A 72,089-nucleotide genomic window follows, 5' to 3' on the forward strand; every position below is an offset into this window, starting at 1 on the left:
ATAATACTCATCAACACTTAATGCGGATATGAGAATATTTTGTGCTTTCCAATCATGAGACCATAACTTATTATCATTATTATTCCATTTATTTTCGGGTTTTTATACAATGACGCCTTCACCATTGATCATTGTAATTTAATTAGGACCATTGACGATGACATCCCATACACCCTTATCAACATAGTTGATATGGATACACATACAAGATTTCTAATAGCCATAACTTTTGCCGGTGAAAATAGACACTCTATTATACGCCCCTTTAGGTTCGGTAGCCATTATATAATTAGCAAATCTTAAGACCAGAAACAACCGGAGCTCATGATACCACTTTTTAGACGATATGCCTAGATCTATAGAGGGTGAATAGATCCCAAATTAAAAATTTATTCAAAACTTTTATTTATAACATTTTATGGCACAGAAGCAAGTTTAAAATATCTCCCATATCCAAAATCGTCTAACCAAACATTCTATTGAAAAGCCCGGATATGTGTACGAGTATCAATGGTATGATGATAATTCACAAGTTGACTTATTAATAATTTAAACACTGAATTGAATACTCTACTATAGTAACGATCTATCTTCAATGACAACAACACACTAAAGACTAGTTGACACAATTCGTCAAACACTTTGCGTGCAATCAACAAAGTTTAGATATTAGTATAGTGTTTGTAGTTCTAAAAAAACCAATCACTACCAAATGGTAAGTGATTACTACAACAACACAATTTAACAAAGAATTCAAAAGTTATTATCTAAACAATGTTGATCAAGAGATCAAAGTAATTAGTAATTTGTGAACCAAAAAATAAATTATATATATATATATATATATATATATAATATATATATATATATATATATATATATATATATATATATATATATATATATAGAGAGAGAGAGAGAGAGAGAGAGAGAGAGAGAGAGAGAGAGAGAGAGATGTATACATCTCTCTCTCTCTCTCTCTCTCTCTCTCTCTCTCTCTCTATATATATATATATATATATATATATATATATATATATATATATATATATATATATATATATATATATATATATATATATATATATAGAGAGAGAGAGAGAGAGAGAGAGAGTACACAAGGAATTGTTTAGGAAGTTCCCCAATCGACCTCGCTATGGATACATTTTCCCTTAATTCGAATTCGAATTGAGATATCAATATAATAAATCTTACTTTGCAAAAGTATAAATACAAGAGATGATAAATTAAATCCCACAAACCCTAGGTTTGTTCTTGACTCTAGCACATCCAAAAACCTTGATCAAGGCTTGATCAAGTCACCAATAATGCCGCTTCAATTCACCTGTTGTTACTACTTCCTTGCACGATCACTTTGTCTTAAGGCTTTCACTCGGTTGAATTAATCCTAAGTGCACACTTGTTGAATCCAATATTTCTCAATACGATCCACCATTTCACACTACTCCTTTGCCGTCACACCATGTCTCAAGGCTTTTACTCAATCGAATATGGATTACACAATCTTGACAAAAACCTTCAAACCCTAAAGATCTTGAAGGAAAACCCCAAACCAATTTTCTTATTTGAATCCCTTAAAGATCTCAATCCAATATTCTCGGCACAACAAACCTAATTGGATGTTATCAATCCTAATCTAGATGGCACCCAATCAAAAAATGATTATGTGTAGTTTGATTGTATGTATGCATAGATTAAATTGGAGATGATGAGATGGTTTAAAATCTTGGATTCATGGATGTTTTACTCACTCTAGAAACCTTACTAGAGAATGATGCATGTATGGAGTATTTATATGCATGGGTGATTTAAAGAAAAAGGAAATGCAAAGGAGGATAGAAAAATGTGAATTTTTAAGAAAAAAATCGGATAGGCCGACCTATACAGGTTATGTGTCGACCTATTCGATGCATAGGTCGACATGTCCCAGGTCATGTCTCGACCTATGACAGTTATGTGCTCCTTATGTGTTGACTTGAAGCTTGTGGCCTTTGTTTTATAGGTCGACATGTCCCAGGCCATCTCTTCTCTCTTCTCCTCTCCCTCAGGCCACCCTTTCTCCCACATTGACTCACCTCCCGGACCACCACCTATAATCGGGATCTTCACGTTCATCATGAACATGAAGAACACCCAACGCAGAAATTGGCCGCCCACCGTAAACCACCGTGAAACCTCCGCGAACCCCAGATCTTCGACTGAAGCTCAATCGAGATCTTCAACCGGTGTTCATCCAAATGATGAACAACAACCCAGGAATCCCTTAAACCAAAAACCCTAACCCTAATTCCATGAACCCTAACATTTCTAATCCAGAACCCGAAGAACCCTAACCTAGGTTCACCATGAACCCTAACCAAAAACCCAGAAATACAGAACCATAGGGTTCATCTGATGAACTCTAACCCTAACTGTTATGAACCCTAATTCTATAAATTACCCATAAACCCTTAACATAACCCATATCAAACCCCAAATCACATTAATCCAATCATGCAACACGAATCACCCTTCCCTAACCCTTACAACAACCAAACACAAACAAAACCTAAATCTTTCATTCAATAGATCTAGAACCAATCAAACATAAATATGCAAGTTGAAATAAAAGAAAGCAAAGGCAAATTAGATCCAACCAACCTACGGAGATGAGAGGTTCTTCAGTAAACATGCAATCTCTTCGATTCTTTTCTTCCTTTTTTGATCTGGATCATTCTTTCCACTATTCTAACCTCTTCTTTTATTTTCTTTTTTGTGCGATGCTGTCTAGATTATATGGTGGCTTAGCTCAAGAGCCTTAGGGTTTAAATGTGAAACCCTAATCACTATTTTAAAAGGAGCTCTGAGTGAAGGTTATGGAAAACTGCAACTGCAATTAGCTTAGGGTTTCTCCTCTTTTCATCTCAGCTTTTTACCTTTTTATAGATTAGTTTAGGTTATAGGTTTTTAATTAGATTGATTAGTTTAGGAAATTTAGAATTTGATTGTAATCAGACTAAGTGTTTTGATTGTAATTCTTGATTAGATTTTGATTTTGTTTTAAAATAAATTTAGGGTTTTCGGTTTCTATGATGTATTTGGTCTGTTTTTTAATTGTAATATGTAATTCTAAATGTATATGAATAAAAATGGAAATGTTTGATTGAATTTAAGACTTGCAGTGATTTTGGTTTTAGCACGAATTAGGGTTTGATTTTGGGAAGAAGTTGATGGACTTGGGTCATGGGTGATGGACCCAAGTCTTGCTTACCCGGTTGAATTGTGGACTTGGGCCACACTTGACCCAATTGGAAGGTTCCTGGATTGGGTCAGACCAGTCTCCAAGCAAGCCCCAAAAAAATAAGAAAGCTAATTAATTTTAAAAAAAGTTAATTACCTTCTTAACTTATATCTAATAATCTAATTAAAACTTAATCTAATTAGAACTCAACTAAGAACTCATTACCTTAATAACCTAAACTAAACAACATCTTATCTAATTATAAATTAATAAAATTCAATTAACCTTATTAATTTTGAATAATAGAAACTTAAATTAATAATCTCAATAAAACTTAAATAATTTTATTAACGTTAATCGAAGCCCCCCATTAGCCTTGAACAAAAGTTTAACCAATTAATCCTAAAAACAAATAAACCTCAATATCTAATGATATTGTCAACCCATTAATTATCTGAAAATGGGATCAGGGCCTTTTTTTCTAAAAATTCAAAATGGCTCCCCTTTGACTTTTTAGGTCATTGGGGTTGACTAGATGACTTATATGATTTACTGGACCTATTAGTGTTAGCCAAAAACGGGGTTGACTACGACACCCATGACCCGCGTTCAACCCTTGCAGACCACACAACACTTTTTTTAATTACTTTTTGTTGTTTTTGGCATTTCATTTTGATAAAATGGTTTTTATTTTATTTGGGCTTGTAGCATTCAATTTAAAGTCCATTTAGATCTCTTTATTTACACCCTTTTGTTAGTTTCATTTTATGATTATTTTTCCCTTTTATTTCAATTACGCTAATTATAATTTTGCGACGTTGATGAGAAATAAAGTATAATATGCGTGTGGGGTTGTTCTGTTTCTTTGGTTTAGTTTTCATTGCTAATAATCAAATTTTTATCCACAAATTCGACATTTTCATGTCGTTATGCCTCCGGATTTTTTATCGATATATTAATCGCATTTCTCCGTATTATGACCCTTTGCATACGACGTCTCACTTGTTGTCGTTACGCACAAACCGACTTTGAGCACATTACCTAGAGTTTCGCTTGCATTTCTTGATTGTTTTCTTATTTTATTTTTCGATTATGAGGTTTACTTAATCACAACTTTATACCATTTGCTTTGTCATTATACGAATTAAACCTCACTTTATGCCTTCATTCTTGATCATCTTGAACTCATTCCCACTCCATGCCATCTTGCAATGATACGTCCTACGTTAACATTTCTCTTGATTCATGATAACAAATAACGATCCAACGTCATTGTTGTTTAAATCGAATTTGAACTCTAATTGTGTTTCCATTGCACGTCCTTGCATCATGTTACACTGATTCACATCTTCACATCATGATCTTGATCCACGCATGTTTCATTTTTGTTTTTAATTCTTTTGATTTGATTATTATGAACATGTGTTATACATATGATGTTGTATTGCCATCTCTAATTCACATGGCTTACTCTTGGGCCTTAGTACAATGAGACCATTTTCTGGTGCACGCACACTCATTTACTTGCGTTTGTTAATTGAGTTTTGATTTAATCGTTTCATTATCTTATATCCTTTTTCGAAAAAATATACCCCGACTCCCATGATGTGTAATATTTTTATCACTTTATTCTTTATTTTCTATTTGTTTAGTTAGTTTCCAACACAAGAATAAAATCAACCATTTCTCAAAAAGAACAAAAAATAAAAACTCGATTCAACGTCAAGTGCTTTTCTTAAAAACCAAAATTCATCCACTTCAAACTCTTCCATCTCAATCCATTTATACCATTCCCAATTTCTCAAACATTTCATCTTCAACCTTTTCAATCTTTTAAACCATTCCATCAAACTCTTTTGCAATCGATAATCAAAAGCTTGATCCAACGTCAAGCCATTTTTACAATGAAAATAAAAAACACTTATTCATTATTCAACACTTTTTCAATAAAAGAGATGAAGGGAACATGGTGTAGTCAACAAGCTCCTGAGAGTTAGGATTTGAGATGTAGTTCTCGTCAATCCAAACCCTCATCATCCTCAAACCAATTCCACAATGCTTAATAAACATCGACTAGATTCGAGTGTGCTTTCTCAATCCAAACTTAAAAAACATCTAAAAATATAAAAACCATTTTTGCAATTAATATGAAAAAGAGCGGGGTGTAGTCCTTGAATATCCGAGGGTTAGGAACCGAGATGTAGTTCTCGCATCTCCGAACTTTCTCATCATCCAAAAATACTTCAAACCAATCAAACTCTTTTCTCGCCTCCGTGCGATTGATCCTCAATCCCTTTTTGTAATCAAAGGTACTTTGTATTGAGATGACACAGAGTAAGCTTGCAATATTGCCCGCGAATGTTGACTTGTAAATCCATCCAATCGTGATGCAAACATTTTATTCTTCACTTGTTTTGGGTAGCCAACAATGTTTCTGTCGATTGACACAAAGAAGATTTTGCTAAAATCGCCCAACAAAAAAAAAAATCTACCTAGAACTACGTAAGCCTTGAGTTCTCTATTGCACCCGGAGATACGTAGGAGTAGGATTTGTAAATCTTGTCAGGCACATTAGTAAAAAATCCAAAAACATTTATCTTTTCTTTTGTCCTACTTTTATTTCCATCCTAATAACTCGAGAAACATAACATTTTAAAGCTAACACTAACGCACACAACTAACCTAACGGTTCTCATTGAGTTCAACGGACGTGAGAGGTGTTAGTACCTTCCCTTTGCGTAATCGGCTCCTGAACCTTGATTTGGTTGTGATGACCAATTTCATTGTCGTTATTTCTTGGGTTTTATCGATATTTCCCCTTTTCTTTTTAGGAATAAATAAAGTTTGATGGCAGCTCTATTTAGTCCGTCCTAGGAGTGTGCTTTTGCGCTTCGCTAAGTCGTGTTCTCATTTTTTGAGGTACGACACTATCGAGCATGGTAAGCGAAATATCTATCAGTGTAAGGAGAACACACTCATCAACTATCACCCTCACCTCTAGTGCATCACAACATCAAAGAACTTCTTCAACTTCATCCCATGGGTGGGCACCTTAAGCAGAATATGATCTTATTATAAACAAAAGAAAAAAGATCAATTAATTTCAAAGTATCATTAACAAATAAGGTAACATTATCAGCATATCATATACATACCTCTTCATGCCATAACTAGAAAGCCACATGGTCCGCATATCGTATGAACGCAAAAATGTCAATGGGCCCACAAGGAAACCCCTCATTTGTGTGTACATACGGGTTTGTCGAAGCAGGAGCAATGGTATGTGTCTCAACAGGTAAAGTAATATCCATATCATCAGAAAGTGGTGTTTCATTAGCCATATGCGGAGCAACCTTTATATTCATTGCTGCCTCATCCTCAGAAGGATGAGGCACCTCTATCGGATGGAGCACATCTGCCTCTACCACCATTTGAACATCATCTTGAACCAGTGCATATGGTGTCTGAACATCATTTGGCTCATCCTCATCATCTTTCATCCATCAAGTAGCAGATATAGATCCTTTATGTTGGATAATATAGGGTGCCCGAAAATGAGATTAATTAGCCAACTGCCTCATGTGTTAACCCGTCGGTGTCACTCTCCCTGCCATGAGATGCGAGTCCTCTATATCACCTCTCTTATGTCTAACCCCTGCATCATCTCTATCACGTTGTCGACCAACAATCGTGTCATTTGTGCCTCAGGTCTTCATTGGAAAAAAACAAAATTTTACAACCTTCCGGATTTTCTAAATGTGCGGAAAAATGGAGTTTTTGGACTTTTCTAAATATGCGGAAAAAATGCATGAATATTTTTGTATTTTTTCTAAAAATGCGGAAAAAATACATAACTATTTCCGGATATTTCGAAAGATGCGGAAAATGCATAAATATTTCCAGTTGTTTTTGAAATGTTCGTTTGAATGTATGCATTTTTCCGATTATTTTGAAAAATTCGGAAATATATATGCATTTTCCTCATTTTTTGAAATATACGAAAGAACTTATGCATTTTTACTGGATATTTTCAAAATATCAGGAAAAAATGCATTTTTTACGAACTTTTTGGAATATTCGGTCAAAATTCAAGAAAAATCTAGAAATAACGTTTATAAAAACGATAAAAATTCAAAATTGTCATCAAGTACGAATGTGCGGTAGTGTCTCTGGAAAATTCGAAAAATTAGAGAGCTTTTGTAAAAATTCAAAATTGTAGAATTGTTTTTATGAAAAGAAATATAAAATAGTTCAGGGGTAATATTGTAAAAGGATAGGCATTATGGGGGTGTCAAGTACAAATCGGGGGTGACATGAAGATCCCTCTTAGAAATGAGTCAAATAAAAATGAACTAGTGATCGGGAAAATAGCAAGTGTACTATTTTGCCTTTTATAGTAATAATGGGGAAATTCCCCGAATGTCGATCTCAAGGACTGCACGTTAGTATTGAGTTTAAATTATCATTCAATTAAACAAAAAGTATTAATTGGGTTTTTTGAGTGTAAAAAGAAAATAATAAAGAAATATGAAAATAAGGGTTTATAGAGAAAAAAGAACAATGCCAGGGAAGGTGTATGATTTATCCCTGTAACAACTCTGAGTTACTATTGCATCAACAAATATCAATTACTACCAGTTCTCAAGGGTATTTTCTCCCAAGTCCTTGGTGAGAAAACCTTTAATCAATCTACCCTAATTCCTATGTCCATAGCCAATTAGGGTGAAGTTAAGCTGTATAATATCAAGAATGCTCTGGTTCATACAGGGTATCCCTAGTCCTAGGTAATATCTACTGCAGAGTAACCTGATGAAAACCTTATCACTGGCGGTCCAGCCTAAGTGATAACCATAGATCAATCTCAATTGGTCCAAAAGAGAAAGCAATAAACACATCAAAAGATTACCGTAAACAAAATATTATAAATGCAAATGTAAACTCAAATTCATTACAATTCTAAATCAGGGACACCCCCTAGCATTGGGGGGGTTTAGCTACTCATATTGTTTAAAACAAATTCAAGATAAGAATTACACATTACAAGTAATTGGATGACTTTGATCTTCAATCGCTCCCGCTCATGAATCTCTTCAGCTCTCCAAATGCCTTGATCTCTGTAATACTTGATTGCTTCACAATATTGTGGTTTGTTGTATTCCAACATGATTTTTCCTTTGGCAGAAGACCTCTTTTTATAGTGAAAGTTCCCAACAGCAGTTGGACAGGTCCAAAGATGTCTCCACAAAGCCCGAAGAATGAAAAGCCCGAGAAAATTGGAAATATTGGGCTTGGGCTGGCACGACCCGTGTCAGCCTACTGTTCCTCTTGACACGCCCATGGTAAGCCTAACACGGGGGGAGGGGGAGGGGTTCTGCCTGACACGGGTGGCCGTGTCAGGCTACTGTTTTCCTTCTTCTGCTTCCCTTTCCCTAACACGGCCCATGTCAGGTGACACGGGTGGCCGTGTCAGGCCTCCTGTACCGGGGTTTTCTGATCTTTTGCGTGTCGGACTCTCGCACTGTCGTGTTCTGAGTTCTCCGGTTCTTCTACCTGGATCTGTCGGACAAAAACACAGCTATCCCACGCATAAAATCAAGATAAACAAAGTAAAACATAACAAAGATTAAAAATGCGTAAATAAAATAACGGAAGTAAAACTACTTGAATTGCACCTTAAATGCTTGCATAGTGTATCAAATGTCTCTGTTTTGCGTCGGATCAGTAATGAAAACTTACTATAAATGGTGACTGATCACAACCCCAAACTTAGCACATTGCTTGTCCCAAGTAATGTGTCATTATCACTCTCCAGAATTCTTTATGCTTTCCATCACCGCTGAGATCATTCGCGAACGCCTTCCCTTTTCCTTCCACAAGTCCTACCCATCCTCGTAAGTCATCATTCACACTGCCACTTTAAAGCACCGTTTCACCTGTCATCTTATTTCACATTCTCACCAATTCTCTCGGGGTTAGCTGTTTACACTCATAATTCAAAGTATGCAATATCACTCACAAGTTTGAATAGTCTCTCTTTTCTCATCACCTACACACAACACACATACTTTTTAAGGTCTTTCGGGTTGTAGCTTGGCTTGGGTTAGGGTGTGGATTCAAAAAAAGAAAACAAGGGGCTTTTGGTTCAGAGTCGATGTTACATCCTATGTTTGTTTCTTTTATTTCCTCGGTTTTCTTTTCTTGAATTTTTACCGACTGCCCTTTTTCGTGCTTTTTCTTTTGAATCTTCGAGTATTCGATTTTTATTTTTCTTTCTTTTTCTCGATTCATCAATTTTTCTTTTTCTTATGTTTTTGCACTTTCTAGGGCTTTGAGAGCTTTTGGGGTTTTTATCCCAAACTTAGCTTTTCAACACAGCTGGAATATATTCTCATGACTCTGAACAGGCTGAGGAATTGTTTTGGCCAATGGTTACATTCATGGTGTTTTAAACAAAAAAAATTGGATATAGGCTCAAAGGGGGTTAACGAGGGATATAATAATTCGGGATGGCTAGAAAGGCTTGGGGTTAATTACAAACGTGTCTCAGTGTGTGTATCATGCAATGACAGTCCCAGAGAGTGTACACAAATTTAGAGTGATAAAGACAAACCTGAATGACGCTCATGATGATTAATGTGTTTGGCCTTTTCTGACTCACTTGGTTTGCTTTAGCTTTGACAGGGTCCACAGTGCTCCTTAATTTGGTGCAATTGCTGTCTTACTTCGGAGTGTGCATGATACTCGTGTCGGTTAAGCTGTATACGTTACGTCCGATCTTTACTTTCAGCAGTGTCACTTTCTGGGGAGATCCTTCACAACAAGCCATGGTGAGTGGTGTGATCTTTCATCCACTCTCAATTGTGATCATTACTTTTCCAACCTGTCAACACAGACTTGACACACATACTTGCAGCATAATGTACATTCAACAGACAAATTCAATCTAAAATACAAAATTAAAAAGTAAAAATAACACAAAATAACTTACAAATAAAGGACATAAAATCTCCCCCACACCTGGACTCAACATTGTCCACAATGTTTGTGAACAAGCGCGAAGGAGGGGACTCACAGGGTCCTACTGAGGAGGTGGGTGCGGGAAATACAACATCAACTGTCGCATCATGCTGCTCATCTCATCCAACATCGCTCCCTGAAGGGCTTGCTCGATGCCTTGCCTTTGTTGTTCAGTCCTCAAGTCACCTATCTCGGTCTGTACCCAGCTCCATTGGTCAGTTGACCAAGATGATGAACCCGCCGCCTGCTGGGTGGGTTCCTGATGCTGTGGAACAAACTGCTCAGGAGGTGCTTGAGGATATTCTTCTTGTCTTTCTGTTCCTTCTTCCTGGTCATCTACAACGTGCTCACCTGCATTAAAATGGTCAGTTTCGTGGCCTTCATCCGCATCGGGATCAACACTCACATATAACCAATTCGCACAGTCAGTGATAGCAACTCTGTCCGGATCCGGCAGAGCGATGATAAACCTTTTATGAATGAGGACGGAATAATAGGTAGGGGCAACCACAATCATACATTGGGAAATTAGAGCAGACATGTCAATTTTTGTATTACCTGCAATTGGCGTGTCCTCGAGTAAAACAGCCCGATACCCGAAATGCAATGCAATTTGGGTGATCATACCTCCCACGGAAATGCCTCAGGAGTTCGCTCGGCCGACTCTCCTCAGGTAGTCTGCTGCAAAGGCAGCTACATTGATGAAGAATAGCTCTCTCTGAGTAGCTACTCCAGTGTTGTCGCCTCTACCGAACAATGTGTAGGCTAAACCTTTTTGGGCGTACCTGAAACAGGTGTAAGACCCCAATTTTGTCCCTAAGATCCCTCATGGCATCACATCATATCATTGCATAGCCTCAAGGATCATTGGACATCTTGCTTCTCTTCCCTGTGGGTGGGATCTTTCTTGAGAGTGATTCTTGATCACCAAACATTGCTTGCATTTGTATATCATTGCTTTTCTTTTAATCACTAACCAAAATGTACAAAAATATGTCATTTACCTTTGTTACTTGCAGCTTAAGCAGTCAACAGGTCAAGGCATCAGGTGAATTCATGGTACAAAGAGCAGAAGGTATTTTCTTGAGATATGGATCATGTGATCATCATATGGAGCTTATGTGAGCTAAAGGTTCATTTTGGACCAATTCCCCAAGTGGTTGAGGCCCAAATTCATCAGAACATTTTCAAGTCATCTAAGGGCCAATGCAGTCAACTGAAAAGTCAATTGTGGGTCTTGAGTTTGGAAATTGAGTTTCTTCATCCCATTCATGTTCCAACAATGCTTATTCATCATACCAAAGATCAAGGTTTAAGAATTTGAGGTCAACTCAAAAGTTTCCAAAAATGGAAAGTGACCTATAATTTCAAGTTTCCAAAAATGGAAAGTTTTTGGTTCAACTTCAACTCAACTTTCCAACATCAAATAAGCTTCAAATGAAATTTTGTCCAACATGAAAGTTGAAGATCTCTCTCTCCCATTTCTAAAATGTCCAAGATCATGAGAACTTGATAAATGGTTGAGGAGATATGATCCAATCATTGCCAAGTGTGCATGGAATTTCAAATGGCCATATCTTTTGATTCATAACTCCAAATTGAGTGGCTCTTCTTGCATTTTTCTTGTCATGACATGAAGTATCCAAATCAATCATCACATTGCATAAAACGTTATCACATGATCATTTGCTATTCCATGCCTTTTTTGGAGGGAAATTGCAAAATTCAAAAATGGTGCATCATGGGAACTTTCTACCATTGCCATTGTGTTTAAAAAATGATTTTAAGTGTAATTGATCAAGCCAATGGTACTGTTCACGTGGGATTAGTCCATGCACCATGCATTTTTGAAATTTTGCCAAACACCTTATTTCAATTAACCAAATTAAGTGTGGATTAGCAATGTGATTAGGATTTCATATAAATACTCTAATCTAACAGAATTTCAGGAGGTTAATCACTTTTTCACCATTTTTGAGATCTAGAAATTTTTCCCTCCATTTTTTTCTCTCAACCAAAACTTGAAAAATCTTCAAAGAACCTTGCAATATTCTTCTATATTCCTATTCTCTTGTGTGAATTGAGTGCAGATCAAGTGTTAGATTGTTGAATTCGAGCAAGGATTATGCATAGCAAGCTCAAGAACATTGCCATGGCAGCTGAGATTTGAGCTAGATCTACACGGTTTCAAGCTTCCTTTTCTTCATCAATCATCATAACAAGTGTCCTGGAGTTGATTTGGACCATTACAAGCCTTGAATCGTGCAAAATCCAGAACCTGCTCTTCAAGAGGTTCAGTTTTCGAATCTCTTAATTCTCAAATTCATTAGCATGTTCTTGTAGATCTAATCTTGCTGATGATTCTGGTGAAAATTTCATGAAAAATGATGCATTATTGAGTGAGTTATGTGTGATTCAAGTTTGATGCACCAAATTTCTTTTGTTCGATTCTCTTAATTGATGTTGAATTAGGCTTAGTTTTTAGTTGATCTGCATACTCCATTGAAAGAGCTTCATGATGATGTATGATTTTGGAATTTCTGGAAAATTTGTTCATGAACCTTCACTGTTCATCTTCGTCTTCATGAGGAAGACGAAGTAGCGTCGGCTTTATGACAGTTTAGCGTCCACTCTGTATTGGCTAGGGCTTGCGTGTGAAACGGCGTCGTTTTGCATTGGCGCGCGCTTCTTTCAAATTCGTACCGTGTTCGATCCCCAGCGTGCTCAATTATTCAAATGTTTTCATCAATTATGCTTTCCCTCCATATTTCATGCTATGCTTCATTTTCATTTTAAATTTTTTCTTCCAACTTCAAAAATGCATAACAAATTGAAAAATAACTCAAATAATTCCAAATTTTTTGTAGCATGATCCTCTGTTTGTCTAGTTTTTTATGATGATAATTGCTGAAGTTGTGCATGGCTAGATTTTGAATGGTGTTAGACTCTTTGATCATATGTGCTCGTGTGACCTTGCCTTACTCTTTCTATTGTGAAATGCTTGATTTTAATCCAATGGACATGAAATTTTGAATGATGATTCTTGACATGTTAATGGATGTTTGTGGCTTGGTTTGGTATTTTTCCCATTTGTCATTTCTGTTTTATACACATGTTTGCATGGTGTGACAATTTGTGTCACACATTTGGTTGATCAACTTGTGCAATTTAATTTCCGTATCAAATGACCTTTGATGCTTCTGATTTTTTGTATGATGATTGGTTTGGATGTATTGAATGCTCATGAAGTTTTCCAGAATTATTTGAATCATTTCTGTTTTGATTTGGAATTTTCATTCTCCATGTCCAAATATGAGCTTTGAAATTGTCTTTGACTTCCCTTGCACATGAAATGCCTTTGATTGATGATTTTGTTTTGATCCTTTTTAGGACATGTTAGTATGTGGTTGAAGTTGCTTTGTGTTGAAAATTAGCTCCTGTTTTGAATTTTTTCTTCACCTTTGACCCTAGGCTTGGACCTAGTGGTTTGTACTTACATGTGAGCTTTGAATTTCATGACCAAGCACCTAATCTCCATGGTTGATGTTGCTTCATCATTTGAATGTTGATATTTGCTATTGATTGCTAACATTTGGTTGTTTTGTAGGTTGATGATAATTCAATTGAGTTTGCCTTATGACTTATATGTTGTACATTGGGATTGTCTGTTTGTTGTTGACTGTTGTCTGTTTGTCTGAGTACGGTACTGATTTATTTAGTTGTTTACACAGGTACCTAAGTTGCTTTAAGTTCATTTGAACTTTGCTTTGCTTTGATTGTGGTTGGCATACCACTTAGGTATAATCCCTATTCTTCATGTAGTCTGGAAGACCTGTCATGTTATTTTGGCTGGCACCTGTCTGAAGCCCTCCTTAAGAGGCCATGTTTTTGTTTGTTTAATTTTGTGCCAAGCAGGTTAAGTCCTCTAAAGAGGCAATTGGCAGATAGAAGGGATTTGTAATCCATCCCCTGCTATTCAGTTGTGTCATTCATCTTGCTCACACAATATGTTGATGCACTTTGAATAAAAAACCCAAAATCTTGTCCATAGAGTCAGTCATTTGTGGAGAAGAGTTCCTTCATTCTGAACTCCCACACTTTCTATTGATCAAAGCTCTCCCAGGCCAGGGATAAGAGCTATGAGGCATAACCCTCATCTCCATTTCATCTGCTTCACCCTAACTCTCAATGTTAGGGTTAAGAGCTCAAAACACCCATTTCCAGGTGGCTTGTTTGTCAAGGTTGATATGACCCCTTGACTAAAGCCTAACCTTGCTTGAGCCTATTGATTGTGTATAGTGTGTGATGAGTGACTGTTTGTTTGCTTGATTGCCCATATGTGCATAATTGTTTGTGTGTGCCTTGGTGCACTTTGTTTTCATCACTTGTATATCATTTCATGATCATTGTTCATACTTTGTGACATTTTGTTTTGACCATTCAGGAGTCAATTGTAAGTCCATTTATTGGCAGTTGTCTCCTGTGATCTGGTAGGAGTTGGAACTAAGACCATTGATTGGCATTCCATTTCCTTGGAGTCGAGTGTAAGACCATTTATTGGTAACTTGTTTCCTCTTGCTTATTGCATTTGTTTTCTTTGTTTTGTGAGACGGGTGTAAGTCCATTGATTGGCATCTGGTATCCATCTTTATTTTGTGAGACTGGTGTAAGTCCATTGATTGGCATCTGGTATCCATCTTTGTTTTGTGAGGCTGGTGTAAGTCCATTGATTGGCATTTGGTATCCATCTTTGTTTTGTGAGGCTGGTGTAAGTCCATTGATTGGCATCTGATTTCCATTTATGTTGACTTGTTTATGATACATTGCTTATCTGCTTTGCTTTTTGCCTTTTCCAAAGGAATCACTTGGATCATCTACATATGATCTAAAGAGGTGAACACCTAAGAAATTTTGCATCCCTTAACCTCCCCCCTTCTTTTGTTCCTTAAACCTCCATCTGCATGTTAACCCAAACCAGAAAAACTTTGTGCAAACATTTTCACCTGTTTTTCAAATTAGAAACCTAGGCCTTAAGCCTTTGATTTTCAAACTTCATTTGCACAATACTTCTTTTGAATTGAATTCTAATCATACTTTGACTTCATTTTTGTGAATAATTCTAATTGACTAATTCCACTCATTCAATTGTTTTGTGGCTCAAGTCCACTTCTTGATAAGTTTTCATACATTAGCCATAGATCTTAGTTATCTTAGTGGTTGATGTGAATCTCACCTTTTGTCCTTAGTGATTGAATTGTAAGACTTCCTTGCTTATTATAGGGCATGGTCCCTCACTAGCAAGTTAAAGCTTTTCTCACATGGTGGACTTGTGGTTGTATAGGTTGAGTTTTCTCCCGTGGATAATGAAAGACCTTAGGGCTTTTGTTTAAAATCAATCCACTTATTTTTTTGGAAATCTTTTAGCCGAACTACGAGGTTTTGATCCTGTAAAGGTACGTAGGCAATGGATCTTTCCATCCAAACACAAAAATAATAAAAAATTATATATTCTTTTTCCCATCCTCCCAATCAATGTTTGCACAATAAATATTTTCATAAACAATATCTTTTGCAACAATTTGTGAAAAGGGTTCCCTAGGAGTACCTAGGATGCTTTGGGTGCCTAACACCTTCCCTTTGCATAATTACCCCCTTACCCAGATCTCTGACCTTTCATTAGTTTTCTATGCGTAAAACTTCTTAGGCTTTTGTTCGCTTTTTAGCCATTCCTTTGGATAAATAAAAGTGCGGTGGCGACTCTATCTTCGTATGTTTTGCTTTTGATTTAATCAATAAATCATAAAGTGATGAATACACCGCTACAACAGGGATTCTGGATGTCCGAGGCTTTCGCACCTTTGGAGGAGTAATCCGTCCTCCCAGTTATGGCGATCAAGAAATCCTTAGGAGAAAACCCGTTTGGGACCGCTCCGGGTCCGTTCAGCGGGAATCAGAGTATTACAGTTAACTCCTCAACAGACAACTCATGATAATTGTTAAACAACCGGAAACGTAAGGTGCCAAAATAATACCTGGTTGTGTTAACCCACCGCTTTTCCAACTGGAACTCCAAAGTGCCGAGGAACTCGAGAGTAATGTGCTTGTAGGTCGGTGCCTCCAAACTCATAAACTCGAGCATGCCCAAGACATGGAACATTCGGTCTACCTCAATTTTCAGCATTAGAGCGGTCAGAGTATTCTCACACATATACCTGGTCGGCGTGAGCTTGCGCTTCCAGTGAATTTGGTAACGTCGCTCTTGCTCCGGGTTGTCAAACACAATATTATGGGGATTAGGATTCCGGCTCGGGCGCTTCCGGGACTTCGCCATCTCTGCAAGTTGTTGCTTTCCGGTAAGGATTCTTCTCAGGGGCATTTTGGACCTGCAAAAAATAGCAATATTCCGAACTGTTGAGTTAGAAAAATCTAAAATCGTGGTTGCGACCGGGACGACGAGGTGAGAAATATTTATGAAGGGTGTTTGAGCTATAGGTGAGTGGAACTTGGTTGCATGTAGGGTTTTGTGTGGTGAGGTGAGTGAGTTTTAATGGAGTCTGTGAGAGAGTGAAAGAAGAAGATGAAAAAGTATGAGAGAGAATGATGATAAGTTTTGTAAAAATCTGATAATGATGAGTGATAAGGGAAAAAAGTGTGGTTAAGAGTGGTTTAAGTGGGTGGGCCCCATAAAAATTTAAAATTTTCAAAAAAGTTTCAAAAAATCCGCACGCCTGACACGGCCGTGTCAGCTGACACGAGTGGCCGTGTCAGGCTACTGTTTTACCATTTTCCACAACTTCTTTTACAGTGTTCCTGACACGGGCCGTGTCAGCTGACACGGACGGCCGTGTCAGGCCACTGTTTTATCATCCTCAAAACCCTCTTTCTTACCGTGCTCCTGACACGGCCCGTGTCAGCTGACACGGGTGGCCGTGTCAGGCTGTCCTTTTGGCCGTTTTTTGGTTTTCTTATCAGGTCAACCGCCGATTCCTCTGGCTCCTCCTTCTAGAACTCCTGTATACCTACAGACACATACAACTAATTAGAAATAAAAAGTGTGGGTTGCCTCCCACGAAGCGCTTCGTTTAACGTCGCATGGCTCGAGGGTTCTCTGTCTGCTTAGGTGAGACAGATTTTTTCTATAGGACCATCCTCCTGGTCTTGTATGTAAGGTTTCACTCTCTGCCCATTTACCTTGAACATGTCTCCGTTCGCTGGATTTCTTAGTTCAATGGCTCCATGTGAAAATACCTTTTGTATCTCAAAGGGTCCCGACCATCGGGACCTCAGTTTCCCTGGGAAGAGTTTCAACCTTGAGTTAAATAATAACACCAATTGTCCTTCCTGAAGGTCTTTCTTCTGAATGCGCCTGTTATGCCAGGTTTTGGTTTGTTCTTTGTATATCTTGGCATCCTCATACGCTCGATTCTTGAACTCTTCCAGCTCTTGTAATTGGAGGATCCGAGATTTTTCCGTTTTGGCCAGATCATAGTTGAGGAATTTAGTGGATGCCCTATGCTAAAGTTCGAGTGGCAGGTGACAAGCTTTACCATAGACTAACTGATAAGGGGACATACCTATTGGTGTTTTGAACGTTGTTCGGTATGCCCAGAGTGCGTCATCGAGTTTGATTGACCAATCCTTTCTAGAGGCACTGATAGTTTTTTCTAGGATTTGCTTGATCTGCCGATTGGATACCTCAACTTGTCCACTGGTCTGGGGGTGGTATGGAGTGGCGATTCTATGCTTGACATTGTATTTCCGCAGTAGGTTTTCCATCAATTTATTTAGGAAGTGGGTACCTTCGTCACTAATAAGTGCTCTTGGTACCCCAAACTGTGCGAAGATACAATTCTTGAGGAAGTTGATCACCACCTTTGCATCATTCGTGGGCAGTGCAACTGCTTCCACCCATTTTGACACATAGTCAACCGCAACTAGAACGTACTGCTTTCCGAAGGAAGGTGAGAAGGGTCCCATAAAATCTATCCCCCATACATCGAACAGTTCGACTTCTAACATGGCATTCTGAGGCATCTGGTTTCTTTTAGACATATTTCCTGTTCTTTGACATCGGTCGCACTCTTTTACCATTGCTTGGGCATCTTTGAACAGTGTGGGCCAGTACAATCCAGATTGGAGGACTTTGGCTGCGGTTCTGTCTCCGCTGAAATGTCCTCCATATTCGGAGTTATGACAGGCTTGTAAAATGTCCCTCTGCTCTTCCTCTGGAACACATCTCCTGACTAGACCATCTAATCCCTTTTTATAAAGGAATGGATCATCCCATACATAGAACCTGCAATCATGCAAAAGCGTTTTTCGTCTGTTAGAGTCAAAGTCATCAGGTATCAGTCCACCTACCACAAAGTTCGCGTAATCGGCGAACCATGGGATATGTGTAACGGCTATAATGCGTTCGTCCGTGAACTCATCTCTGATGGGGTGTATTTCTTCAGTTTCTTAAATCGGAGTCATCCGAGACAAGTGATCAGCAACAGTGTTTTAACTACCCTTTTTATCTCTGATTTCCAGATCAAATTCCTGTAGTATGAGGATCCATCGCAGCAGCCTCGACTTGGATTCCTGTTTTGCAAAAATATATTTCAAAGCAGCATGGTCAGTATATACAATTACCTTTGATCCCAACAGATAGGATCTGAATTTGTCAAAAGCGTATACCACCGCCAGGAGTTCTTTTTTTGTGGTTGCATAGTTCATTTGAGCAGGGTTGAGTACATGGCTTGCATAGTAGATCACATGCAAGAGCTTCTCCTTGTGTTGCCCTAGTACCGCCCCCACTGCGTTATCACTTGCATCACACATTATCTCAAAAGGAAGAGACCAATCTGGGGCAATAACAATGGGTGCTGACACCAGCTCTTTCTTCAAGGTCTCGAAGGCTTTCCTGTATTCTTTGTCAAATACGAACAAGGTATCTTTTACTAGCAGACTAGTAAATGGTTTGGCAATCTTGGAGAAATCTTTTATGAACCTGGGGTAGAAACCCGCATGTCCTAAGAAGCTTCGGATGCCTTTTTCATTCACTGGTGGTGGTAAGTTTGCTATTACCTCCACTTTTGCTATATCCACTTCGATACCCTTGTTGGAGATCTTGTGTCCCAATACTATTCCTTCCCGGACCATGAAGTGACATTTTTCCCAATTCAGGATCAAATTTGTTTGCTGGCATATTTCTAAAACAAGTGACAGGTTAGTCAAACAGTTATCAAATGAAGAACCGAACACCGAGAAGTCATCCATAAATACTTCCATATGCTTTTCGAGCATGTCAGCAAAAATAGAAGTTATACACCTTTGAAATGTGGCTGGTGCGTTGCACAAGCCAAATGGCATTCTTCTATAATCGTCTTCTCTTGGTCTTCAAGGGCAACCACAATCTGGTTGTACCCTGAATAACCGTCTAGGAAACAATAGTACTCGTGTCCTGCTAACCTTTCCAGCGTTTGATCAATGAATGGTAACGGGAAGTGATCCTTCCTTGTTGCCACGTTTAGCCTTCTGTAATCAATGCACACTCTCCAACCTGTAACAGTGCGGGTTGGAATCAACTCATTCTTTTCATTCTTTATTACCGTTGTGCCCCCTTTTTTGGGTACCACGTGGACTGGACTTACCCAAGAACTATCGGAGATAGGGTAGATTAGGCTCGCATCCAATAGTTTTACAACCTCTTTGCGCACCACTTCTTTCATGGCTGGGTTAAGTCTTCGTTGTGGTTGCACTACCGGTTTGTGGTCATCCTCCATTAAGATCTTGTGCATGCAAACAGTAGGGCTTATACCTTTTAAGTCCTCAATTGCCCATCCGATTGCACCCTTGTATTTTTTTAGCACTTGAATGAGTTCTGCCTCTTGGACACTCTGTAGACTAGCATTAATGATGGCTGGACATTTTTCTTCGGTGTCTAGAAATACATACTTCAGATTTGTTGGCAACTGCTTCAGATTCACCCCTTTTTTGGGTTCTTCAGTGAGATCGGATGGTGGTGGTCTTAGATCTTCCCACCGGTGTGGTCTAGATCTAATCCATTCAGGTTGTTTTTCCATCAGAGCAAGCACCTCAGATTCTTCTTCATCTTCATTACTTTCAAAAATGGACAAGCTTAAGACCTGGCTTAGAGGTGACCGGGGTCTATGCTGGTCATTTTCTTGAGCAACTACTTGGTCGATTATCTCTATAGTGTTGCTTGTGCCGACATCATCTTTGTATTGCATGGTATTCCTCACATCTATCTTTAACTCTTCATCATAGACCTTGAGGGTCATAGTTCCTTCCTCAATATTTATCATACACCGTCCTGTTTCCAAGAAAGGTCTTCCCAATATGAGAGGGATCTCCTCATCCTCCGGAATTTCCAAAATGACGAAGTCGACTGGAAAGACAAACTTGTTAATTTTTACAAGAACATCTTCCACAATACCATAGGGTCGCCGAGAAGAGTGATCCGTAAACTGAAGGGTCATTCGAGTATCTTGAACAGAACCGATGCCTAATTTCTTATAGATGGACAGTGGCATCAAACTTACACTCGCTCCTAAGTCAATCAGAGCCTTCTTGAATTTTCGATCACCAATAGTGCAAGGAATAGTAACCGATCCCCTATCTTTCTTTTTCACTGGGATTTTCATGCCTTGGAGAACGACACTGCATGTTTCAGTCAGGATGATCGGTTCAGTATCAGTGGAACGCTTCTTGGAAATTATGTCTTTCATGAACTTGGCATATATTGACATTTGTTCCAATGCTTCAGAAAAAGGGATATTGATTTCTAGTTTCTTGAACATCTCCAGAAACTTCTCGAAATTCTTCTCATGTTGATTTTTCTTCTTCTGTCGTGGAGGGTAAGGAAGTTTGATTATGGGTTTAGGAACCTTTTCCTTATCCTGGACAGGAGGTGGTATTGCTTCTTCATCTTGGACTTTTGTTTCCTTGATTTCTAAATCCACCTCTATTAATCCATCTTTTTCTATATCATTTACCTCGGTTGACATTCCACTTCGGGTTGTGACAGCGTTAACAGTGTTATGTTCCCGCGGATTTGTCACCGTACCACTAGGTAGGGTTCCAGGGGCTTGAGTGTTTGATGTTAACTGTTGTGCTATCTGTCCCATTTGAACTTCAAGATTTTTGATGGAGGTTGTGGTATTTTTCTGATTAGTCCTTGTTTCTTCTTGAAACTATATATTGTGGGCTGCTAACTTTTCAATGGCAATCTCTCATTCAGCCTTTTTAGGTGCCTGTTGTTGTTGTTGCTGTTGCTGATACTGAGTCTGATATTACCATGTACCTTGTTGCGGAACATTCCCTCTCTGATCTTTCCAGGAGAAGTTTGGATGATTCTTCCAACCTGGGTTGTAAGTGTTAGAGTAGGGATTATTCTGCTTCAAGAATTTGATCTCTTCAATTTGTTGGGGAGTCGCAAAGCAATAGACCGTGTGATGAGGTCCATTGCAGATTTCACAAGTACTCGCCTGAGCTGGCTGAACATGTGCTATCTGTTGAGCACTTATATTCATAGCTTTCAACTTTTTGTCTACTTCGGTAGCAACAGTGTCTTCCAGACAGATTTTATTTGTCTCTAATTTAAGATCAATTACCCCGTCTGGCTGACTGGTACACCTGTCATATAGCTCTATATGCTCATTAGCAGCTATTGCTTCAATAATCCTCTTGATACCAGTGGCTGTTGAGAAATTTGTTGATCCACCGGCTGCTGTATCAATCAACTGTTTTGTCTTTACTTTCAACCCATTAACGAACATTTGCATTTGTTCTGTCTGATCCATATTATGAGTGGGACACGCGACTAAGATCCTTTTGAATCTTTTGTAAGTGTCTCCCAATGATTCACCATCCTTCTGTTTGAAATTCAGAATTTCATACCTTTTTCTTAGGAATACTGATGCTGGAAAATACTCATTTAAAAATGCAGTTTCCATCTCCTCCCAGGAAGTGATAGTACCGGCAGGGAGAGAATAGAACTATTCTTCCGCGTCTTCAGCTAAAGTGAACGGGAACATTCTTAATGATTTTGCTTCATCAGTGTGACCATCAATTTTCAAGGTGGTGCTCATGGTAAGAAATCTCTGCAGGTGTTTGTGGGCATCTTCATTAACCTTTCCGGTGAAAGGTTTTCTTTCCAATTGATTGATCGTGCTAGGATGCAGTTAAAATTTGTCATATTCATCGGTTGGTTCACAATGGTCAGTCGACCACCCGGTGCGTTTGCACCTCCATAGTCACCTAGGAGTCTTTCCGGAGGTGGAGGAGGTGGAATTGGAGGAACTTCAACCATTGGTTCCTTGACTTCTGGTTGATCTGAGGTACTTTCTTCTGTAGAATCCACTCTTTGTTCTCTAAGTCTTCTGTGAAGGGTTCTCTCGATCTCTGCGTCAAAAAGAATTTCAGCTGAGGGTTTTCCTCGCATACACTGGTTAGTAAAATATAAATGACATAAAAATAATTTTATTGCAGAGCAACAAAATTTTAATTGAAATAAAATTAAACTCTATATTTTTGGCAGTCCCCGGCAACGGCGCCAAAAACTTGATCGGGAAAATAGCAAGTGTACTATTTTGCCTTTTATAGTAATAATGAGGAAATTCCCCGAATGTAGATCTCAAGGACTGCACGTTAGTATTGAGTTTAAATTATCATTCAATTAAACAAAAAGTATTAATTGGGTTTTTTGAGTGTAAAAAGAAATAAATAAAGAAATATGAAAATAAGGGTTTATAGAGAAAAAGGAACAATGCCAGGGAAGGTGTATGATTTATCCCTGTAACAACTCTGAGTTACTATTGCATCAACAAATATCAATTACTACCAGTTCTCAAGGGTATTTTCTCCCAAGTCCTTGGTGAGAAAACCTTTAATCAATCTACCCTAATTCCTATGTCCATAGCCAATTAGGGGGAAGTTAAGCTGTATAATATCAAGAATGCTCTGGTTCATACAGGATATCCCTAGTCCTAGGTGATATCTACTGCAGAGTAACCTGATGAAAACCTTATCACTGGCGGTCCAGCCTAAGTGATAACCATAGATCAATCTCAATTGGTCCGAAAGAGAAAGTAATAAACACATCAAAAGGTTACCGTAAACAAAATATTATAAATGTAAATGTAAACTCAAATTCATTACAATTCTAAATCAGGGACACCCCCTAGCATTGGGGGGTTTAGCTACTCATATTGTTTAAAACAAATTCAAGATAAAAATTACACATTACAAGTAATTGGATGACTTTGATCTTCAATCGCTCCCGCTCATGAATCTCTTCAGCTCTCCAAATGCCTTGATCTCTGTAATACTTGATTGCTTCACAATATTGTGTTTTGCTGTATTCCAAGATGATTTTTCCTTTGGCAGAAGACCTCTTTTTATAGTGACAGTTCCCAGCAGTAGTTGGACAAGTCCAAAGATGTCTCCACAAAGCCCGAAGAATGAAAAGCCCGAGAAAATTGGAAATATTGGGCTTGGGCTGACACGGCCCGTGTCAGCCTACTGTTTCTCCTGACACGCCCATGGCAAGCCTAACACAGGGGGGGGGGGGTTCTGCCTGACAAAAACACAGCGATCCCACGCATAAAATCAAGATAAACAAAGTAAAACATAACAAAGATTAAAAATGCGTAAATAAAATAACGGAAGTAAAACTACTCGAATTGTACCTTAAATGCTTGCGCAGTTCATCAAATGTCTCTGTTTTGCGTCGGATCAGTAATGAAAACTTACTATAAATGGTGACTGATCAACTAGATTCAAATAGGTATGGCAACTGCGCTGAGCCAATTTTCAGCATTATAAGTCTTGAATCTTCACCCAATCCTAAATTTTATGGGGATGATTATTGAACATCCATCTGACCTCTGTTTTAAGAAACCACAAACTTTTCATCAAAATAAAATGTGTTTTCGAATCTTCATTTTATTTTTATTTTTCCATAGCATTAAAAACCAATAATAAAATTAAATAGCGGCATTCAACATAAGAGTTATTCATAAAACTTCAAATTTTATAAATCAAAAACCTGAATGTTAAATCACCAAGACAATATACTATCATAATAAGAGTAAATGTGTAATAAAGTTAATAGGTATAATGGTTACTTCCTAATTTTGAGAAGGTCGGGTGGGGGGCAAGAGTGAATGTGAGGCAGAGGATGGTATAAACAACACCACTCCCTTTTAAAATTCGGGGATTTTCCCACACCCGTCCCCAATTCAATCGTTTTTTAGTAAAATTTGGGGTGGAATTGACTGGAGTTGGATGCTTTTAAATTTTGTTGCCACGCTTAGACTCATCTTGACTCGATAATAATTTATACACTTTGAAACTCTACCCAAAGTCAATGCTAACTCTTTTTGACTTAAAATTAACTCAATTTAAGTTCTTTAAGAAATTAAGTTTACTTTGTAAGCTCAAATTTTATAATTTCAAATTCATCTTTTTAGATCTTTGTCCTTTTAAATTAATAATTTATTTATAATTATAAATAAAATTATTAGTTGTTGTTATAGACTAGGTCATGTCCACTTTACAATTCAATATAAGCCCACATACCAACTATCAATGGTCAGTACGAGGCAATAACTAAGACAATAGCAACGGGGATCACAAAGAGTGTCAACATTTATGATGTCTCTCATAACTTAGGTCTCATAGAATTTTCAATATAAGAGATCTAAATCAGAGCTTTAAGGTACACACAATTTCTATCTTAAAATCTCTCACTTCTTCTTCTCTTTCGCTTAGCCACTTAAGTGTTATAGTGTTTACAGGTATCACCCTCTCCGATAATAACTCGGAGCTTCCATCAGCTTTCATATCTCCCTTTAGGGTTACTCACTTAGATCCAAGGTAAAGGCTCAAGGTTTCATTTATGCTAAAAAACTTAAGCATTATTCTTCTGAGAGAAAGACTTTCCCAAGAAACATCATCTTCATCGATATAACAATTGTTTCCCTATTTTCGAAAACCATAATTCAACCCCAAACTGGTATCTGTAAGACCCCAATTTTGATCCTAAGGTACCTCATGCCATCTCATTATTTGCTTTGGCTTTGGGATCACACCTTGGTATCCTCCTCACCCCTCATTCATTGGGTTTGCATTGGGAGAGATCACCAAGCATATTTAATTGTATCATACTTTATTTTTCTTTGTTCACTAACTAAAATACCAAAAATATGTCTAGCATAGTTTTATTTCTTTTGTAGGTAGTGTGTGCATCCACCTGTGCCTCATCAAGCTCATATTTAGGGTTGGAGACCCTCAATGCAAAGGATCAAGTTATAAAAGTTCCACAATGGTTCTAAGCATCATATATGTATCCCCATGTTATTTATTTGTCAATTTGATCAAGAGTTCATCAAGAGTTTGAAGCTTGTTTATCAAGGAAGTCCTAACTCATTTGGGTATCTTGTGTGCCTTCCTTAGCAAGTTTCTTCAACAATTGGTCAAAGATATCAAGGGATACTCTATTTGATTTCATATTATGCATATATGATTCTCCATGAGCCCTAAAGAGCAAAATAACTTCAAGTTTGCAAGTTGGTTCAAGGAGTTTGACCAGAAAAGTCAACTGGTCAAATATAGGGTTTCCTAGACCCTATTTCAGGTTGGCATCAAGAGCTAATTTTGCTTGGAAAGTCACTTTTTATGGTGAAAGATTATAGGTCATTTTGTCTGTGACCTAGATGGAAGGTCAACTTCCAAGGACCATAACTTGCTAAATCTTTATGATATGAAGACTATCCATGTTTCATGATCAATTTAAATATGTCTTATACAACTTTTCTTATTTGAGAAAGGTCAAATTCCACATTCAAGGGCATGTACCAAGAGGAAACATTATAGGTCATTTTGGGCCATCATCATTGAACAAGCAATTTTCCTCAACTTCTAAAACCCATAACTCCCTCATGCAAGATTGAAATGGTGTCAAATTTGTGACAAAATTGAAGAGGGTTGAAATAGCTACAACTTTGTAGAAGGAACCAAAGTCATTTGAAGCTCATAGCAAAAGTTATTCAAGGTGGAAAAAATGGTCATTTGACTTTTAACTTCGAAAATTTTCAACTATGTTTGACTCTTATGACTTCCACACCAAAATTCACCATGATCCAAGCTTAAAATGGAAAACGTTTCAACATAAAAGTTGTTCCCCTTCATGCTAGATTTCCAAAGAGTCCAAGATAATCAAATTTGGATTAATTTTAAGGGACTTACGCATGGGTGCAATGCATGGACCTATTTAGAAACTTTTGTGCTCAATTATCAACCAACATTGAATGGCTTCATGAGATAAGTTCAGAATCAAGTGTGCACGAATTTGGACCTTTTGCAATCATCATTTGGGCCTTAATGTATGCCCATGCAACCATACACACCAAGTTACTATTTTTAGCCAATTTTTGAAAGTGTGTGGAAATGAATTCACAAGGCTATAAATACATGTCTACTGCCTCAGAATTGAGGAACCTTGGCCCAAGCTTTGACCTGCAAATTCTCTCACCCTCCATTGATAGAATACCTTGAAGGTTTCCTTTGGAAATCAAGTTTTAATTCCCATTTTGTTTTAGAATTGAAACTTCAAGGATTCAAAGCCTTTTGCATCCAAATCATCTCCTGCAAGCTAGTAGAAGAAAGACCAGTTGAATTGGAATTGAGATAGAGCTTCATCACTACAAACAATAGGTGAATTTTCTTGAACTTTCCTTCTTCGATTCTCCCTCAGTTCTAAATCATTTCTCTTAATTTTTGGTTAGCTGAAATCCTACCAATGTAGGCAACAAGATTGAGATGCTTTAAGGTCAAATCGAAGCAACTCAGTTCATCCACCTCATTTTTCAATTCCACGTGTCTTAGTATAGTGAGAATTGGAAGAAATAAAGGTCAGATTCGTGCTCTCCTTGATTTTCTTTTTAAAACCATATGTGGATCTTTCATTTTGGTGAACTTTTCAGTTGGACCAGTCCGGTGGAGGCCACTAGAGAAGATGACCGGAGCTAGGGCTCCGGTGATGCGCTGGAGAGATCCAGGCCATTTGATCTGGTCCATGGCTTATAATCTCGTCCCTTCATTCCGATTACCAAGTATGCAACATGTTGACTGTGGAGCACCATGAACATGATGTGCGTGGCCACCAGATCTGCCACCTCAATTAATGAGGGAGATCTGATGGCCCTCATTTTTTTCTATTGTATTTTATTTTCTGTTTAATATTTTAAATAGCTCATTTTTGTTAAATTCATAATAATTTCAATTTTGATCGAAAAAATATGGGACTTTCACCAAAAATCTTTATATAATTTCCTCTTTCATATTTTTAATTAAAATTATTTTTTGGATTAGATTTGATATTTTTTGTGAATTTAATAGTTTTTGACTTGTTTTTAATTATTTTTAAATATTTCTGACTTTCTAAAAATTCCCAAATATTTTGTCTAAGGGCCTTTGACCTTGTTTGACCAAGGATAAATCCCTTGGCCATTTATTTGGTGATTTGAAGCGATTTGAGGTTTTGTCCTTTTAAAATGCATTTTATTTCATTTTTAAATTGATTTTTAACTGTTTAAATGTTTAAAAATTATGTTGAGCCATTTGGTTGACCTTGTGTTGTTTCATCTTCTGTTTGGCCTTGATCATGGTTGATTTGAACTTCCATTTGATCAATACTATTAGATTTGAGGGGTTGATGAAGTGAGAACTTCATCCCTCAAAATGAATGGATAGTATTGATCATATGAAATTCCTCCCTTGATCAATTTGGGATTTCATTTTCTATTCCACCTCATCTCTTCATATTCATCCCTCTTCTTCCCTAATCCTTCATTGACTAAGGACTTCTCAGATAATCAAAGGCTAGTTTATTCATTAATGACCTTATGTCAGATGAATCAACATGAGCTTGATTAAGATAAGTCCATCCCATTTTATTTTTCTGTGTGGTATGCTTTAGGAGCTTGGTTCTTTGTACCATGTCTCTAGCATGCATTAACACCAATATTTTTATTGCCCGACCTCAGATAGTTGAGACTTCTACATAAGTCCAATTACGATTGTTTAACATAGAGTTAAATTTGTCCCCAAAGGCATAACATTCTAGTAAGTGAGATTGTAAGTCTCTCATTCCTCATGTTATTGTGTGAAGACTTAACCTTTTTTCCATTTGTGAGAGCTAGTGGCATACTTGTTGATTTATCCATGTTGGAGCCCTTCTTATAGATGATGTCTTAGTTCATGTCTTTCTGCTTGTGAGTGGATGGTTGAGTGTTCTCCAAAGAATGACTTAAACAATTGAATCCTTTACTAAAATTTCACTGACATTTATTTATTATTGTTTTATCTTTAAATGTCATTTACATAATGCAATTTAAATTTTAGTACCTTTATCATTCATTGCCATTTACATTTCATGCAACTTGTTTGTGTTCCGGTCATCTTTACTTTGCTCACTTGAGCCATATCTTTGTGCTTGTATATATTATATGCTTGTGATTTTATTCTGTTTATGGTCTCAGGACCTTAAAATACCTAATAACAACAAAAACCCTAAAAAATATGTTGATGTACTGTTGGACCTTTGCCTTTGACTTGATTTGAGCTCTTGGACTTAGAGTAGGAAACTTACTTATGCTTTGAGGACTTGGCCAATGTCATTATCTAAGACTGAGTTATCTTGGCCAATGACATTCATCTGATACCAAGCATTGAGACCCCCATTGGTTTATCTATTACTTTGTCTTTGTGGTTAAGTTGTTATTTTGATCTTGTTGTTTCTATCTAATGATTGTTCTATGAGTGTGCCACACGGAATATTTCATCTCATACATTTTGAAGACACTGAAGACTGCTTGTTTTTGGAGTGCTTGCTTGCATGTTGGCCATCTTTATTTGATGCCTATAATCTTTATATTAATTGCTTTGATGGTTATACTTATTCCTTGCTTAAAAGTCCAAAGGATGTGGGTTTCTATCTGACATTCTTGTCTTGTGGATTGCATCCCATTAGTCAGATCTTTTCAACTCTAAACTTTTAATTTTTGTCTAGGATAGTCCCTTCATCTCCTCACACTTCTTTAATTTCAAAATTTCTCCCTCATTTTAAAACCTTCTTTGCTTGTGTTTTCAAACTTAGACTTGTTTTAATGGTTAGAAACCTTGGCCTTATGCCACTGAATTTTCAAATATTTTCTTAAATCAAACTTGTAAATAAACTTAACTATATTGACTTTCATTTCAAAAGACAAAAAGAATGAACAATCTCATCTAATCCTTTTGGCCATTTTGTGCCTTTTTCTTTTAACCTTTTCAAAAAGAGAGCATTTAGGTTTGAGTTATCTTTGGTTGAGATATAGTTCTCCCATTTACATGATATTTGATTATAAGTCTTTCCATTTACTAGGGGTTAGTGACAGGCTTGTTGGTTGAATCCAAGTTGGAACCCTCCCTCTGAAATGTTATAAAGCATTCATCATCGGTGGATGTTTGGTTGAGTATTCTCCTTTTGATAACAAAAGATCTTTAGGCTTTTGTTAAAATTAATCCACACATCTTTGAAATTTTTACCACGAACTACGAGGTTTTGATCCCTCATTTTTATGTTGGTACGTAGGAATAAGACCAAAGATCTTGTCAAACATAAAAAAAATATAATTAATGAATTCTTTTCTCATCCCTTCATTCCTTTTTACCAAATATCATTTTCAACTAAAACACTTACACACAAAAAAGGGCTCCCTAGGAGTACCTAGGACACTTTGGGTGCTAATACCTTTCCTCGGTGTAACCAACCCCCTTACCTGTAATCTCTGACATTTTATTAGTTTTGATTTGAAAACTTTTTATCTTTTGGTTTTGTTCGTACTTTTTCCCTTTTCCTTTGGAAACAAAAAAAAAGCGCGGTGGCGACTCTGGTTTTATTAATGTTGAGTTAACCAATAGCTCAATAGTCATGAATTTATTGCTACAGTATCCTTATTGTAGAGAGGTCAATGAAACTCCAACTCCAATGTCCAACGACACTCTAGTCCCAATAGCTAACATGATTAGGCTTGGACAATATCCATTTAGAACCTTCACACCGAACGGATGGAAAACATCCATAATAAATCAGAAATTATGCATCATACTAAGGAGCCGTGAAGGTCCCCCTAAATGTTTTATTCACTATATGCATTCTCGACTCAATGAAACTTGATCTCTTAAACCCCACTCGAGATTAAACTTGACAACATAAAGGTTATGTTCCATGCAGTGCATGAGAAAAAAAAGAGGTTGCACACATCAACTCGACATAGTGGAGAAAAATCTTTGAACCTCGATCAAAAGGAGAACAAGGTAGAAATCTTGAAAGAAGAAGAAGAACTTCTAGAATTCTCCCTCTAACTCTCTGTTACACTTCCTTCTCCTCACCTTCCAATATCTAAGACTCCTCCTCGACCATATTCTTGGTATTCTCCAGCGCTTTTACCCTCTCCCCCAAAACCTCTCATCCTTTGGCCATGTATTTTGACTCCTTAGTCCTTGTAGCTAGATATATGGTTTGACCCACTAAGACCCAAGCCTTATTTCCCAATCGAGTATGATGTTCTAAAACGTTATGTAATTTGGCATCATACATGATAAGTGGTTATTGCACTATTTTGTTAGTTATTTTTCCATTCTATTTTAGTCATTTAAATCCTTGTTTTTATCACTTTTTATGTGTGGTTGTTTCTTTTCTCTATTTTCAGGCTAGAAGGAATGTCCCGGGAAAAAGAGAAGTCGAGACAAGCAAAAAGCGTGAAAGTTCGAAACAAAATGGAAAATTTCATTATACAAAATCCAGAGGCATACTTTGGATGGTCGTAACACAAGCTACAAGTCATAGTAGCCCCAAGAAGCCTATCATACAAAGAGCCAAAGCCCTTCTATGGGTGACCTTAGTGCATGCTACGGACCGTAGCAGCTTTGGCATTTATTAATTCTTTATTTATCTTGTTTCATCTCTCTCACCTCTTTGGATTTCATCTAGTTTGTTTGTATAAAAACGCCCTAGCACTAAGAGGGCATAAAATTAACTCATGTAATGATGGATTAACCTATATATACTTGGAAATATGAAGACGTTTTAAAATCATTTTACATATTTAAATTTTGTTCAAAACCAAGCTAAGTGATTAAGAAATTCTCCACAATAGTTTAAAAGGATTTTTTAACCAAAAAATCGATTGGAGACTTGGCAAATCGATTTGGAAGTTTTTCTTTTTTTTACACCTGCCAATTAATTGGAGCATTAAGCCAATCGATTGAAGAGAGCCTAACCGATTATACAAATAATTAGGACATTGCCTTAATGACTTGCAACAACTTTATATCCAATATTTCCTTTTTTGGCATGGTAATCGATTAAGAATGACCTAGTCAATCAATTGGAGCATTGTACCAATTGATTGGCTCATCAATTTATCCCTTGGATTATTTTCTTTTCTAAATTTTATAATTACTATATAAAGGAGGCTCACTTCCACTTCATTTAACACCACTTTCCAACGGTTAATATTTTCTTTGGAATTTATGTCTCTAATTTTCTCCCCCTCTCTAGAAAAATTTTCTTTCACTTAAATTTCCTTAGTGCTTGTGAGTGAAACTTTGCTTGTGAGAAAGGATTTTGTAAGTGGTCGTGATGATTGTTTAATTCTTGAGATTGCGATTCTCTTGAGAAGATTGAGTTTAGTTCTTAAGATAAACCAATCATAAATTCTATGCTTTGGTTTATTGAGCTTTGCCGAGAAAAGTTATGTCTTTGGTTATTGAGATCAACCTGAAAATATCTAAGAATGTTCACTAGCTTAGCCCATGGTAAAAATTGTATTTTGTTAGGGGTAAGCCTATAACAACTTTAAGATCAGTTTCTATAAAGGTCCGTGGGCATAACCTTCAAAATCTCAAAGTTTATAGTGAAAGTCTCAAGAATACCCCTTGGGGACAGGATTAGGCCAATGTTCAGTCAAATCTGTATAAGTCTCTGGTGCAATCTCTCTAACCTTATTCTTTTAATTTATTCTATTTACTTTTATAATTTATTTCTATTGTAATTCACTTATACGAAACTACTAACACGATCTTAATCGAGAAAAGCATAAAAGTAATCGTGAATTTTAAATAGCACAATTCACCCCCCCCCCCCCCCCCCTCTCTCTTGTGCTTGAAATCATTTTTCCAACAAGTGGTGTCCAAGTCTAACTCCTGTTAAGGACTAATCGTCCCAGAATGAAAAATGTCTTCAAGCTATTAACTAAACATACCACATCCTTTAATGGAGAAGGGTATAATTTTTGGAAAGAGAAAATGAAATTTTTCATTGAAGAGGTGGATTGTAGTATTTGGAAGGCTATGAAATAAGGTTCATTTGTCCATGTTAGAATAATATTTTGATTCTGCAATATATCTCTAAGTTTTGAAGATAACAAAGAATGAAACAATTTGGTACCCTAACAATTTCTTAAGTGTGCAGGATTCTAAGTTAAAATGACTCTTATGAAACGAATATCTGGAATCTTCATTAGTCTAGAAATGTTGACCCATCACAAAGAGAAATCAAATCTGACTCTAAACAGAATAATCTGAAGAGCAATCATCTGAAGAATCTGACTCTGTAGTTCAAGCTCTGATTCTGAAGATTCCGCAAGAGATATCTGAAAACTCTGCGAGAAGACATTTGTAGACTCTAACTATGAAGAGTCTGATCACGCTCACTCTGATACTGCTCAACACATCACCTGATCAGAAAGTTACGCTGGAAGAATTCAAATTCTAGTAAAATTCCTAATAAGGAAACAATGGATTATGTTCCAAGACTGCTATAGAAAGGAAAAGAAATTTAATACCTTTAACTTCCACAGCTGGCACGAAATCTCCATTGATTTCCCTCCAACGGTATCATCTCAAGTTCTATATAAAGGTCTCCTTACAACTTGTTGAATACAACAACTTGGTATACAACGAAATAACTTTGACACAACAACATTCTCATACATCAAATACTCTCACTATTATTGTTGTAAGAAATAGTTTCCATACAAGAGATGTTGCTCAATATTGTGTGGTTGTGTTTCGTCGTTATTAAAGTGTGTTTATACTGCTTATCTAGAAGCATCTATTCAAACACATGCAATTCTTGAAATTGTTTGTAATTCCTTCAGTGACCTGTTTAGGTCTGTAGACTTGAGAGGGCTAAGAGGTTGTTAAACTCTTAGACGTATATTTGTAATCTATTGAGATTAGTGGATTAAGTCTTTATTGAAGGCGAAATCACCTTGGCCGGGTGGATTGGAGTAACTTTGAATTTCAAGTGAACTAGGATAAACTCTTTGTGTTGTTAGTATTTATTTTGTGTGTATGGTGTTGCAAAAAGTTTTAATTCCTGTGAAAACAATTCAACCCCCCCTTTCTTGTTTTTCTCTACCTTCAATTGGTATTAGAGCTTAGGCTCTGTTATTTATTTTTGAATCAAGCACTTAACCGTGTAGAGAGACCCAGGGTGAGAAAAACTTCATGGCTAACACAAATGAAAGAGATAGCTACAACGCAAAATCTCCAGTTTTTTATGGAGAAAAAATTGACTACTGGTAGGATAAAATTGAAAGTTTCTTCCTAGGCTACAACGTTGATCTCTGGGATATGGTTACAAATGGTTATGAACTACCCATTTCTGCAATTGGTATTTCTATTCCAAGAAGCAGAATGAGTGACGATCAGAAGCATGATTTTAAGAATAACCACAAAGTAAGAACCATTCTGTTAAACACTATTTCCTAAAACGAGTACGATAAGATAACCAATAGGGAAACAACCAAAGAAGTTTTTGACTCCTTTAAAATGACGCGCGAAGGCAACAATTAATTTAAAGAGAATAAGGCTCTAGCCTTAATTTAGAAGTATGGAGCCTTCAGAATGGAAGATGATGAAGTTATTGAAGTGATGTTCTCAAGGTTCCAAATCTTGGTTGTAGGACTCAAGGTTATGGACAAAGGATATACTATGGTAGATCATGTCGAGAAGATAATCATAAGTCTTCCAAAGAAGTGGAGACCTATGGTTACTGCTCTGAAGTTATCCAAGGATTTGAACAACATAAGTCTCGAAGAACTTATCAGCTCTCTCAGAAGTTATGAAATAGAGTTAGAAGAAGATGAACCTCGGAAGAAAAGCAAATATGTTGCTCTAAAGTATATATCATAAAGAAGAAAGCCAGAAAGGAGAAAAGCCTTTCAAGCTGAAAAGGAAGAAGTTGATAACTCTAAGAATGAAGATTTTGATGATGAAGAAGAATTATCTATCCTTTCCATAAGAATCAAACAACTCTATAGAAAAAGACAAAACAAATTCAGAAGGCCTTGTAAGACCCCAATTTTGGACCTAAGATCCCTCATGACATCATAACATTGCATTTGCAAAGCCTCAAAGATCATGAGCATCTGGGTTCCCTTTGCCTTTAGGTGGGACCTCTTGTGAGTGGTTTGAGATCACCAAGCATGCTTGAATTGTATATCATTGCTTTTCTCATTTTATTTACCAATCAAAAACACAAAAGTATGTCACTAACATTTCTTGTTTGTAGCTTGAGCAATCACAAGGTCTAAGAGCTCCTAGAAGATCCTTTGTGCAATGATAAGGTCAAGAGGAGATGAAAGAAAGCATGGAAATGGTTACCAAAGCTCTAATCTATCAAATATGCCTCCCTAGTATCAAATTCATCGTTTTGATCAAAGCAAGTCAAGAGGTTTGAGGTTCGTCTCCCAAGGAACCCCTAATTCATCTGATCATCAACAATGCCTTGCTCATAAAGCAACCTCAGCCCATGGTCAAATACCATCAAGGGATGTTCTTTAATTCATCATTCCATGCATATTTGAACTTATTTGAGTGCCCTCAATCATCAATTCATCAAGATTTGAGGCATGGACTTGAGAAGTTGATCAGTCAATTCATCTGACTATTTTGAAATGCAATGAGACCTAACTTTTGATGTGTTGGTAAAATGGAGATGATCCTAAGAGAAAAAATGTTCTTAAGGACAATATGAACAACTTTAATTCTCATAAAAAATTGATTTGAGGCTTGGAAGATCATCATCCATTCCAAGACATTATAGGTCATTTTGATTGAAACCCTAATTTTGGGTCAACTTCCCAAGAACATAACTCATTCATTTTTTATGATTTTGAAGTGGAACTAAATGCATTGGAAATATTATTGTGTCTATTTAAAATGTTATGTTGAGAAAAATTTCAAAGTCTCAAAATAAATACATGTGATAATGCAAAACATTATAGGTCACTTTGGGCCAAATGCATTGAAATGTAAAAAAGTCCAACTTCAAGTGTCCGTAACTTCTTCATTAAAAATCCAAATGCGGCAAATTTTAAGTCCAAATTGATTGTCTTGAAACGATATACAACTTTGATGTTGGAGGTTTTATCATTTGGGGCTTGCATCATTTAGGAAGAAGGGCTTGAACATTGGCCAAATTTGGAAACTTCACTTTTGCATGTTTTGCACCCTATACTTTAAACCCAAAATTCACTAATTTTCAACGCCCAATTGAAATTTTGTTCAACATATCATTTGTTCCTTATGCAATAAGCTTTCTAACCATTACTCATGAGGTGGCATTTGGAGTTTGGAAGCACCATTTTCGAAGACATGAGGATTGAATGCATTTTGTGAAATTTCATTCAAATTGCCATGCATGAGCTGTTTATACTTAATGTACACTTCTAGTTGCAATTCACATGAACTCAGCAGCTTGTTTCAATCTTCATTGGGCCTTCCACATGATCACACAAGTCCATGCAAGGAGAAATCCATTTGCCATGCACATGAGTAAACTCATGCACTCAGCCATTTCCATCTATAAATACATGTGCTATGCTTCATAATTCTCCAACCTAAAGGCGCCTGAAATGCTTCAAAAGTGAATCCCTAACCATACCAAAGGAACTAAGTTCATCTTTCTTCAAAAATTCAGATCTGAAATTCAATTGCATTTGGTTGAATTTTCAGATCTAAAGTTCCTGAACCTCCATCATTTGATCCATTGAAGTCCTGTTTTGCAAAAGGAACCAAGGAAAGAGACTCAAAGCTTCATAATCCAAAGGTTTTGATCAACTGTTTTTTGCTTCGAATCTCTTTATGCTTGGATCCATTGGCCTTGATATTGTGTTGTCTGAAGTCCTCTCTATAGAGGCATCATTGTTATATGCTTAATTTTTGAAATCGAGCAAGTTCATGATGAACACCACTAAACTTCCATCTCTGATTTCTCTCTTAATAGGAATCTAGAGTGGAAGTGAGTGTCACAGGAGTGATGTACATCACTTCACCTTTCGAACGGTGCCTGGATCGTCCATTTTTATGAACATTTGAATCTCTGCATTTTTTGAACTTCGCCGGAGCTCATCGGAGAAGACGGTGGCGCTGGCCACTGTCTCATTGCCAGATTGCATCTGGACCGTTTGATCACTTTCCCAGATTGAATCATGGCCTTTGTTTGTTATGACTTTTTTAAATGCATTGTGTGACACGTTTGACTAAGACATTTGGTAGGCGCGCGCTTGAGATCCATCTGATCTGCCAGGTCAATTAATGAACTGGATCCAACGCCTCTCCTTTTTTCTGATTTTTTTAATTTCCATTTTATTTCAAAAATTCATAACTCTCTCATTTTAATTCCAAAAAATATGGGACCAATTGCGTTATTTCTCTTTTTAATTCTAGTTTCTAAAAATGATTTTTAATATTTTTTATTTTATCATTTGATATTTTTTGTGAATTTTCTCTTTTCTGGTTATTTTTAATTCATTTTAAATAGTTTTTGATATCCAAAAAATACAAAAATATTTTCTCAACCTCTTTGAATGATGATAGATCTATGAAAAATATTCTCATCAATTTATTAATTGATTTGATATTTATTTGAGATTTTAGTTCAATTAGGTTATTTTTCTTCATTTTTAATTGATTAAAAATAGTTTCTGACTTTTAAAAATGCTGAAATTTTTTGTCAAACTTTGTTTGACCTTGTTGAACTTGGGATAATTCACTTGGACTTTTCAAAGTTGGTTTGAAGTGATTTTGAAGTTTGACCTTTCTTTAATATTTTAATTCAAGTTTATTTTCAAATATTAAAAATGGCAAAAATATTTTGTTTCTTTCTTGACTTCCAATCTTCATCTCACTTCTGTTTTTTGTGGTTTGACCTTGATCTTCCCTATCTTTGGTCAACATTAATAGATTGGTACATTCCATTTCATCTAATACACTTTATTTCCTTCATTTCCATTATCCATCTTCTTCATCTTCTTCTTCTTCTTTTCTTTTTTGATCAATGAGTTAAAGGTTGATAAGTTAGCATTGATTAGGGAGGTTTAATCTTCCTTGATTCAAATCTAATTCATCTTGATCAAATGATCAAGTGAATGGCTTTGCATTAAGGATAGATTGTTTCTTAAATCATGCAAAGGACTTAAACCAATACAAGATCATTTCTCATCTTCTCTTTTGGCATGGCAAGTTGTTGGAACTTGGTTCACTAATCAAGACTTCTAACTTGTGTTGTTGCCTACATTATTATTGACCGGCCTCAGATAGTTGTGACTTCTACATAAGTCCAATTACGATTGCTTAACATAGCGCTAAATTTGCCTTATGGCACACTAACTACTAACACTAACTATTAACAATTAACATTTACTTTTTGCTCTTTACTTTTGTGCAATTTACTATTATTGTACATATTATTCATTTGCTTTTTCCTTTCCTCACTTGAGCACATGTTTATGTTAATACAATTTGCCTTTTGCTCACTTGAGCACATATTTGTGTATATATCATTGTGCTTGTGTTTTGTTTTGATTGTTGTGGACCAAATGCAAAGAAATGGAAAAATGGACTTAGACTTTAGGACTTTCCCTATGCAAATTTGGAGTCAAAGAGCAACTAGGCATTGGGCCTTTAGAGTGCTATAAAAGTCAAAGAGCAACTAGGCATTGAGCCTTTAGAATGCTATAAATGTTGAAGAGGACTTTGAAAGGACCATTCTCTAAAACTCCTTTTTGTTCATTCTTGATTGTTTGATGGAACTTTTTAAGTGTGGAACCATTGCCATGAGCTTCTAAGAGAGAGAGATCTAAGATCCATTGAAGAACTTTCCAAGAGCTAAACTGATTATTGATTGCTTGTGCTTACTATTATTTTGCTTGCATATTCCAAAGGATGGGAACTACTTGGATCATCAATATGATCTCAAGAGAGGAACTCCATTTGTGGTCTTATTCTATTATCCCTTATCTCTTGTATGATTATGACTTTAGCCATTCTTCTTCTTCCCTCCACTCTAACCCAAGCCAAAAGCTTTTGTGTAAACATTTAACACTTGTTTTCAACATTAGAAACCTAAGCCCTATGCTTTTGGTTTTCAAACTTTCTTTTCATAACACTTATTTTGAATTGAATCTTTAAGTCAACTTTGACCATATTTTGTAAATACTTTTCATTGGTAAATATAACCCATTCACTTGTTTTTTTGTGGTTTCAATGGCCACTTTCTTAATCAAAATTTTCCATAACCTTTAGCCATTAGGTTTGAGTTATCCTTGAGGTAGATGTAATACTCACCTATATCCTTAGTGATGGACAATGAGTCTTCCATGCTTATTATAGGGTTAACCCCTCGCTAGCATGTTGAAGCTATCCTCACATGGTGGATTTGTGGTTTTGGGTTGAGTTTTCTCCCTTGGATAACAAAAGACCTTAAGGCTTTTGGACCAATCCATTCACCAACTCATTTTGAGATTTTTACCCCGAACTACGAGGTTTTGATCCTAATCTTTTTTAACATGGTACGTAGGCAATGGGTTTATCCATCCAAACACAAAAATGTAAATAACTTGTATATTCTCTTCTCGTCTCTTCAATCATGTTTGCACAAACAAATTTTCACAAAATACCAACCTTACAACAAATGTGAAAAGGGCTCCCTAGGAGTACCTAGGATGTTTTGGGTGCTTAAAACCTTCCCATTGCATAACCAACCCCCTTACCCAGATCTTTGACATTTTTACTAGTTGTTGATTTGATAAAACTTTTAGGTTTTTGTTCACTTTCTAACCATTCCTTTGGATAAATAGAAGTGCGGTGGCGACTCGACTTGTATGGTTTACCTTAGATTTAATCAATATCTCTAATGGTAACGAATACCCCGCTACAGAAAAGTGGCGACTCTGCTGGGGAACGAACCTAGAATCTCTGGTTGGTGCACATATGACTACCAAAGGTGGAATTCAAGGTCTCCCTTCTGAGTTCCTCATTGCTCAAGCTACCATGTATGGGAAGGCTATGAGTGAGGATGCCTTTGAAGCCATATTTGTACTTCTCATCTATGGGTTAGTGTTGTTCCCCAACATCGACAAGTTTGTGGATGTGAATGCTATTAGGATTTTCTCTACTCTTAATCCCGTTCTGACTCTGTTGGGTAACACTTATTTTTCTTTGCATATGAGGAATGCAAAGGGTGGTGGTGCCATTGTGTGCTCTTTGCCTCTGTTGTACAAGTGGTTTATTTCTCACTTGCCGCAGACGGTCGCCTTCAAGGAAAACAAAGGATGTCTACGGTGGTCCACGAGACTTATGTCTCTCACTAATGATGATATCTTTTGGTACAACCGTGTATATGATGGTGTGCGGATTATTGACTCTTGTGGTGAATTCTCCAATGTGCCTCTTCTTGGTACATGTGGTGGGATTAACTACAACCCTGTTTTGGCACGTCGTCAGCTTGGGTTCCCCCTAAAGGATAAACCCATTAACATTCTGTTAGAGGGTGTGTTCTTTCAGGAGGGTAAAGATCCCTAAGGCTTGAAGTCCAGGATGGTCCGTGCTTGGCGCAAGATCCATAGGAAAGGAAGAAAGGAGTTGGGACCGGAGAATTGTATTGCTTTGGAACCTTATACTTCTTGGATTAGGAGGAGAGTTGTTGAATACCTCATGCCTTACGAGTATCCGAGACCTACACCTTTGGTTGTGGTTGGGCCTTCAACCCTCCCTGACCAAGGAGTAGAGGAGTTGAGAGACGAAGACCGTTCACGTGCTTGGATCCTTGAACGAGAGGAGTTGCTTCAGCAGATCAAGGAGAAGGGTGCTTTGATTGAATTCCTTGAGCATCAGGTTATTGATGATCCTAATGATGCATGGACTTCTCTACTTCCTCAGTCTTCCAAGTTTTGGAAGAGGAAGTACGACCGACTCGCCAAGGAGAAGGCAGATATGGAGGCAGCCTACGAGGAGGAGGTGAAGAGGCTTCGTGCATCTTATCTTCCTGTGTCCAGAGCTTTAGATGATTGTTTCTAGGGATCCATAGGATGATCATTTTCCTTCTCTCTTGTATTATATTTGGTTACCGAAGTTGTACTTCTTTGATGTAAAAATATTTTCCAGATATTATTGATATTGTGTTCCATATAAGATAAATGTTTAATATTTCCCAAAATTTGCAAATAGAACTCTAAAAGTTCCTCTGAAATAAAAACAACTCATATGCACAAGCATTACATGCATCATGCGCATAAGGAGGTTTTGCTCCAGGCTTCTTGTCCTATGGTCTAACTCTGTGTTCTTCATTTATTTTGAAGACAAGCTGACTCACCGGTACTACACCAGAGCCAACTCTTCGAAACTGATGGATCATTTGGAACAAGAGAACCGCGAGCTGAAAGAGGAAGTAGCCAGATTGAATGCCCTGATGGAGTCATTCATGGCTGCCCAGAGCCAGTCTTCCCCAACACTCTCAACTCCTCCCCAGAGAACGGTCATTTCTGAGATCGTGACTTCTACTGTGTCTGCTGCAACAGCCCACTTTGCGCTATCTATGCCAGTCGGGTTCCCGTGGGGAATGCCTGCCAATTTCATTCCAGAGGGTTTCGCTCCTACCCTTGCTTCTTTGCCGGCATCTAGCCCGGTCCTTTCAGTGCCACCTCCCGTTGTGCATACATTACCAAGAGTTGAAGATACCATTTACCATTCTGAACCATCTGAAGGTCCAGATGTTTATGAGAATATGGATGATATGAAAGACCAATTCCTTGAGCTTCGCAAGGAACTGAAAACTCTGAGGGGGAAAGATCTCTTTGGTAAGAGTGTTGCTGAGTTGTGCCTTGTGCCCAACGTGAAAATCCCTATTAAATTCAAAGTACCTGACTTTGAGAAGTATAAGGGAAACACATGCCCTCTCAGCCATCTTGTGATGTATGCTCGCAAGATGTCAACGCAAACTGATAATGACCAATTGCTCATCCACTATTTCCAGGACAGTCTGTCCGGTGCCGCTCTCTGGTGGTACATGGATCTGGAAAGTTCGAACATCCGCTCTTTCAACGATCTTGGCGAGGCCTTCGTCAAGCAATATAAATATAATGTGGATATGGCTCCTGATAGGGACCAGCTGAGGGCAATGTCCCAGAAAGAGAAAGAGACCTTCAAAGAATACGCCCAGAGGTGGCGCGAGTTAGCAGCTCAGATAATACCACCCCTTGAGGAGAAAGAGATGACCAAGATCTTCTTGAAGACCTTGAGTTCATTCTATTATGAGAGAATGATAACCAGTGCTCCCTCAGACTTCATCGAGATGGTGAATATGGGAATGAGACTGGAAGAAGGGGTCCGTGAAGGACGTTTGACTCGAGATAAAGGCTCTTCGACAAAGAAATATGGAAGCTTTGAAAAGAAGAAGGAGGGAAAGGCACATGTCGTGTCTTCCCATATCAAGAGAAGACCCTCTGTGAAAAGGAAGATTGCTCGTCCCATTAATAACCAGCATCAGGTGGCTCATATAGCACCTGTTTTCAGATAAGCCCAACATTATCAACAACAACAAACTCAATAATATTAGCAATAGCAACGTCCACAACAATAGGCCTACCAACATCGCAATAACAACAATACCAGCACCAGCTATGAGAGGAAGAGGGTCACCTTTGATCCAATTCCGATGACTTATGCTGAACTCTATCCATCTTTGATTGATAGAAAGTTAATCACTCCACGAGACCCTCTCGTCGTACCTGCTAACCCCCAGTGGTGGTACAAGCCTGAGCTTCACTGTGTATATCATTCCGGTGCTCCCGGACATGACGTGGAGAATTGTTATCCCTTGAAGACCAAGGTGCAAGACCTTGTGAGAAGCGGGATTTTGTTTTTCGAGGACGTAGGTCCGAATGTGAAGAAGAACCTATTGCCCGAGCATGGGAAATCTGTCAATATGGTCCAGGGCTGTCCTGGCAAGTACAAAGTCAAATACGTCAGTCATATCCGATAATCGCTGGTTGAGATGCATCCTTTGCTGTGTGATTATAGCCATTATGAACATGACCACGATAGATGTCGAGTCTGTTCTGTTAATCAGAGAGGTTGTCGCCAAGTGCGCAAGGATGTTCAGGAAATGTTGGATGAGGGAGTCATTGAGATCCTTCAAAACAGAAATGTTGATGAAGATGCTGTTGAAGTCAACGTAATTTCTCCGGTATTCCGGATACCCGAGCCTGTTGTCATCAAGTATGATGGTAGAAAGCAGAAGGTTTCTCCTGCTCTGACTATTAAGCCAGTCGGCCCTGTACCGTATTCTACCGAGAAGGCAGTTCTCTATCGCTACAATGTTGTAGCAGTAGAAAATGGGAAAGAGGTGCCCTTGCCCTCTTCATCAGTTGTTAACATTGCTGACGTCAGCGGCCTGACCCGTAGCGATCGTGTTTTTTCGACTCCGTTGAAACCTCAAGTTGATGCTCGAGGAAGTGATAATGCTGATTTTGTTGAACGCCCGATTAGGAATGTTGTGAACGCTCTGAATCCGGCACTTGTTGCTAAACCCACCCCTACGTTGAGAACTCCTGCTTCTGCTGGCCCGAGTGGCAATGCGAAAGAAGATTGTGATGAGATGCTAAGGCTCATCAAGAGAAGTGAGTACAACGTTATAGATCAGCTTCTACAAACGCCATCCAAAATATCTGTACTATCATTGCTAATGATATCATAACCACACCGAGAAGCTTTTTAGAAGGTGTTGGATGTGGCGTACGTAGATCACGACGTCACAATTGAACAATTTGATAGTATTGTTGCAAACATCACCGCTTGTAACAATTTAAGTTTTTGTGATGCTGATCTCCCTGAGGAGGGAAGAGACCACAACTTGGCATTACACATCTCCATGAGCTGCAAAGATGACGCCATGTCCAATGTGCTGGTGGACACTGGGTCATCATTGAATGTATTGCCAAAGTCCACTCTTACGAAGTTGTCATATCAGGGGCCTCCCATGAGGCAGAGTGGAGTAGTTGTGCAGGCTTTCGATGGGTCTCGCAAAACTGTGATTGGTGAGGTTGATCTCCCAGTCAAAATTGGGCCAAGTGATTTCCAGATTACTTTCTAGGTTATGGACATTCACCCATCGTATAGCTGTCTCTTAGGCAGACCATGGATTCACGAGGCAGGCGCCGTGACATCCACCCTACACCAGAAATTGAAATTTGTAAAGAATAAGAAACTGGTGGTGGTAGGGGGAGAAAAGGCTCTCCTGGTTAGCCATTTGTCTTTCTTCTCTTATATATATGCTGAGGATAAAGTTGGAACTCCCTTCCAAGCCTTATCTATTGGTGAACCTATTAAGAAAGGAACTCCTTCATTTGCTTCCTATAAAGATGCAAAGTTGGCCATTGAGCATGGAGCAACTGCTGGCTTGGGGAAAATGATTGAGTTGGAAGACAATAAATCTCGGGCTGGCATAGGGTATTCTTCTGGGGTATTCAACAAGCAAGGATTGTTCAAAATTGGAGGTTTCATCCACACTAGTCAAGATGAAGAGGCTGCAGCCATTCTGGAAGAAGACGAAGAGGATTCTGGCAATTTCATTATCCCTGGAGGGGTCTGCAATAATTGGGTCACTGTTGATATTCCGACAGTTATCCATAAGTCAAAGTAATGTTCATTGTGTTTAAAAACCCTTCTCCCATGCCAAAAGGAGAAGTGATGACATTGTTGGCGCATAAATACAATGATGTTTTCATTCAATAAATTCATGTTAAATGTTTGTTTTTCCAATTATTTTCCCTTCTCGCTTTTTGCATGAAATTGGTGATCACATAAAACCCTAAATAAGAATAAAATCAATCTTTTCATCTGCATAATGATTTGCTTGGTTTGAATTCTAAAATCTCTTTTATATCCAAAATCATTATGCAGGTTAATCAAACCCATTGAACATAATGATCAAACACCATCTCCCAACTTTGAATTCCCTGTATTTGAGGCGGAAGAAGATGATGTTGAAGATATTCCTGACGAGATTACCCGTCTACTTGAGCATGAGGAGAAGATCATTCAGCCGCATCTTGAGAATCTGGAAACAGTCAACTTGGGGTCTGAAGATTGTGTGCGAGAAGTGAAGATTGGGGCACTCTTGGAAGAATCTGTTAAGAAGGGGTTGATTGAGTTGCTACGAGAGTATGTCGACGTCTTTGCTTGGTCATATGAAGACATGCCTGGTCTGGATACAGATATTGTGCAACATTTCCTGCCTTTAAAGCCTGAGTGCGTGCCTGTGAAGCAGAAGCTCAGAAGAACTCATCCCGATATGGCAGTGAAGATCAAAGAGGAAGTTCAAAAGCAAATTGATGTGGGGTTTCTGGTGACTTCTACATATCCTCAATGGGTGGCCAATATTGTGCCCGTGCCTAAGAAAGATGGAAAAGTCCGAATGTGTGTGGACTATAGAGACTTGAATAAAGCTAGTCCGAAAGATGATTTCCCTCTACCACACATTGATATGTTGGTAGATAATACAGCTAAATTCAATGTCTTCTCATTTATTGATGGATTTTCCTGATATAATCAGATCAAAATGGCACCCGAGGATATGGAGAAGACAACATTCATCACACCTTGGGGAACATTCTGTTATTGAGTGATGCCCTTCGGTTTGAAGAACGCCGGAGCCACATATCAATGAGATATGACTACCTTGTTTCACAATATGATGCATAAAGAGATCGAGGTATATGTTGATGATATGATTGCTAAGTCAAGAACGGAAGTTGAGCATGTAGAGCACTTGTTGAAGATTTTTCAGCGTTTGAGGAAGTTTAAGCTTCGTCTGAATCCGAACAAGTGTACATTTGGAGTCCGTTCCAGTAAGCTATTGGGCTTTATCGTCAGTGAAAGAGGTATTGAGGTTGATCCTACAAAGGTCAAAGCAATACAAGAGATGCTTGCGCCCAAAACTGAGAAGCAAGTCCGAGGTTTTCTTGGCCGCTTGAATTACATTTCCAGATTTATATCCCACATGACTGCCACATGTGCACCAATATTCAAGCTCCTCCGGAAAGATCAGTCTCATGATTGGACCAAGGATTGCCAAAAGGCTTTTGACAACATTAAAGAGTATTTGTCTGAACCTCTGATTCTGTCTCCGCCTGTGGAAGGAAGACCAATGATTATGTATCTGACAGTTCTTGAAGACTCAATGGGTTGTGTCCTTGGTCAGCAAGATGAATCTGGGAAAAAAGAATATGCTATCTACTACCTGAGTAAGAAGTTCACTGATTGTGAGTCCCGATACTCAATGCTTGAGAAAACATGTTGTGTTTTGGCTTGGGCTGCTAAGCGCTTACGCCAGTATATGTTGAATCATACGACTTGGTTGATATCCAAAATGGATCCAATTAAGTACATATTTGAGAAGCCTGCTTTAACTGGGAGGCTTGCCCGTTGGCAGATGTTGTTATCTGAGTACGATATTGAGTATCGAGCTCAGAAGGCCATTAAAGGTAGTATTTTGGCAGACCACTTGGCACATCAACTGATCGAAGATTATCAGTCAGTTCAGTATGACTTCCCAGATGAGGAGATTCTGTATTTGAAAATGAAAGATTGCGATGAGCCTACACTCGATGAAGGGCCAGAACCTGGTTTCAGATGGAGTATGGTGTTTGATGGTGCTGTAAATCAATATGGAAATGGTATTGGGGTAGTGATTATTACTCCTCAGGGCACACATTTTCCGTTTACAGCAAGGCTAACTTTCAAATGCACGAACAATATGGGTGAATATGAGGCCTGTATCATGGGATTGGAAGAATGCATTGATCTCAGGATCAAACATCTTGATGTTTATGGTGATTCGGCCCTCATTGTTAATCAGATTAAAGGCGAGTGGGAAACGAATCAGCCTGGCCTCATTCCATATAGGGATTATGCGAGGAGGATTTCAACGTTCTTAATTGAGGTTGACTTCCATCATATTCCTCGAGATGAGAATCGGATGGCAGACGCTCTCGCTACACTTGCTTCGATGATTGTGGTAAGAATTTGGAATGAAGTTCCCAATATCACTATGATGCGCTTGGACAGACCAGCTCATGTATTTGCAGTAGAGGAGGTGCAAGATGATAAGCCGTGGTATTATGATATCAAGTGTTTCCTTCAGAGTCAGATTTACCCACCTGGGGCATCTGTGAAAGATAGGAAGACTTTGAGGAGATTGTCAGGCAGTTTTTACCTCAATGGTGATGTGCTTTATAAGAGAAATTTTGATATGGTGCTGCTTAGATGCGTGGATAGACACGAAGCAGCCCTGTTAATGACTGAAGTCCATGAGGTCTCATTTGGTACTCATTCCAATGGACATGCCATGGCTAGAAAGATTTTGAGAGCAGGCTACTATTGGCTGACAATGGAGTCTGACTGCTGCAAATACGTGAAGAAATGCCATAAGTGTCAGATCTATACGGATAAGATTCATATTCCAACGACACTTCTGAATGTGATTTCATCACCATGGCCTTTCTCTATATGGGGAATTGACATGATTGGTATGATAGAACCGAAAGCGTCCAACGGTCACAGATTCATCCTCGTAGCAATTGATTACTTCACCAAATGGGTTGAAGCGGCATCTATGCAAACGTAACCAGGCAGGTGATCGTGAAATTTATCAAGAATCAACTCATATGCCGGTTTGGTGTGCCAGATAAGATCATTACTGATAATGGATCTAACTTGAACAACAAGATGATGAAAGAGCTGTGTAATGAGTTCAAGATCGCTTATCATAGTTCTTCTCCTTACAGACCCAAGATGAATGAGGTTGTTGAAGCTACTAATAAGAATATCAAGAAAATTATCCAGAAGATGGTTGTTACATATAAAGATTGGCATGAGATGCTGCCATTTGCTTTACATGGATATCGTATGTCTGTCCGCACTTCAACAGGGGAAACCCCTTTCTCTCTTGTTTATGGCATGGAGGTTGTCCTCCCAGTAGAGGTGGAGATCCCATCGATGAGAGTCTTGATGGAAGTCAAGTTGACTGATGTTGAATGGGTTCAGAGTCGTTATGACCAGCAGAATTTGATTGAAGAAAAGAGATTGACTGCCATGTGCCACGGCCAGTTATATTAGCAAAGGATGAAGAAAGCCTTTGATAAGAAGGTCAAGCCTCGTGTGTTTCGAGAGGGTGACCTTGTGCTCAAGAAAGTCTTGTCTTTCGTGCTCGATTCCAGGGGCAAGTGGACTCCAAACTATGAAGGTCCCTATGTTGTTAAGAGAGCCTTTTCAGGCGGTGCTTTGATACTTACAACTATGGATGGGGAGGATTTCACTCGTCCTGTGAATTCAGATACAGTCAAGAAATACTTCGCCTAAAGATAAAAAACAGAATAGCTCGCTAAGTTGAAAACCCGAAAGGGCGGCTTAGGCAAAAAATGAGCGTCTCGGTGGATTGAATACCCGAAAGGGCGATCCAGGCAAAAGTTAGAGACATAAAAAATGAATATGTATCCCGCTAGATTGAGTACCTCACCCTGGGGCAATCTAGGCAAAAAAATAGGGATTTCGCAAGTAACTGCATCCTGACAAGACTTTGTTCTACAAACTGTCATCTGTCAGAGATTCCCGCTCAGTCATCATCAACCGAAGCTTCAAATACATCGGATTCAGAGTTGGTGGAGAAATGGTCATTATGTTCAATGTTGCCCTTTTCCAATATGTATCACCAATTTCAAATTTGTAAAGATCCATGGAGTCTTGCCATTTGTAGACTACCATTCCATCAAATAAATTTGAGCCTTTATCCAATTATTTACACTCTTATTTATTTCTATTCAACAAATGTTTTGTATGTTTTAATTGAGAAATATCATTGTTTTTAAATAATTAAACGGTTTATAACTAGTTTTTAAACAAAGTGAACATTCACAATGATGAAAGGATATTGGGATGTCTTCAATGCTCTCCCGAGGATGGTAGGATCCTCGACATGGTAAGGCATTTGTTCATATTCCTGGCATGTTTGTATCCTCTTCCTCCGGAACCTTTTGTGGCTTCCTCTCCCGAGCAGAGTGTGTGGTAAAGGTGTTCAGCCTCCTTCCTCCTCAGCAGGTGAGAGTTCTTGGTTTAGTGACCTTGGGAGCTCCTGATTGGTGGTTGTGTCCCCACAAAGATCCATCATCCCCTTTGATAATTTCCCCAGCGGAGTTGGCTTCCCCAGTAGAATTTATTTGTGCCGTGATCCTGTTCCCAGTTGGATTGGTTGTCGATCGTTCCCCTGCAGAGGTCCGTGTATCCCTGATCCTCAACGGATGGGATGTTCCCCGCTGAGCCAGACTTTCTCTCTTGAGATGTAGTACCGGGTGTTTATTCAATCAATCAGTGGACTTGTTTGTGTTAGATATATTTGTTCTGTCAGCATTCATCATGCATAAACCACGCATATATGCATAGTTTTAACAATCAGATATTCATGTTGCATTCTTTGCCATATATCTTTGTTTGTTATCTTCTGCTAGTCGGTAATATATCCCTAAGCAGATTATTTATGTTTGATCTCTCCATAAAGAGTCAGCCCCATAAGCAGAAAATGTTTATCCTTTCTTCCACATTCCCCACCGAGTTATGTCCTCGTGGATGATGGTTGTTTCTGTTTCCTTCCAACACATATATTGGGATGGAACCCCCATTGAGTTATATCCTCATAGGGATGAGTCTTGTTTTATTGTGCATCTCTAGTTTGTTCCTAGATTTGGCTTCTGGAGATTATCCTTGCAGTTCAAATGAATGATTGCTCAGTAACCAGTAATTATCCATCTTTTCCACGGCGAAGCTTGTGGTTTTCTACCCTCATATCGGTAGTCGTAAACCCTATTTTATCCCCTTAGCAGAGTTAACCTTTTATTCATCCTAACCGATGACGGTTACTTTTCCGTGGTTTTCTACCCAGTATCTGGTAGATGTAATCCCCTCCTTGACGGTTATCATTATCCAATATTCGGTATTGATAGTCCTTCACCCTTTTTGAGTATATCTCCCGGATCATTGCCCTTGTCAATGTATCCCAAGCGAGTCATCTTTCATTGGCCGTCTATCGGTAATGATCGTTTCTCTCCTTGGTTGGTCATCATTTTATACCCAGTTTTTGGTATTTCCGATGCCCCTTCTTTTCTGTCGATTTATCCTTTATTAACCCAGTACTCGGTTGTGGATAATCCTCCATGCGAGTATGTTATCTACATTCTGACGGTAATAGATAACATGTCTCATGCACTCTTCGGTTGAAGTCTTTGCTCTTCCTCAGTCGAGTAAGATTCGTATCCCCTTTGCGGAGTCGGATACCCATCCTGTTATCGAGTTTGCTTTCTAGCCCTCTTTTGGATGATGAGTGTCTTGGGAATATTCCCCAATTCACGCCCTGATCGGTCACCTATTAAATGCCCAGTAACCGGTATCCCTGGTGTTCCTTCCTCTCTGCTCCCTATTATGACTTTTGTCCCCTGTGGAGTCAAATTCTCCTGAGTTGAAATATACCTTTTAGGTTTTCCTCAGATGATTTTGGATGTTTGATATCTCTCACCCTTATATCGGTCTTAGATATTCATTCTCCCCGAGCATGTTGTTTTTTCACCCTTATACCGTTGTTCGGATCACATGTCTCTTTGAGCTTATTACCCAGTAACCGGTAATACCTCGCCCTGGTTTTTCCTCAGAGGAGTCCTGTTTGGATGTTCCCCAGCGAGGTCCTTTAAGTGGATTTCCCCCATCTGAGTCCGGATTTTCATCCGAAGTATCCATTGTGGATAATTCCTCCGTATTGACATATTCCCCAATACATGCGCCTTTGAGTCAGCTCGGGTCTTTCCATTGATTTATTCTTTTGGAATTCTGCTCCCCAAGTTTTGAGTCGTGCCCTGCTCACGCAACCTATCCCTTTTCTATCCCCCACCAGAATCCCAGAGTCTTTGTCCCATTGAGTGTGTCACTCATATGGATGGTCATTTTCTCCTAACTTCTTTTCTCTTTGTGGACGCATATCCCCCACGAAGTATTACCCTTTTGCATACATACATTTGCATCATGAGGTCTCATAGGGATCAAAATTCGTCTCTTTGTTATTATTTAAGTCCATTCTACCTCGTCGAGACAAAGATTTTAACCTTCATATCTCCGGATAGAATGACCTTAAATAGGGGCATCTGTAAGACCCCAATTTTGGCCCTAAGATCCCTCATGACATCATAACATTGCATTTGCAAAGCCTCAAGGATCATGAGCATCTGGGTTCCCTTTGCCTTTAGGTGGGACCTCTTGTGAGTGGTTTGAGATCACCAAGCATGCTTGAATTGTATATCATTGCTTTTCTCATTTTATTTACCAATCAAAAACACAAAAGTATGTCACTAACATTTCTTGTTTGTAGCTTGAGCAATCACAAGGTCTAAGAGCTCCTAGGAGATCTTTTGTGCAATGATAAGGTCAAGAGGAGATGAAAGCAAGCATAGAAATGGTTCCCAAGGCTCTAATCTATCAAATATGCCTCCCTAGTATCTCAATTCATCATTTTGATCAAAGCAAGTCAAGAGGTTTGAGGTTTGTCTCCCAAGGAACCCCTAATTCATCTGATCATCAACAATGCCTTGCTCATAAAGCAACCTCAGCCCATGGTCAAATACCATCAAGGTAAGTTCTTTAATTCATCATTCCATGCATATTTGAACTTATTTGAGTGCCCTCAATCATAAGTTCATCAAGATTTGAGGCATGGACTTGAGAAGTTGATCATTCAATTCATCTGACTATTTTGAAATGCACTAAGACCTAACTTTTGATGTGTTGGTCAAATAGAGATGATCCCGAGAGAAAAAATGTTCTTAAGGACAATATGAACATTTTTAATGCTCATAAAAAATTGATTTGAGGCTTGGAAGATCATCATCCATTCCAAGACATTATAGGTCATTTTGACTGAAACCCTAATTTTGGGTCAACTTCCCAAGAACATAACTCATTCATTTTTTATGATTTTTAGGTGGAACTAAATGCATTGGAAACTTTATTGTGTATATTTCAAATGTTATGTTTAGAAAAATTTCAAAATCTCAAAAGAAATACATGTGATAATGCAAAACATTATAGGTCACTTTGGGCCAAATGCATTGAAATGTAAAAAAGTCCAACTTCAAGTGTCCATAACTTCTTCATTGAAAATCCAAATGAGGCAACGTTTAAGTCCAACTTGATTGTCTTGAAAAGATATACAACTTTGATGTTGGAAGTTTTATCATTTGGGGCTTGCATCATTTAGACAGAAGGGCTTGAACATTGGCCAAATTTGGAAACTTCACTTTTGCATGTTTTGCACCCTATACTTTAAAACCAAAATTCACTAATTTCCAAGGCCCAATTTAAATTTTGTTCAACATATCATTTGTTCCTTATGCAATAAGCTTTCTAACCATTACTCATGAGGTAGCATTTGGAGTTTGGAAGCACCATTTTCGAAGACATGAGGATTGAATGCATTTTGTGAAATTCCATTCAAATTGCCATGCATGAGCTGTTTATACTTAATGTACACGTCCAGTTGCAATTCACATGAACTCGGCAGCTTGTTTCAATCTTCATTCGGCCTTCCACATGATCACACAAGCCCATGCAAGGAGAAATCCATTTGCCATGTACACGAGTAAACTCATGCACTCAGCCATTTCCAGCTATAAATACATGTGTTATGCTTCATAATTCTCCAACCTAAAGGCGCCTGAAATGCTGCAAGAGTGAATCCCTAACCATACCAAAGGAACTAAGTTCATCTTTCTTCAAAAATTCAGATCTGAAATTCAATTGCATTTGGTTGAATTTTCAGATCTAAAGTTCCTGAACCTCCATCATTTGATCCATTGAAGTTCTGTTTTGCAAAAGGAACCAAGGAAAGAGACTCAAAGCTTCATAATCCAAAGGTTTTGATCAACTGTTTTTTGCTTCGAATCTCTTTATGCTTTGATCCATTGGCCTTGATATTGTGTTGTCTGAAGTCCTCTCTATAGAGGCATCATTGTTGTATGCTTAATTTTTGAAATCGAGCAAGTTCATGATGAACACCACCAAACTTCCATCTCTGATTTCTCTCTTAATAGGAATCTAGAGTGGAAGTGAGTGGCACAAGAGTGATGTACATCACTTCACATTTCGAACGGTGCCTGGATTGTCCATTTTAATGAACATTTGAATCTCTGCATTTTTTGAACTTCACCGGAGCTCACCGGAGAAGACGGTGGCGCTGGCCACCGTCTCATTGCCAGATTGCATCTGGACCGTTTGATCACTTTCCCAGATTGAATCATGGCCTTTGTTCGTTATGACTTTTTTAAATGCATTGTGTGACGCGTTTGACTAAGACATTTGGTAGGCGCGCGCTTGAGATCTATCTGATTTGCCATCCAACGCCTCTCCTTTTTTCTGATTTTTCTAATTTCCATTTTATTTCTTTTATTTCATTTTATTTCAAAAATTCATAACTCTCTCATTTTAATTCCAAAAAATATGGGACCAATTGCATTATTTCTCTTTTTAATTCTAGTTTCTAAGAATGATTTTTAATATTTTTTATTTTATCATTTGATATTTTTTGTGAATTTTCTCTTTTCTGGTTATTTTTAATTCATTTTAAATAGTTTTTGATATCCAAAAAATACAAAAATATCTTCTCAACCTCTTTGAATGATGATAGATCTATGAAAAATATTCTCATCAATTTATTAATTGATTTGAGATTTATTTGAGATTTTAGTTCAATTAGGTTATTTTTCTTCATTTTTAATTGATTAAAAATAGTTTCTGACTTTTAAAAATGCTGAAATTTTTTTGTCAAACTTTGTTTGACCTTGTTGAACTTGGGATAATTCACTTGGACTTTTCAAAGTTGGTTTAAAGTGATTTTGAAGTTTGACCTTTCTTTAATATTTTAATTCAAGTTTATTTTCAAATATTAAAAATGGCAAAAATATTTTGTTTGTTTCTTGACTTCCAATCTTCATCTCACTTCTGTTTTTTGTGGTTTGACCTTGATCTTCCCGATCTTTGGTCAAAATTAATAGATTGGTACATTCCATTTCATCTAATGCACTTTATTTCCTTCATTTCCATTATCCATCTTCTTCTTCTTCTTTTCTTTTTTGATCAATGAGTTAAAGGTTGATAAGTTAGCATTGATTAGGGAGGTTTAATCTTCCTTGATTCAAATCTAATTCATCTTGATCAAATGATCAAGTGAATGACTTTGCATTAAGGATAGATTGTTTCTTAAATCATGCAAAGGACTTAAACCAATACAAGATCATTTCTCATCTTCTCTTTTGGCATGGCAAGTTGTTGGAACTTGGTTCACTAATCAAGACTTCTAACTTGTGTTGTTGCCTACATTATTATTGACCGACCTCAGATAGTTGTGACTTCTACATAAGTCCAATTACGATTGCTTAACATAGCGCTAAATTTGCCTTATGGCACACTAACTACTAACACTAACTATTAACAATTAACATTTACTTTTTGCTCTTTACTTTTATGCAATTTACTATTCTTGTACATATTATTCATTTGCTTTTTCCTTTGCTCACTTGAGCACATGTTTATGTTAATACAATTTGCCTTTTGCTCACTTGAGCACATATTTGTGTATATATCATTGTGCTTGTGTTTTGTTTTGATTGTTGTGGACCAAATGCAAAGAAATGGACAAATGGACTTAGACTTTAGGACTTTCCCTATGCAAATTTGGAGTCAAAGAGCAACTAGGAATTGGGCCTTTAGAGTGCTATAAAAGTCAAAGAGCAACTAGGCATTGAGCCTTTAGAATGCTATAAATGTTGAAGAGGACTTTGAAAGGACCAATCTCTAAAACTCATTTTTGTTCATTCTTGATTGTTTGATGGAAATTTTTAATGTGTGTGTTCTTGTGCTATGGATTCCAACATTGAGCCTAAGTGTGGAACCATTACCATGAGCTTCTAAGAGAGAAAGATCTAAGAGCCATTGAAGAACTTTCCAAGAGCTAAACTGATTATTGATTGCTTGTGCTTACTATTATTTTGCTTGCATATTCCAAAGGATGGGAGCTACTTGGATCATCAATATGATCTCAAGAGAGGAAATCCATTTTTGGTCTTGTTCTCTTATCCCTTATCTCTTGTATGATTAGGACTTTAGCCATTCTTCTTCTTCCCTCCACTCTAACCCAAGCCAAAACCTTTTGTGCAAACATTTAACACTTGTTTGCAACATTAGAAACCTAAGCCCTATGCTTTTGATTTTCAAACTTTCTTTTCATAACACTTATTTTGAATTGAATCTTTAAGTCAACTTTGACCATATTTTGTAAATACTTTTCATTGGTAAATATAACCCATTCACTTGTTTTTTGTGTGGTTTCAATGGCCACTTTCTTAATCAAAATTTTCCATAACCTTTAGCCATTAGGTTTGAGTTATCCTTGAGGTAGATGTAATACTCACCTATATCCTTAGTGATGGACAATGAGTCTTCCATGCTTATTATAGGGTTAACCCCTCTCTAGCATGTTGAAGCTATCCTCACATGGTGGATTTGTGGTTTTGGGTTGAGTTTTCTCCCTTTGATAACAAAAGACCTTAAGGCTTTTGGACCAATCCATTCACCAACTCATTTTGAGATTTTTACCCCGAACTACGAGGTTTTGATCCTAATCTTTTTTAAGATGGTACGTAGGCAATGGGTTTATCCATCCAAACACAAAAATGTAAATAACTTGTATATTCTCTTCTCGTCTCTTCAATCATGTTTGCACAAACAAATTTTTACAAAATACCAACCTTACATCAAATGTGAAAAGGGCTCCCTAGGAGTACCTAGGATGTTTTGGGTGCTTAAAACCTTCCCATTGCATAACCAACCCCCTTACCCAGATCTCTGACATTTTTACTAGTTTTTGATTTGATAAAACTTTTAGGTTTTTGTTCGCTTTCTAACCATTCCTTTGGATAAATAGAAGTGCGGTGGCGACTCGACTTGTATGGTTTACCTTAGATTTAATCAATATCTCTAATGGTAACGAATACCCTGTTACAGCCCCAGACAGAAGGGAGATCATTCAGATTCAACCTCTAGAGGAAGACCCAAAAAGGAAGTAACGTGTTATGAATGCAAAGAGCTTAGACACTACAGAAATGATTGTCTAAAGCTAAAGAAGGATAGCTCCAGAAAAGAAGAACTCCTCCAGTGCAAAGAAGAAAGGACTCATGGCAACATGGGATGATTCTGAATTTGAAGCCCCAAAATCTGATTCTGAAGAGGAGCAGGCAAACATAGCACTCATGGCCACTACCTCTGGAAGTTCATCTGAAATAGAGTCTGACTCTGAAGAGGTATTCTCTGACCTTTCTTGTTCTGATCTGGATGCCTGTTTCTCAGAATCTCTGAGCTTGTATCAGAAGCTTCAACAAAAATTCAAGAACCTGAAAAAGGTTCATGAAGAGACTGTTGAAGAGTGTGATAAGTTTGAGAAAGAAGTCTCTGAACTTAAAGAAAATAATTTTATTCTTGAAAGAGAAAAATATATTTCAACTAATAAATGTTCAAAACTTGAGGAAACTCTTTCTAAAGCTCCACCTACTTCTGACACTATCATATACAAATATGATAAAGCTTTTCAGAAATTTCTGAACAACAACCTAGATAGAATTATTTATTAATAATAAAAGGCATTTTTCTTTATTATGTTTGTTTAATAAAGTCCCGGGAATAGATAGTCCGTTTAATGTATCAAGTATGACTTAATCATGAGATCACATTAAACATAAGGACACTATTCTTAAAGTATCTGTAGTCAAGCTTTTTTGTGAAGTGGGATAACATTAAAGCATGAAGACTATTATGTTTGAAGACTGATCATCATGTCTCATGGATCATGGATAAAGAGTTATCAAGTCTTAAACATAGGTATGAATATTAAGAGTAATATTCATACTGGATTGACCCCCTATGAGAATACTATATAGAATGTTATGCAAAGTGTCATAAGTTATTCTCATGGTGATAATGGTGTATACCACTCTTCGACCTGAAACCACTATGGACCCTAGATGTAAAGTCGAGTGCTTTATTGTTGATCCAACATTGTCCGTAACTGGATAACCATAAAGACAGTTGATGGGTACTCCACGAAGCATGCTAAGGGACATGAGTGACCTAGATGGAATTTGCCCATCCTACGTAACAGGATAAATGTCTATGGGCCCAATATTGAACTGGACAAGGATGACACGGTCTATGCCTTGTGTTCAATATAGACATGAGGGCAAAGGAGTAATTATACACATAATTATTATCACAGAAGGTTTTGTCAGATCACATAACATTTTCGTGACTTGGGTAGGAGTGATGTGTTGCTAGATACCACTCACTGTTTATTATATTAAATACGTGATTTAATATAATTGCCAACGCCGCGAAAACCTATAGGGTCACACACAAAGGACGGCTTGATGAGATATAGAGTAATTAAGGAATACTGTAATTTACGGTTTCCTTAAGTGAATTATAGAACATCGTAAGGTACGGTGTACTTAAGTAGAATACGAAATATGGTAAGGTACCAAATACTTAAGTGATTTTGGCATATTATGAGATATGGGCCAGATACACTTAAGTGGGCTTTTTAGCTTGAAGCCCACACAAGTGGTTCTATAAATAGAACCCTTGGGTAGAAGCATTGTAACTCTTGCTTACAATTTCGTTTCTCTCTCTCTCACTCAAAGCCTTCATTCATAGCAGCTAGCACTGAGATTGAAGGAATCCGTTCGTGTGGACTGAGTAGAGACGTTGTCATCGTTCAACGTTCGTGATCACCACAAGAGGTAACGATTCTATCACTGATCATGCCCATTCGTAAGGATCACTAAATGGAGAAATTTTAAATTCCGCTGCGCCTTGGATGGTAGTTATCCTTCAGTGGTATCAGAGCCACTTACGAAACCATGAATCTGATAACTATTTATTTTCTGTATTAATACGATTAAAGACAGAATGAATCTAAAATTAAATTGAGATCGATCAAGTTATATATATGATATATGTAATCCTGATGCAAAATACATTATATATGATATAGTGTTCTCGTTTCGTTCATTCAAACACTCAATAGTTGTTTTCCTTTGAGCGACCAATGGTCGTTTGCTTCTTGATCCGACATTAGTATGGTGAAGCAATGACGTGTTGATCAATCATACTAAATCAACAATCGAGATGTGTTTGACGGTCTGAAATTGGTGCATCAGGGTTAGTGACGACACAAGGGTTGTGTTGTCAGAGAGTTATGCAATTGGGGTTGTGACTGCACAAGAGTTGTGCTTTCTAAACACTTTTTGGAACAGTGTTAACCGGTTAACGCATATGGTTAACTGGTTAACGCAATTCGAAATAAATTTTTTAAGTTTTTCCAACAGTGTTAACTGGTTAACGCAAGAAGGAATACAGTTTTCTAAGAGATTTTCAAACAGTGTTAACCGGTTAACGCATTTGGTTAACCGGTTAACGCAAGGCAGAAAACAATTTTGAACAGATTTCAAACAGTGTTAACCGGTTAACGCATTTGGTTAACCGGTTAACGCAAGGCAAAATTCACCTGTTCGGCTAACTCTGCGTAATGTGATCGGTCGTCGAGATTTAATTTGGTTTTAATTGATTAAAAGAATTAAAGTTGATAATAATAATAATGTGTTTATTATTGTCTTGTGGTGATCGGTTATGGCCTTAGTTTTCCTTTATTTTAGGTTTTAAAATACGACCTGCGTGTCGTGCCTCTCTTTTAATCTCTCAATGTAACTTCTTTTCTCATCTCACTCCCTCGTATGTAAAACGAGTTTCTTTATGTAATGTAATGTTATAAAGAAAGCAAAGAAGTCAGTGCCAAAGGAGGACAACCTTAAAGATCTTGCTTGGAGAAGCTTAGATCGTTATTAGGTTAGCTTAGGTTCTCTCATTGGCTTGGGAGAACAATTGCGCTAGGGGCCATAACTGTTTCATTATATATGTATGTTGATGCATGTGTATGTATGTTGAAGCATGTGAGAGACGATTTATATGATAAATAAGCCGGTGAGATCAGAATAATTGCAAATTCCCTCAAATTAAATATTAAGTTTATGCTTTCCAAGTTTTAACACTCATCAAGACTAGTATCGGATAATGTAGGTTTCGCCTACGCGAGGTGCATGTTCTATATTAGTAAGGTGCGATGGGATAATTGTAATATCCAATTGTTAAAACAATGGGTCAAACTTGACTAAACAAATTATAATAAGATTATATATGTTTAGAAGCAAGAGTTGGGAATGATCCATATGATGGATTGGAATAAGGGGTTATTCACCCAACTGAAATTTTCGAGAGTTGTATGAGATACAACTGGAAGGAGTTCCTACCTAAATAACCTAGTTTTGTGTAATCCGCCTACGCAGACTTAGAACGAAGTGAAATATGGATCTCGACCCACTAGAAAATCTTCCAACGGGATTTTCCGAATCAAATGATGAGGGTCATTTGTTTTGAGTGAAATAGTGGGAGCATATATAATTAAAGGCCTAATTAAATATGTCAATGATACTTATATTTTCATTAATCCTTATGTAGATTACCATGACAACAAACACCTCTAACAACACCTTGCGATCAACCCTTGACAAGGAAAAATTGTCTGGGACAAATTTTCTGGTTTGGTACCGAAACCTGAGGATTGTCCTCAAACATGATAAAGGGAAAGGCAAGGAAGTTGCCAAACCCAAACCCACTATTGCTGCTTTGAAGCCTAGTGGAGGCATAACAAAAGAAGGCACCTGCTTTCATTGCGGTAAGACCGCACACTCGAAGAGAAACTGCCCAAAGTACCAGGAAGATAGGAAGAATGAAGTAGAGACTTCAACTTCAGGTATTTTTGTTATTGAAATTAATTTATCTACTTCTGCATCATGGGTATTAGATATTGGATGCGGTTCTCACATTTGTACAAATGTGCATGGACTAAAAAGGAGTAGAGATTTGGCAAAAGGTGAAGTCGACTTACGAGTTGGCAATGGAGCAAAGGTTGTTGCCTTAGCCATAGGAACTTATGAATTGACTTTACCTAGTGGTTTAATAATTCAGTTAGAGAACTGTTATTATGTACCTGCAATTAGCAGGAATATTATTTCCGTTTCTTGTTTGGACAAGTTTGGTTTTTCATTTATAATAAAGAACAATTGTTGCTCAATTTATTTGAATGATATATTCTATGCTACTGCACAAATGAACAATGGGCTATATGTCCTTGATCTTGAAATGCCTATTTATAACATTAATACTAAAAGGATGAAACCTAATGAGTTAAATCCAACTTACCTTTGGCATTGTCGATTAGGCCACATAAATGAGAAACGCATTTCCAAACTCCATAAAGATGGACTCTTGGACTCTTTTGATTATGAATCATATGAGACATGCAGATCTTGTTTAATTGGAAAGATGACAAAGTCTCCATTCACAGGAAAAGGTGAAAGAGCTAATGATCTTTTGGCCCTCATACATACTGATGTATGTGGACCACTGAACATACCAGCCAGAGGAGGTTTTCAGTACTTCATCACATTTACTGATGATTTCAGTAGATATGGTTATGTGTATTTAATGAAACACAAATCAGAGTCCTTTGAAAAGTTCAAGGAATTCAAGAATGAAGTACAAAACCAACTAGGTAAGAATATTAAAACTCTTCGATCAGATCGAGGTGGTGAGTATTTAAGCCTAGAGTTTGATGACCATCTGAAAGAGTGTGGGATCCTATCCCAACTTACTCCTCCTGGAACACCCCAATGGAATGGTGTATCTGAGAGAAGAAATCGAACCCTGTTAGACATGGTCCGATTCATGATGAGTCACGCCGATCTTCCAAACTCCTTTTGGGGACATGCACTATTGACAGCAGCTTACACACTTAACCGTGTTCCATCCAAAAAGGTTGAGAAGACACCATATGAGATATGGAGTGGTAAGAAACCACATATGTATTACATGAAGATTTGGGGTTGCGAAGTTTATGTGAAACGACAGATTTCAACTAAGCTTGAGCCCAAATCTGACAAATGCTTATTTGTGGGGTATCCTAAAGAAACAAGAGGGTATTACTTCTACAATCCTTCAGAGGGCAAAGTGTTTGTCGCTCGAACTGGAGTTTTCCTAGAAAAGGATTTTATTTCCAAAGGAATCAGTGGGAGGAAAGTAGAGCTTGAAGAAATTCAAGAATCACAAAGCATCGATACACCTATGGAGGAATTAGAGCAGGAAACACAAGTAGTTGTGGAAGAGCAACCTGCTTAAGTAGAACAAGACCAGCATAGGTCAAGCAGGATACGTCACCTACCTGAGAGATATGGATATCTCATAACAGATCAAGGTGATGTATTACTCATGGATCAAGATGAGCCTGTGACCTACCAAGAGGCCATAACTGGTCCCGAGTATGAGAAGTGGCTAGAAGCCATGAAATTTGAAATGGATTCCATGTACACAAACCAAGTTTGGACCTTGGTAGAGCCTCCTGTAGGAGTCAACCCTATAGGATGCAAGTGGGTCTTCAAAAAGAAGACTGACATGGATGGTAAGGTACATACCTATAAGGCAAGACTGGTTGCAAAAGGATATAAACAAATTCATGGGGTTGACTATGATGAAACCTTTTCACCAGTTGCAATGCTTAAATCTGTTCGGATTTTACTTGCTATCGCTGCATATCATGATTATGAAATATGGCAAATGGATGTCAAAACTGCTTTCCTTAATGGGAATCTTCTTGAGGATGTGTAGATGACACAAGCTGAAGGATTTGACATACCAAAAGAAGCCCAAAAGATATGTAAGTTACAAAGGTCAATCTATGGATTGAAGCAAGCTTCCAGAAGCTGGAATCTTCGTTTTGATGAAACAGTAAAACAATATAGATTCATCAAGAACGAAGATGAGCCTTGTGTCTACAAGAAGGTTAGTGGGAGCATGATCATTTTCCTGGTATTATATGTAGATGACATATTACTCATTGGAAACGATATCCCTACCCTGCAACAAGTAAAGTCTTGGTTGGGGAAATGCTTTTCTATGAAGGACCTAGGTGAAGCAGCCTATATATTAGGAATCAAAATCTATAGAGATAGATCACAAAAACTGCTTGGCCTAAGTCAGAGTACGTACATAGACAAAGTGCTGAGACGCTTTAATATGCATGATTCCAAGAAAGGATTCATACCTATGCAACATGGCCTGTGTCTATCAAAAACACAATCCCCTTCAACTGAGGAAGAAAGGGATCGCATGAATAAGATTCCATATGCATATGCAATAGGATCTATCATGTATGCCATGTTATGTACTCGACCAGATGTCTCGTATGCTTTAAGTGCAACGAGTAGGTACCAATCTGATCCTAGTGATGCCCATTGGGTAGCTGTCAAGAATATCCTTAAGTACTTGAGAAGGACTAAGGACTCATTCTTGATATATGGAGGTCAGGAAGAGTTGGCTGTATTTGGATACACCGATGCTAGCTTCCAGACAGATAAGGATGACTTTAGATCGCAATCTGGTTACGTGTTTTGTTTAAACGATGGCGCTGTGAGCTGGAAAAGTTCAAAGCAAGACACAGTTGCTGATTCTACAACCGAGGCCAAGTATATTGCTGCCTCAAGTGCAGCAAAGGAAGCTGGATCAAAAAGTTCATTAGTGAACTTGACATAGTTCCTAGCATTGTGGATCCCATTGGTTTCTATTGTGATAATAATGGTGCTATCGCACAAGCTAAGGAGCCTAGATCTCACCAACGATCCAAACACATACTTAGGCGTTATCACCTCATTCGAGAGATAATAGATAGAGGAGATGTGAAAATATGTAGAGTACCTACACTCGACAATATTGCTGACCCACTGACAAAGCCTCTTGCCCAGCAGAAGCATGATGGCCATACTAGATCTATGGGCATTAGGGATATGCCTGATTGGCTCTAGTGCTAGTGGGAGATTGTTGGTGTAAGCCCTAGAGGCCAATACTTTTGGTACTTGTATCGAATTATTTATTAATAATAAAAGGCATTTTTCTTTATTATGTTTGTTTAATAAAGTCCCTGGAATAGATAGTCCGTTTAATGTATCAAGTATGACTTAATCATGAGATCACATTAAACATAAGGACATTATTCTTAAAGTATCCGTAGTCAAGCTTTATTGTGAAGTGGGATAACATTAAAGCATGAAGACTATTATGTTTGTAGACTGATGATCACGTCTCATGGATCATGGATAAAGAGTTATAAAGTCTTAAACATAGGTATGAATATTAAGAGTAATATTCATACTGGATTGACCCGCTATGAGAATACTATATAGAATGTTATGCAAAGTATCATAAGTTATTCTCATGGTGATAATGGTGTATACCACTCTTCGACCTGAAACCACTATGGACCCTGGATGTAGAGTCGAGTGCTTTATTGTTGATCCAACGTTGTCCGTAACTGGATAACCATAAAGACAGTTGATGGGTACTCTACGAAGCATGCTAAGGGACATGAGTGACCTTGATGGAATTTGCCCATCCTGCGTAACAGGATAAATGTCTATGGGCCCAATATTGAACTGGACAAGGATGACACGGTATATGCCTTGTGTTCAATATAGACATAAGGGCAAAGGGGTAATTATACACATAATTATTATCACAGAAGGTTTTGTCAGATCACATGACATTTTTGTGACTTGGGTAGCAGTGATGTGTTGCTAGATACCGCTCACTGTTTATTATATTAAATACGTGATTTAATATAATTGCCAACACCGCGAAAACCTATAGGGTCACACATAAAGGACGGATTGATGAGATATAGAGTAATTAAGGAATATTGTAATGTACGGTTTCCTTAAGTGAATTATAGAACATCGTAAGGTACGGTGTACTTAAGTAGAATACGAAATATGGTAAGGTACCGAATACTTAAGTGATTTTGGCATATTATGAGATATGAGCCAGATACACTTAAGTGGGCTTTTTAGCTTGAAGCCCACACAAGTGGTTCTATAAATAGAACCCTTGGGTAGAAGCATTGTAACTCTTGCTTACAATTTCGTTTCTCTCTCTCTCACTCAAAGCCTTCATTCGTAGCAGCTAGCACTGAGATTGAAGGAATTCGTTCGTGTGGACTTAGTAGAGACGTTGTCATCGTTCAACGTTCGTGATCGCCACAAGAGGTAACGATTCTATCACTGATCATGCCCATTCGTAAGGATCACTAAATGGAGAAATTTTAAATTCCGCTGCACCTTGGATGACAATTCTCCTTCATTCAGAAACTCTGGGAGAATTAATCCTAAAGGACCCAACAGATTATGGGTACCAAAAGATAAAATAGTGTATGTTACGGATATCTTATGCAGTAGAGTTAAAACACCAGTCACGGTACCTGGACTCTGGATGCTCGCGACACATGACGGGAAGAAAGCATATGTTCCAAGATATGGAACTTAAAGATGTCGGTTTTGTAGGCTTTGGAGGAAATTAGAAAGGAAGAATCAGGGGATATGGAATAGTTGGTAAGTAATCTCTTCCCTCTATATCTAATGTTCTTTATGTTGAAGGATTAATGCATAATTTGTTATCCATAAGTCAATTAAGTGATAACGTTATGATATTATTTTTAATCAAAAAACGTGCAAGACTGTCAATCAGAAAAATGGCACAGTCCTTTTCACTGGAAAGAGGAAAAAAACATTTATAAAATAAAACTTTCACATTTGAAAAACCAAAACGTGAAATGCTTGATGTCTGTTAATGAAGAGCAATGAATGTGGCATAGACGCTTGGGTCACATTAGCTTGAGGAGGATTTCTCAGCTAAATAAACTTGAGTTAGTCAGAGGCCTATTGTAAGACCCCAATTTTGACACTAATATCCCTCATGCCATCTCATCATATGTATTAGCATTGGGATCACTCATTGGCATCCTCCTTACCTTCCATTCATTGGGTTTGCATTGGGAGAGATCACCAAGCACATTTTTTATTGTATCATACTTTTTTTTCATTATTTACTAACCAAAATACCAAAAAATATGTCAATGTATAGTTTGTTGCTTTTGTAGGTAGTGTGCATGCTCACCTATGCTCTATCAAGCTCATATCTAGGGTTTAAGACCCTCAATGTAAGGAGTGCAATCAAGAATTGGTTCACATTGGCTCTAAGCATCATATATGGATCCCCATGATCTTCACATATTATTTTGATCAAGAAATCATCAAGAGTTTGGAGTTTGTTTTCCTTGGAAACCCTAATTCATTTGGGTATCTTGTGTGACTTCTTCAACAAGTTTCTTCAAAATTTGATCAAATATTTCAAGGGATACTTCATATTTCATCATATTACACATATATTATCCTCCATGAGTCCCAAAAGTCAAGAGAATATCAAGCTAGCAAGTTGGTTCATGGTGGTTGACCAGAGAAAGTTAATTGGTCAAAATTGGGGTTCCCTAGACCCTATCTCCTACAATTTTTGTCATATGAAAATGATTCCAAGAGAAAAGTTACTCAAAATTACATTCCAAACAACTTTAATGTTTAATTCAAGATCTAGTTTTTCCTGGAAATTCATTTTTTATGGTGAAAGATTATAGGTCATTTTGTCTGAATCCTAGTTTGGAGGTCAACTTCCCAAGACCATAACTTGCTCAATTTTAATGATATGAAAGCCATTAAAATTAAATGATAAAATTCAATATGTATAATTAAACTTTGATGTTTGTAGGAAGTTTAAATTCAACTTTTAAATAAATGTTCCAAGAGGAAACATTATAGGTCATTTTGGGTCACTACCATTGAACAAGTGATTTTCCTCAACTTCTAAAATGCGTAACTCCCTCATGCCAAATCCAAATGAGGTCAAATTTATGACAAAATTTAAAAGGTTTGAAAGAGCTACAACTTTGACGAAGGAACGTTTCTCATTTGAAGACCATAGAAAAAGTTATTCAAGGTGGAAGAAGTGAACATTTGACTTGGGACTTAGAAAATTTTCAAATATGTTTGATTTCCCAAAATTCCACCTCAAAATTCATCATGATCCAAGCTTCAAATGAAAAAGTGTCTAACATGAAATTTGTTCCCCTTGATCTCATTTGGCCAAAGAATAAAGGGCTTGCGCATGGGTGCAATGTGAGGAACCATTTGGAAGATTTTCACTTCCACATTTCATACACGATTGCATGGTTACATGATATGATTTCAGCATGATCCTCACTCATTTTTGGACCTGAATACATCACTTGATGGGCCTATCACACACCTATGCAAGCATGCAAGAGAATTACTCAATTTTTGCCATTTTTGAAAGTGTGTGGAAATGTATCTCCTTGGCTATAAATACAACCTTCATTGCTCAGAATTAAGGAGCTCATGCCCAAGATTTGAACCTGCAATTCAAACCCTCTCCATTTAAGGATAGTCTTGAAGGTTTTCTTTGGAAAATCGAGTTTAAAATCTCCATCTGTTTTGAGATTGAAACTTCAAGAGTCTAGACTTTTTCTTGATCATAATCACTTCCAATAAGCTTCTGAAGTAAGGCCAAGCATAATTGGAATCAAGATGGGGCAAGTTTGAAGCTCCATTAAAGGTGAATTTTAAGAAACTTCATCTCTTCGATTCTCTCTCAATTCTTCACCATTCTTTGTGATTTTTGGTTGTCTGAAGTCCTATCAATATAGGCAAGAAGATTGAGTTGCTTTGAGGTCAAATTGAAGCAACTCAGTTCATGATCCTCAAAATTCAAATCAATGTATCTTTTTATATACTTGGAATTGGAGAAAATTGAGGCCAGATTCGTGTTCCTGAGCATTTTTCCTTCAAATTAGTGTATTCACTTTTCATTTTCCATGGAGTTGAGCCTGAACCAGATCAATGGTGATCACCGGAAAAGATGATCGGAGTTAGGGCTCCGGTGGTACGTTGGATCAATCCAGGCCATCTGATTTGGTTCTCATGTTCTAATCTCACGCGTCCGAAGTGATTACCATGTGTGTGCACGCATTGACTGTAGTGTTTGGTGGAAGTGCGCGCTTGGCCATCAGATATGCCACCTCAATTAATGAGGGAGATCTGATGACCCTTGTTTTTTTCTATTTTCTTTTTATTTTCTGATTTTTCATTTAATCCACTTATTTTGATTAGTTCATATTAATTTCATTTTTAATCCAAAAAATATGGGACTTTCACCAAAAAAATTAAATATTTTCCTCTTTCATTTTATGAATTAAAATTATTTTTTGGATTAATTTTGATATTTTTCATGAATTAATTGTTTTTATGCATATTTTTAATTGTTTAAAAATACTTCTGACTTTTCAAAAATTATGAATTTTTTTGTCTAAGGTCATTTGACCTTGTTTGACCTAGGATAAATCTCTTGGCCATTTATTTGGTGTTTTGAAGAGGTTTTAGGTTTTGACCAAACTAAACTTAATTTAAATGCATTTTTAATTTGATTTTTAATTGATTAATTGTGTAGAAATTATGTTGAGTCATTTTTATTGAGTTGTGAAGTTTGACTATGTGTTTGGGCCTTGGAAAATGTTGATTTAACTTTTGGTGAGTTAAAATCATTGGATTTAGGGGATTGATGAAATGTACATTTCATCTCCCAAAATGAATGAATGATTTTAATTTGATAAAATTCCTCCCATGACCAATTTGTGTTCCTTCTATCTCCCCCCCCCCCCCCCCCCCCTCTCTTAATCTTCAATCCATTTCTCTCTCGTCCTTTCCATTGACCAATGAAGTCTCAATATCCTAAGGCTAATTGGTTCATCAATAATTTTGTGTTAGATGAACCAATACAAGTATGGATTAGATAGGTCCACCCTTTGATCTTTTTTTCTTTTTGTGTGTGGTATGTTTTAGGAGTATGGTTCATTATACCATATCTCTAACATGCATTAACACCAAATTTTCTATTGCCCCGCCTCAAATAGTTGTGACTTCTTCATAAGTCCAATTACGATTGCTTAACATAGAGCTAAATTTTGACCCTAAAGGCATAACATTCTAGTAAGTGAGATTGTAAGTCTCCCCCCTTTCATGATATTGTATGGAAATTTGGCCTTTTTTCCTTCCTTTGAAAGATGTCTTGGTTCAAGTATACATGCTTGTGAATAGAGGGTTGAGTGTTCTCCAAAGAATGACTTAATCAATTGAAAATATAAACATCACTAACATTTAATCAAATAACATTTAATCAACTAACATTTGACTAACTTTTATTATTAATGCTTTTATTTTTCAAGTAATTTACTTTATGCAATTTAAATTCAAGTCATTTACCACTTCATTTGTCATCTACATATCATTTAACTGGTTTATATTCATGTCATTTTCACTTTGCTCACTTGAGCCATATATTGTGATTGTATATTTGTTTGTGTATTTTGTTTGTGTTTGTGGTCTTAGGACCTTAAAATACTTAATAAATAACAAAAAACCCTAAAAAATGTTTGTGTGGACTGTTGGATTTGATCTGAGCTTTTGGGACTTAGAATTAGAAAACATTCCATATGCAAAAGGACTTGGCCAATGCCAACTTTTCTGAGACCAAGTTATTGTGATTTGAGATTTCATTTGATGCAAGTATTGGGATTCAGATGAATTCATCTGTTACATGGTCTTGATGCAACTGTTACTTTGAACTTGTGTCTAATGCCTTATTTTGAGCTAATCAAGGAGTATGTCATCTGATTCATGAGGAGACAAAGAAGACTGTTAGTTGTGAAGTTGCTTACTTGAATGTGGCCATCCTTATTTGATGCCTTACTCTTCATATTGCTATTTGCTTGTTGATATTGCTTGATTCAAAGTCCAAAGGGAAATGGGTTTTCTATATGACATTCTTGTTTGTTGGATTGCATCCCATTGGTCAGATCTTTTCAACTCTTAAATTTTAATTTTATGCTTAGGATTAGTATCTTCATCTCCTCCCACTTCTTAAATTTCAAAATCTCTCCCTCTTTTCAAAAAAATTATTTGCTTGTGATTTCAAACTTAGACCCTTTTTGCAAATTAGAAACTTTGGCCTTATGCCATTGCCTTTTTAAACTCTTTTCTTAATCAAATTTGTAAATGAACTTAACCATATTGACTTAAAATTTCAAAAGACAAAAAGAAATAACACTCATTCAAACCTTTTTTAGGCTCCTTTGTGCCTCTTTTAAACTTAATTTTTGATTAAAAGCAATCCACTCATTTTGAAATTGATATCACGAACTACGAGGTTTTGATCCCTCATTTTTATGTTGGTACGTAAACACAAGTCTGAAGGTTTTGTCAAACACAAAAATATAATTAATGAATCCTTTTCTCATTTGCACAGTCTATTTATTGCAAACATCTTTTATGCCAAAAACACATACTCACATAAAAAGGGGTTTCCTAGGAGTACCTAGGACACTTTGGGTGCTAACATCTTCCCTCTGTGTAACCAACCCCCTTACCTGCAATCTCTGGCATTTTATTAGTTTTGATTTGAAAAATTTTTATCTTTGGGTTTTGTTCGTACTTTTCCCTTTTCCTTTGGAAACAATAAAAGCATGGTGGCGACTCTGATTTTATTGACGTTAATTTTATCCATAGCTTAATGGTCATGAATTTACCGCTACACCTGCCTAAGATGAAGTTTTCTTCATATGCTCTTTATGAAACATGTCAGAAAGGGAAATGTTCTAAAACCACTTTCAAAACCAAAAATGTTGTTTACACCTCCAAACCTCTAGAACTTCTACACATTGATCTCTTTGGACCTGTTAAGACAACGTCAATCAATGGTAAGAAGTATGGACTTTTTATTATTGATGACTACAGTCGTTGGACATGGGTGAAATTCTTAAGGCATAAGAATGAGTCACATTCTGTGTTCACCAGTTTCTGTTCAAAAGTACAAAATGAATATGACTCTAAGATTATCAGAGTCAGAAGTGATCATGGTGGCGAATTTGAAACAAACTTTTTGAAGAACTTTTTGACTCTAATGGAATTTCTTACGATTTCTCTTATCCTAGAACTCCACAACAAAATAGAGTTGTAGAAAGGAAGAATATGACTCTCCAAGAAATGGCCAGAACCATGATCGATGAGACTAATGTGGCTAAGCACTTCTAGGTAGAAGCTGTGAATACATCATGTTACATTCAGAATAGAATCTCTATCAAACCTATTCTAGAGAAGACTCTTTATGAACTGTGCAAGGGAAGAAAACCCAACATTGCTTATTTTTATCCTTTTGGATGTTCTTATTTTATTCTGAACACTAAAGAAAATATGAACAAGTTTGACTCTAAGGCACAAAAGTGTATTATGTTGGGATACTCATAACATTCTAAAGGATATAGAGTATACAATACATAAACACAAATTGTGGAAGAATCAATTCATGTCAGGTTTGATGATAAGCTTGACTCTGAAAAGTCAAAGCTAGTTAAGAAATTTGCAGATCTATATATCACACTTGCAGGTTCTGATGAAAAGATAAATGATTCTGAAGAAGCTTATAGAGGAACTTCAAAAGCACCTGAATGCACAATCAATCAGAAAAGACAAAGACATAGGCTAAATGTTTCTGAAGAACTGATTCTGGGAAACAAGGATGAACCTGTCAGAACAAGATCAACATTCAAAGTCTCTAAAGAAACACTTATGGGACTAGTATCTCTTATATAGCCAACATCTTGTGAAGAAGCTCTTCAAGATAAAGAATGGATTCTGGAAATGAAAGAAGAACTTGATTAGTTTTCCAAAAATGATGTTTGGGATCTTGTACCAAGAGCAAGGGAACCCATGTGATTGGAACTAAATGGGTCTACACAGACAAGCTAAATGAAAATGGCGAAGTTGTCAAAAATAAAGCACGGCCGGTGGCACAAGGTTATAGTCAACATGAAGGGATTAACTATAATGAAACCTTTGCTCCAGTCACGAGGTTAGAATCTATTTGTCTCCTTATATCCTTTGCTGTTAATTATTCTATTAAATTATATCAAATGGACGTCAAAAGTGTGTTTCTGAATGGTTACATTTCTGAAGAAGTGTATGTCCATCAACCTCCTGGATTTGAAGATTCAAAACTTCCAGAATATGTTTTCAAACTTAAGAAATCTCTTTACGGTCTGAAACAAGCTCCCAGAGCTTGGTATGAAAGACTTAGTTCATTTCTTCTGGAAAATGATTTTATCAGAGGCAAAGTGAACTCCAGTATCTTTTGCAAAAACATCAGAAACGATCTTATGATTTGTTAGATTTATGTTGATGATATAATATTTGGTTCTGCTAACCCCTTTGTTTGCCAAGAATCTTCTGAGTTAATGCAAGCATAATTTGAAATGAGCTTAATGCAAGAACTAAAGTTCTTTATGGGCATTCAAATCAATCAAACATCAGAAGCCGCATATGTCTATCAAAGCAAAACATAAAAGATCTTCCGAAGAAATTTGACATGTAAGAAAGTAAGCCAGCCAAGACTCCCATGCATCCTACTTGCATTCTGGAGAAGGAAGAGGTAAGTCAAAAGGTTTGTCAAAAACTCTATCATGGTATGATAGGCTATCTCATTTATCTAACTGTTTCTCGTCTTGATATATTATTTAGTGTATGTTTATGTGCTAGATTTCAGCCAAATCCGAGGGAATCTCAGTTAACTACTATTAAGAGAATCCTTAGGTATCTGAAGGGAACACCTAATCTAGGCTTGATGTATAAGAAAACATCAGAGTACAGGTTTTCTGGGTGATGCAGATTACGCTGGAGATAGGTTAGAACGCAAAAGTACATCTGGGAACTGTCAGTTTCTGGGAGGAAACCTCATCTCATGGGCAAGCAAAAGACAACCAACCAATGCACTGTCAACTGCAGAAGCAGAGTACATCTCAGCTCCACTTTGCAGCACTCAGATGCTCTGGATAAAGAATCAACTTGAGGACTTTGAGATCTATGAGAGTAACATTCCTATCTTTTGTGATAATATTGCTGCTATCTGCTTAAGTAAGAATCGAATTTTACATTCCAGAGCGAAACATATAGAAATTAAACACCATTTTATTAGAGGTTATGTTCAGAAAGGGACAACTATTTTAAAATTTATAGATACAGACCATCAATGGGATGATATCTTTACAAAACCCTTAGATGAAGATAGATTTCTTTTCATTCTTAAAAATTTTAATATGGAAGTTTTCCTAGAATGACTCTGAACATGTGCTTCTCATCTCTGATGTTAAATTAGACTCTAACTCAAGCATATGTGTTCATTGTATTCTCATTCTGATACTTCTACAAGTTAGAAGATATCCCTATCAGAAACCTCT

This window comes from Lathyrus oleraceus, chromosome 6 (genome assembly GCF_024323335.1).
Source record: "Lathyrus oleraceus cultivar Zhongwan6 chromosome 6, CAAS_Psat_ZW6_1.0, whole genome shotgun sequence".
In the NCBI taxonomy this organism is placed as follows: domain Eukaryota; kingdom Viridiplantae; phylum Streptophyta; class Magnoliopsida; order Fabales; family Fabaceae; genus Lathyrus; species Lathyrus oleraceus.